Genomic DNA, 72,089 nt, shown 5'->3' with positions numbered 1-72,089 from the left:
GAAATTTAAAAGAAACAAATTACAAACAGTGCAAAGTGACTACGAGGACCACCACGTGCATCGTTGGCTGACGGGCTCTGAGACCAGACCACAAAGATTTACAAGCCCGAACGACAATCTTGGTGTCAGAGGCAACTAAAAAGTGATCTTCACAAATCAAATAGTGACAGTGACTTTGCGTTTAACGATTCGGATGGATGCGAGATGAGCAAACCCGGCCCTTTAGGCAGGGTAACCCGCTCAAGATTAGACAACCCAGGACCAAGCCAACGTGACGTGGGGGCCAAAACAAAAGGAACCGCAAAACCACCTGTGAACAAGAAGAAGAACTGATCTTTAACCTCTCCTCAAGAATTTTGCCACCAACATAAATTTCAGTACTTAACAAAGGCTTATCTTTTATACTTTCTAATCCACATGATGATTTCAAATGGAAGGTGAACCTTCATCGTTTTAATCGCTCACTATGCATCAAAGAATACTTTCAAGATAATCCACCTTCTATGCCTTTGCAGAGTTCTACAAAAATTTTTCCACATCAACGTTTCCTAGATGAATCATTGACCAAATTTAATGATGCGCCCAAAAAGGTGTATCACAATTTGAGTAGAGAACAACAAAGAGCCCTTAAGGACCTAGCGGGTTATTCAGATATTGTAATCCGCCCCACGGATAAAGGCGGAGGAATCGTGGTGATGGATGTCCATAAATATCTAGGAGAACTTGATCAACAATTAGCAGACACTGCCACCTATTGTAAATTACAACGAAACCCCATGGATATGTTACTTAGGAAAGCATGTGAGGATGGGTTGTTTACCAAGAAATTAATGGTGACATTATTGCAAGTATATCCTGTGGTACCTATCTTTTACATCATCCCTAAAACACATAAAGATTGGATTAACCCCCCTGGCAGGCCTATTATCTCTGCACGTGGCTCCCTAATGCAGCCAATATCACAGTTCCTTGACTTTTTGGTACAACCACTGATTATCAAATTATTGAACTGCGCTTGTAAGGAACGTATGCATAATAAAATGCTTGTTGCAATATGGTAGCACCTGTCTGAATAATGGCCCTCATTCAGAGCCGCTTGTAAGCGGCCGTACGCTCGTAGCGGTCCGATGTTGTCAAACCACGCATGCGTCGGTGTAACAGTGCGCATGTGCGTACGGCTGATTGCGATAATTTTTTCAGTCGTTCGTCGAATAGCGAAAAGGAAGTGACATATCAAATGTGATTGACAGAACAGTCCGTTTTGGGGCGGTGACGGGGGTGGAGATGGGAAAACGCAGGCGTGTCGTGGCGTTTTTTGGGCGTACATAAATTATCTCATGCGAACGGCCAATGTGAATGGAAAAAGTCATACGTCACTGTCTGATCCACTTTCCATTCAAACTGCTCGCTCAGCTTGTGGTCTGGTATTCTCTACCACAATGGCGATGGTCTCTTCGTCCCTCCTGTGTCTCATCGATGGTTTTCCGATTTATCAATTGAGACCACAAAAACAATCAACGTAGAATTGCAAACAAGCTTGTAATGTGTTTAGCAAATCGGGTTTTTTTTCTAGCACAAAACCGTACGCAGGTGAACTACTCAGCTGCAAATTTCTGGATTAGACAATCAATTAGCTGACCAATTTTTGTGTTAAATATATGTTTTGGGTTTTTTTTGTTTTTTTTAATGCAACAATATTGTCAGCATGTTTAGGTTATTTCTTCATTTTTAAGGGGCCAAGAAAAATGTTGGTTTTTTTTGGTTTGCAAAGTGTTCTTTAAAACTTCTAAATGGATTTTAACCCTTTGGTTTCGAAATCCAAAATAATGTTTAGATTTCCCTGCTATTGTTTTTGAATTTTTATGCAGGATTACCTATTACCCAGTTTTTGAAAAATTTCACTGTACAATTGAGCAGATTTTACAGATGTTTTATTTTTGATACACATTTTGTTTTAATGTGTAATTTGCATATTTCACATCTGAATAACGTAAATAAAGATAAAAAATAATATCAAAACACACAAACACAAATAGTGGCAGTTGGCCAACACAAAATAACACAAATTAAAAACAATTCACAAGAAAGGAGAGGGAAGTTTTGGCCCTTAAGGAATATGGGGCAAGCACAGAAGGATTGTGGGAAAATTAGCCAGTGCTGTCTGCGCCTTTTGCCACGTTTGGCTGGGGTAGGGAGAGAGCCTAACCGTGTCTGGGAGGTCCTTCGGCTGGCCTGTCCAGAGGCAGATGTTGTGGCCTCTGGACTAGGCATAAGGCTAGGCACATTTGGAGGGATGGCTGTTGTTGTGCCCGAGGGGGAGGGTCCTGGTGTTCCGGCAGGAAGGGAGGCCGGCTCCAACATGTGCTGGCGAACGAGCTGCTCCAGGGCATTTGCAATCCTGATGTTAGCTCCAGCATTGTCGGCCAGGGCCTGAGCAATGGTCACATTGGCCACAGCATTTTGCTCCATGGCCTCCGCCACCCGTAGCAGATTGGCGTCCATCCTCTGCAGAATCTCTGTGTGGTGATCCGTTTTAAAATTGAGATCCGTGAGGAGGGCCACTGCCTGTGAGGGGGATTGCCCTGGACTGGCAGCTGCAGGTTCCCCATCCGGATCTACTGCTTCCTCCCCTGCAGAGCCAGCAGAAATTCTGCGGCCAACGCTCCCCTCTGGAGCAGACTCATCCCCCTGTGTCTCTGTTGGAAAAATGAGAAAAGAGTAACATTACAATCTACATAGTGTCACAAACACATTTTTGAGTTGTTAACTATACAACATTTACCTGGGACAACATGAGGAGCCGCAAAGTCTGGCATGTCCGTATCCATGTTGGACACGCCAAACACCTCCTCAGCCTGCACACACCCCTGTGCCAGCTCCTCCAAATCATTAAGCTCCAATGACACAGGGGTGGGACCCCCACCTGTCCCCCTTGCATGCCTAGCCCTATCCGACAGTTTTTGCATCAGCCGATATTTGAAGTCGCTCCATCTGTGGGTGACAAAGTTGGCATTATTCCTGCAGTATTTGGCCCTGTAACCACTTTTTTTTTTAATGTAGTTTTTACGTACCGGCGTTTGACCTCCGGGGTTGTACGGACCAACTCACCCACCCTATTGACAGCACTGGCTATATCATCCCACATTTTCCACTTTTGGCTTGCACCCATATTCCTTGCGGCCTGTGGCAATATCCCAATCCTCCTTTTCAAGGATCCTGAGGGCAGTGATGGAGGCCCTTTTCAAACACCTCCATCATTTTATTAAAATGCCATTGGATATGGGTTCCCTTAGTGTGGCGAAGGCCAATTTTTACCAAATAGCTGGCTTCCCACACATCATAGGGGTTGTGGATGGCACTCACATACCACTTCAGCCTCCAGCAAGGCTGGAGGCTATATTTAGGAACCGCAAGCACTATCATTCACTGAATGTAATGGTGGTATGTGATGGCTCCCTCCAGATCCTGTCCCTGAATGCCAAATTCCCCGGGAGTGCACATGATTCCTTCGTCATCTGGCAATCAGGGATTTGGCCTAAATTAGACAACCTACAAGCTGGTGATGCGTGGCTTCTGGGTAAGTGGACACCTTTAGTTGAAACCAATGCAAAGCTTGATACACAATGATCCTGATTGTTGTATTTGTTTTTTCACAGGAGACAGTGGTTACCCTTGCACGCCCTGGCTGCTCACTCCTTATTTGGCTCCCACACCAGGGCCACAAAGTGAGTATAATTCCACACTTACAGCCACCAGGCAGGTGGTGGAGCGCTGTATCGGCCTTTTAAAAGGCCGATTCAGATGCCTCCACCACTCTGGTGGCGAACTCATGTATTTGCCGGATATGGTTTCGAAAATAGTGGTCCTGTGTGGGATATTTCACAACATCGCCATAAGGAGTGGTGTCCCAATGCAGCCAGAGGATGCCTTGCCTGAGGATGGCCCCCCCCCAAGGTTGGTTGGAGGTCAGTATGTGGAGGTCCATACGCGATGATGTGGTGGCCAGATATTTCAGGTAATTATTGTCAAACATTTACTTAATTGACACAATGTAGACATGTACAATTGTAATGTGCCTTTTTAATAATTTGATACTTTTTTTTTCTTGTCTTCCTTTAAAATCCACCAAAAAACGATGCCTACTACCTGCTCCACTAAATTGTGTACATGTGGCCACATTGGATCTAACTTTGGGAACAATTATTTCATCGCCTCATTTGTGGATTTATGTTGGCCTGCTAGTTATTTCAACAGTTCTTGATTGTTTCTTTTGTTGTTTGCTTTTGGTGTTGGTTGTTTTTTGTAGAGTCTTTTCACTGTGTGAATTGCTTGTCACAATTCACTTTTTGTATGTGTTTGGTGTGTATTAAATTTTTGTTTGCCGTTAAAAAGACTGTTTTTTCAAAAATTACAAGCAGGTGTAACCTGGCACAAAAAATGCCAACTTTCATAATGCCAAATCCTGTAATGTGTGAAATGGTTAAGTCTTTGAACATGCTTTGTGTCTTTCAAAAATCAACAAAGGTATTATGTTGAATCAGTAGGTTTTCAAAACTAGGCCTAAGCAGGTTTCATTTTCTATTTACATTACCCACCCAAAGAAAAAACACAAAATGTTTGAATTTCTACAAACCTATTGGTATGGTGAGGTGTTTAAAGTGGCAGCTTACATACTTACTAGCGCTTTGTACAATCTAATTTACCTTACTTTAAAGAACATGATCAAGTAGTCGACTTATGGAAGCTTAAACAATGTAATTTTTTCAGACAAGGAATGAGACTCGATAAAATACAACGCAATTTTATTTACTCAAACAGTTTGGGCATAATACAAAAATAAAAAAAACTCAGCTCCGAAGGACCGCCGCCATGTGGTCAAGGACCACTAGCATCCCTATGACGTGGCCAGGCGGCCAATCCCTCCTGCATAGAATGCAGCCGCCTCTGGTCCTCTGTTGGAAAAAAAAAGGGATCCTTAAGAAAATGACACCTTACATTAGAAGTTTACAAAACAAACTAAACAAATAAATCTAGTATAAACAAAGATCCAATTGTGATGAAAAAAACAAAGTACTGGCAAATGCAAAGATGGTATAAATACTAAATTAAAAATGAACATACAAAAAGGCGACCCCAAAAAGGACGAAGTACCCTTGTTAGGGTAAACAATAAATACCCAAGTATGAGTGTTTGGACATGTGTGATAAAGTGGAAAATATCCAAGACATTGTCTATCAAATTAAAAATGTCTCCAAAAAAAAAAAAAAAACAGCTTTTAAAGGGAAACATACCGGTCATTGGGATTGCACGTCTTTGAGGCCCTCCATCCTCCTCCTCCTCGGAGGTGGGCCAGTGCTGGTGGTTAGACGGAGGGGATATTTCCGATATGGTGGATGGTGATGAAAAGCGGGGGGGGGAGGGGAGGGTGAAGAAAAGAGAGGGGGGGTGGAGTGGTGGGTGAATTTTGGGGGTGGGGCAAATTGGGAGAGGGAGGGGCCTCAGGTAGTGGCCGGTCAGGGGTGGAGGGGGAATTGGGGGAAGGTTGGGGAGATGTGTTTGGGCTTGGAGTCGGCGTCAGGGGACGAGCCCGGTGTTTTATTCAGCGGCAAGCCCGGCTTCTGTGTTCAGCCCCTAAATGATGTTTGAAAAATGTTTAGTCTTTTTTGGGGGGGGGGGGTTTGGCCACAAACTTACAACTCCAAAAATGTTAAAACATTAAAAAAACGGACAACATGCACACGCAGGCCTGTCCAAAAACAACCAACAGGGCTAGACTGAAAACATGCACACGCAGATAGGGCCACAATAAACAAACAGGGCTATTCTGAAAACATGCACATGCAGATAGGGCCACAATAAACAAACAGGGCTAGACTGAAAACATGCACATGCAGATAGGGCCACAATAAACAAACAGGGCTAGACTGAAAACAAGTACACGCAGATAGGGCCACGAAAAAAAACCAGAAAATACAAAAAAAAAACTTACTTGCAGCGATCTGCAGCCGCAAACAGGCCAGCAAGCGTGGCGTGCGGCAGCGCAGATCCGACCACCTGCGCTCTAGCTGCCTGATATTTCGGCGTGAGCCGAAGGAGCGCAGGTGGCGGCGAACCTCCGCATAGGCCGTTCGCTTCTGGCAGTTGCTGATGGGGGGAGGCTGGCTGGTGATCCGCCGGTCCATCACCTCCGTTAGGACCAAAAGCTCCCGTCTGGTAAACACGGAGGCTCTCATGATGGCAATGATTTATTTTACACCAAACAGTTTTAATAAAGGCCAGAGAAAAAATTTGATTGGCTAATGTACTTGGTAGATTAACAGGAACCATTCTATTGGTTATTGTATGAGTCATGTGTCCTCCAGCCTCAAAAATATAATGTGAGTTATGATAGGCTTGATGCAGTGACATGCGTAAGCTAATTAAAATAAAGAAATGAAAAAACTAAAATATGCCTAACACAAACACAGGAAAACAATAGGATCATTGGTTAAAACATGTATTTTTGAAAAAGTAAACCATTGGTGAAACCGTACGTATTCTGCGGGAAAAATGACACAAGAATAAAGTTTATTGAAAATTGAAAAAAAACGGATTGCAAACATGTAAAGAGCAATTAAGCTAATTAATATATTGATTGGCATGAAACGATTAAAGTATGTATGCAGAATGAACGAGCAGGTAATCGAAATCTGACAGGTCCACTTCCGGAATTGACTTGTGCGAGCGTCCAAAGCAACCAAAGAGGAGACGAACGGTCGCTATTTTGAACGGTCGCAAGCTAGAGGAGGGGTTGGGAGACTAGAGGGCGGAAAAGTCGCTACGAAAGAACTTACGAGCGTGCACTTGAATTTACATTTTTTCGGACGTACGGTGGACGTGCGATCGGCCACTTGCGTCCGGGTCTGAATCAGGCCCAATGTACCAAGGACAAGGCTTCTCTTAAAAAAAAATTCACAATTTATTACACTCAATACATAAACTCTTTAACTTGACTCACAAAACTAAAAACATATATTACACACAAGCTGGCTCTGTAGGGCCCAGTTGTTACTCTGATCAAAAACTAATGTTTACTATATATGTTTCACGCTAGAATATATGAGAGAATGTCCAAAATCCACAGTCATTTGTTTAGTTCCTAGTGGATAAATATCTCTCCACCAGAGATTTGTGCACTGTAAGTGCTTGCACAGCCCGTATCAAAGTGTCCTTACCCTTCTGCAGATATTTCAGTCTTAGTTGCCACAGATGGTAATAGTATATGGCTGTTAATCCTCTGCGGCTGTAGCTCCGGAATAATACCACGGTCCTGTACCGGTACACTGATGTGTAGTAGGTCCGTACTTCAGGGAGACCAGGGTGCAGATGATGCAGCGGCCGCTTGCTAGCGCCCGGTCAATCCCTCTTTGGTTGTATGTGTGTCCGGTCTGCGGGGCTCACTTCAATAGCCAAAGGTGCAAAGTGACGGGCTTGGGTATCTTCCTCTATTCCAGCGATAGTAACCCTTTCGTCGACTAGTTTCGCTCCACGTTGTGAGCTTTTTCAAGAGCGAGGTCTTGCCTAGTCAGCAGCATGGAAATCCACTATTTGGATGTCACAGTCAAACTTAACCCTGACGGGATCTGCACTAAACTATACAGCAAACAGACAGACCTAAACAACCTCCTCCATCACAGCAGTTGCCTTCCCCCGGCTCTGAAAAGATCTCTCCAAAAGTCACAGATGCTAAGAGCAGCTCGCATCAACAATAATCCCTACGAATTGGAACAAGCTTTAGATCAAATGATCTTGAAATTTACAAGTAGGGGATATTCAGAGGTTGATCTGTTAAATACCAAGCACGAAGTATTACGTACCCCATGTGAACAACTATTGAAACCATTTCATGCTGGATCCATCCCTCAGACAATTCCTTGTATCACGAAATATAATTTAGCAAGTACAGTACTACCAAGAGCCTCTAAGGCACTGTGGCCCATTGTGTCGGGTGACAAAGATCTACTAATTATTAAAAATAAAAGACTGGTGCCTGCATATAAAAGAGTTAGAAACTTCAAGGATTTGCTGGCTAAAACCAATATCATCGCTCAAACAAAAAGTGCCACTACATTCATACAAAGAAAGAAACCTGGTTGCTATAATTGTGCACCCTGCAACAATTTGTGATCTACATCATCATTTGCTTGTACTACGAGGGACAAGCCACTCGTATTTTCCGCGAACGTATGGGCCTTCATAGATCTGCCATTCGGGCAGCTTTAAATGGGAAGGAGACAAACCAGCCTGTTGCCAGGCATTTCAAACTGGAAAGTCATCAGCTATCAAGCTTGAAAGGACCTAGGACCTTGAAATGTCGATTGATATCTGTACTGATGTTTTTGCATATTTAAATAATTTTCGATTAAACATTCTGGGAGTGCCGTCTCGTTTTTCCTCATTATTTATATTGTCGAAATCGAATGATTGCATGCGACCACAATTCAACTGTTATCGGACGATTTGGTCGTCCACTGCCCAATTTATGTTGGTACAATCCACGATGTAACATTGCGTGCGCACGCACTCAGTGTGTGCACGTATCCACACATTTGCACAACACTAAATAGTGAATAATATACAATGCTCTCACACTGACAAACACAATATTCATGCAGGGTTTAGTTAGTAACAAGAAACAGCTTCTGTATACATGTCTGAGAAAAGTAATTAAAAAACAATACACCAGGATACTGTGAGTGTTTTACATATAAATTGGGAAGCCCTGTATAAAGACAAGTATGGCTGTGGCAATTGAAATATAACCCAGACATTGATATGCACAATTGAATTTGTCTGAGTTAACAATGGTCAGAGGTTTTTGCTTACCAGACGCAGTGGCAACGACAACCAGCTGGGGGTCCCCACCCTGCTTGAAAGTGAACCTAGCTGTTTGTAACACCTTGCATTATAGATTTAAAAATATGTTAGTAAGGGATAAAATATATATATATATATATATATATATATATATGTACATATATTATATCCATCATAAATAGACTTACATGCATAAAACACACACACACATAGACCCACATGCCTAAACACCGCACATTACACACAGTTGCGCTGTTTCACTCTACAAATAAACGCACCACGCATATTAGCAACTTTATGCAATATTTTCTTACACTTACACATACACAAATTACATGAAAGGTTCCCTAGTATTAAAGTGTAATATTCAAGGTTTATTCAGTGATTATTAATGTTGTGTAATAAAGGTTATTTGATATCTAAGGTTTAGTACATGGTAAGCAGACCGTGTCTGGTGTTGTACTGATCCACTGTGTCTCCACAGATTCCCGGTACCATTGGTGAGAAGATCAAAACCTGCGTCTGCTAGGACTATGGACTATAGAGAGTTAAAACATTAAAAATGTACTCTGTAATGTTAGCAGCTTAGATTTGCATGCAGGGGGAAAAAGGATACAAAGGGCGTTTGGAGGCCGTTGTGTCCATTTGAAATTGTCCAATAAATGATCCTGTAACCAAGACACCTTTAAGAAGAACCAATGGAATCATGCCAAACTTATCTTTTGTATTTCCAAATCCCTGCAAGGGTATATATGTGCGCTCTCTGACCCCAATCGGGAGTCTTCTTGCTGATGCTGTTGACTGGGGTTTCTTGCTGATGCCGGTATCTGGGCCGGAGCGCGCGCATATATAACAACTGTACCTTGGGTTTGTATGATTTATTTGCGCTAATTGTCTTTAGATCACAGCGTGTAACCATCTGTTTTTATGTTTAATAATAACTTTTTGTGCTTTGGAAACACATTCAAAGTCTGAAGGCATTTATTTACTGTGCGACTCATTACGCTAAATTGCGACAATTCTAGAAGGTATAGGCAGGATTGTACCAAGGTTTAATCAGGATATAACAGTTGGGGGCTCTGCTGAGTGAATCACACTATCTGATACACGGTAACACTTGGTCAGTTGTCTCTCAGCAAAAGGGTGGAGGCACCATAACAGGAGATGCATTTAGCCATCACCTGTTACCATTTTGTTGCTGAGAGCGCACTGCCAGTTATTGTGTAAAAGGAGTGCTGATTAGAATCCAGGGACGAGGGAGGAAAAAGTTTGTTTTCCTTCATCGATAGGTTTTTCTTTGTAATTTGTTTTGTGTGTTAAAAAGGGGCAGTCGCATTATTGTTTATGCAGCTAAGTCGCATTATAGCGTAAGAGTCATAATACGTGTTGTGTAGTAGTCGCATTATTGTGTATGTGACTAGTCGCACAATAGCGTATATGTATTTCTGGTCTTGGTGCCACGTGTTTTAAACAAAGCCGTTGAATTGCATTTTCAAGTGTTGCCAATAGCTGGGTTAACGTGTATTTTCTGCGCAGGAAAGAAGTGTGTAACAGTGAGTATTTGTTTAGGGTGTAACACGTTTCCTAAATGTTAAGGGTATCGTAGGACCCTTAAGTGCTAGGCGTAAGGAGCGGCCAAGTGACTCGGTAGCAGCTTACCAATTACTATACACCAGGCAGGTGTATGGGTTGTTATTTTTGTTAGGGTTCGGTGATTACAGTATTCAGTAATCGGTTAGGCTTATTTGAGCACTGTAATTGAACCGCATTGTTTTGGCTAAATTGTGATTGTGAACTGATGAGAGGGTGGACGAAATCAACTGGAAAACAAAGGGTAAGTATTTCCCCTTAGCAGTTGAGAGGTAGTCAAAAAGGGATTTCTGCGTGGAAGCAGCTTTTCTTCCATAGGTGAGTGGAGGCGTCTAGAGGTCTTCCATAGGGTTTGTGGACACGCCCTTTTTCAAAGACGTCCACAGGTAAGTGAAAGTGTCTTTCACCGGTTTAAATCTTTATTGAAAAACGTAGGGGTTGTCCCAGGTTGGGAGCCACGCAAACAGTAGAGATGCTAGACAATGATGTGCTGCTAATGAAGGCGCCACTTGGGTCGGCACGCCGTATTATGCATACTAAGTACGGTGCTTATGCAATTAGGTACTGTGATGTATGGTTTAAGATGACGATGAAGAGTGTTAGAATGTTTCCCAGAATTGGTAGCTTTGATAAGGATGTATTAAACAATGTCCAAGATCACATCAGTCTGGTGCGTTCTCGAGTGAAAAAGGTAAAATATAACGAATGTTTAAAATTATGGCAGCATGAGGGAGGTGTGTGGCTTAAAGGTGTGCAAGCGACGCAAACTAGCTTCGCGAGCATGTTACCGGAAAGTACGCCCGCAGCGCTAAATTGCAGTGCGTGCGAGCTGCGAGATGGCGCGCACATGCAGCATGGTAGCATTGTGGAAGGTATTGCCAGTGGTTCACGTGCACCACCGCCGCCCTATGCTGATGGGGGTGCAGGTACAGTTGTGAAAAAAACCCACAAAAATGTAACAAGTAATTTGTACCCTCTCTTAAGTAACCATAAGGAAAATGTTTATGATGTGGATGATGAGCCTATTGTTATGTCTGCCATTTCCCATGCTGTACACATGTTAGATGCTCCACCATGGCAAGCACAAGTGGTGCCGCCATCTCCATCAGTGATAGTACAGGAAGTGTTAACATCCACTGCACCCATAGAGGAAGTTGTTAACCCTATACGTAGCGGTAACAGACTAAACCCCCAGCCAGGTAATAAGGTCAAAAGTAGCAGTGCGGCCAGTCTGCATCCCATCGGACAATAACGGTTCCGAATCGGAATGCAGATGCAAATGGTGTAGTACCCACAAGGGAAGTAGCAATGCATTGTCCTTGGACAAGAGCGGAGCTAAATTCCATAGTGACTGATTTCCCCGATCCCAAAAAGGAATTAGCCAAATGTCAAAGATTTTTGAAAAATTTGGGTATTTCTCACGAGCCAACCAACAAAGATTGGCGAGTGGTGTTAAGGGCTTGTCTTCCACGCAATACCAACGTGACAAAATTTATCACGGATTGTGTATTGGATGGAGATGTTCCCTTAACAACGAAATTAACCAAGGTAACATTTCCCGCATTGTAACTCAATTGGGTGTATATTTTCCAGTAGTAGTTAACTGGAACAAAATTTTCACCATAGAACAGAAAGAGAGTGAATCTGCAGAAGATTATTGTAACCGGGCTCTGCAGGCTATCACCCAGTACACTGGGTTAGAAGATATTAAAGATAGCACTCACCACAGGGGAATGAATGTCACTGTACTCATGGATGGTCTTAAAGAGAACCTAAAGACCCAAGTTCAGACCTCACAGCCTGGCTGGAGGGGAGTCACTGTAGAAACCCTCATAGAATCCGCAATTGAACATGACAAGAACATCTCTAAAAAGAGAGAGATCCAGAGTGAAAAACTAATGGCTGTTAGTATTCAAGCTATAGAAGGAATGACGGTAACATCACAGCTGGCAGACACACTTGTACCTGCACCTGAACAGCTAAACGTCCTTCCTAATCCTACACCACCGCAAACACAGTCCTACCCCACTTATCACACACAACCACAACTCCCATACTATCCACAAGCCCCATATCTCCCTCAATATCCTTACCCATACCCACCACCTTTCCCTCCTGCTCAACCCACACAACAATCCTTTCATCCACCCCACTCACGGAAGTGCTTTAATTGCAACCAGCCAGGACATGTAAGTAGGAACTGTACAGCGAAGAGGGTAGGACCCCCGAACCAGAGAGTACCTGGATATCCCCATAAGGGATATACACAGAGACCAGCAAATGTCCAACAGGCACCAGCTCCAATTGTGGCCGTTAATGCTTTATTGGAGAGTGGGAGTCAACGCTAGGGGTCAGGTCATACCTGTAGTCTACAGATAGTCAGGTTACCGGGAAGTGCTAGGGAAGAACCAGTGATGATGGTTGATGTAGCTGGTACTAAATATCCTTTTCTTGTAGACACAGGGGCGACCAGGTCAGTGATAAAATCTCCCATTAATTTACAAGTAACCAACGAGACAGTACCAGCAATGGGCGTAACGGGTAAAGTGCAACATTATCCTTTAACAAAATCCACAGAGGTCACTATCGGGCCATTGCATACCAGACATTCTTTTATCCTGGCAGCAGCGGCTCCTACTAACCTACTGGGAAGGGACTTGTTATGTAAGATGGGATGTGTCATATATTGTACACCTGATGGTGTATTTTTAGATATCCCAGAGAGAGTTGCATACGAGGTGAGGGATATACTGGACACTCCCCAAAGGATAATGTATCACTTTACCAGTTTAAGTGAGAATCCATCTCAGGTAGATCAAATGTTGTCCCAAATTCCAGATTCACTTTGGACCAAGGATGGACAGGACACTGGATTAATGGCAAATGTAAGTCCCGTAATGGTACATTTAAAAAGCGGTAGGCAAGCTCCAAAAATTCCCCAGTACCCATTAAAACAGGAGGTAGAATTAGGGGTTTATCCTATAATTGAGCGATTGTTACAGCAGGGAATTTTAGTTCGTACAGCTAGTGTAGCCAACAGTCCCATCTTTCCTGTAAAAAACAGTGGTGGGAGGGGTTATAGGCTGGTACAAGACCTTAGAGGGGTTAATAAGGTGGTAGAGAGCCAATTTCCCATAGTGCCAAATCCAGCTGTCATTCTCATGCAGATCCCACCAAATGCAACCCATTTCACTGTCATTGATCTCTGTTCTGCTTTCTTCTCTGTGCCTCTTCATCCTGACTGTCAGTACCTATTCACTTTCACATACAGTCCTTACACAACTGTTTACAATCTTTTCAACCTGCCAATGGATCTGTTCTAATACAATATGTGGACGATTTATTGTTATGTTCTGATTCGTTTATGTCATGTTTAAATGATACTAAACTTTTGTTGCTTCATCTCTTGCAAACAGGACACAAGGTTGCCAAGGACAAACTACAGCCATGCCAGTCCAGGGTTATATATTTGGGACACTGCCTAACTCAGGGGTTACGACATCTCACAAATGACAGAATCCAGGCCATACAGAACATGACACTGCCACAGAACCAACAGCAAATTCGTACCTTCTTGGGAATGTGTGGATACTACAGAATGTGGATCCCAGGTTTTTCTATTTTGGCCTTGCCATTACAGGACTTAGGCCCTGATTCAGAGCCGGACGCTCTGACAGAGCGCTCACTCTGAATCAGGGCTGTCCCTCTTAGTTTTTAGAGTGGCCTCCTGACCGCTCGCATAGCTGTATTTAGGAACAGCTACCACATCAGCTGTTCCTAAATACATTTTTTATTTCCATTTGATTTTACTGATCTTATTTAGGATTTATTCTTAATGACCAAAAGCTGTAATTTATTATCAATATACTCTGATAAGTTCGTGGTCAGGCTTCCCAAACCTGCCACAATAGGTCTTCCTGGGGGCTTGGAGACATCCTTGTGAACCTTAGGTAATATATACATTGTGGGGGTGATCGGGTCCATAATATTCAAGTGTTCATAGTCTTTTTTAGATATTGTTCCTTTCTCTGAATATTTACAAAGTAATTTGTTGAAACTGGACTTAATTCTAATTGTTGGATCCTTCTTTAATCTTGTATACGTCCCATTGTCATTTAGTTGTTTATAAATTTATTCTTTATAGTCCACAATATCTAAAACAGCCACTCCACCCCCCTTGTCACAAGGTTTAATCACAATAGTTTCTTCTTTAGATAATGTTTTCAAGGCCAGCCTTTCTTTATATGTCAAGTTTGGGTATTTCATTTTCTCATTATCTAATTTTTGTAAATCTTCTGAAACAGATTTTTGGAAGCTGTCTATTAAGGCTCCTTTAAGATGCCTTGGGTAAAATGTCGATTTTTTTCCTTAGAACTTTAATGTTATCCTTTTTTTCTTCTTCTCTTTCTTTTTCCCCTTCTTCTGTCTTCTCTTGTTCTTCATTTTCTTTTTGTTTAAAATTTTTTTTTAAAGTAAGTTTCCTAACGAATTTCTCCACATCTATAAAGGCATCAAATTGATTAATATTCCTTGAAGGTGCAAATTTTAGACCTTTCAACAGGAGGTTCTTTTCATCTCTAGAGAGCTCCCGCTTGCTTAGGTTGAAAATTTTTCCTTGTTGTATCTCTTCTTCCATTTCCTCAACTATTTTCTTTTTCTACTATTGTTATTCTTCTTTTTCTTTAATCCTCCTCCTCTTTTTCCCCTTCTCCTTATATTTTTTTTTATATGTACCTTCTAATTCCACTGGTTTTTCTTCCTTCGACCTCCTTCTAAAAAAGGAGATGTACGGTAAGGCTCTTCTCTTTAGTATAGTTCATCCTCTCGGTCATATCTGATATCCCTCCTTAAATTTCTCTCATATTCCCTTCTCCCTTGTGGTATGTAATCTTCTCGCTCTCTATTCATTGAAAAGTAGTTCTTATATTGAGGGCGATGGTGTTCTCTATAATTCCTATCATAATTGTATCTACTCCTTTCTTTATTATAAGTATGGCTGTTCCTCTTATATTCGCTCCTTGGACTGTTCCACATTATATTTCTTTGATGTCTATCATAATTTCTTATGGGTTGTTTCCTCGTATCTCCGTTGATTCTTTTTTCATAATCTATCCTTGATTTAATTGATCTCTTATCTTCTTTAGATTCTCTTGCTGATGTCCCCCTATCTCTACTTCTATATCTAGGGCAATTAGAAAAATGAATGGATTTTTTAGGGCTCCTTCTTTCTGATGTAATTCTCTCCTCTTCCTCCTTATCTTCCAAAAGTGAGTCTGAGGAAGTTGATTCTTCTCGTTCCACTCTGCCCCTCATGTAGAATGCATGATCTCTCCTTAATTTTTTTTGTTTTTTAATGATAAGTTCTTTAGTATTCTTGTTGATCTTTATTTGTATCTCATTTTCTTTACTTTTAAATTCAGATAATCCCTGGAAAGGTTCTATCAAAGTTTGTAATATATCAATTTGTTCTTTGATTTCCTTTAGTTTCTTTCTCCTTTCTTTCAGGATAATATCCATCAAAGAGAAAGAACATGTTTCTAAGGTGTTAGTCCATTCATTAATAAAATCATCACTTGCATCTGTAAAGGATGGAACTTTTTTTATTCTCAAACCTTTGGGGATTATTTGGTCCCCAATATATTTCTCGATTGTAGCTACCTCCCACCATAATCGATTCTCTTTAAGCAGCCAATTTTCCAATCTTTTCATAGCAGTATCCAAATTATCATCACTTAACTCTACATGATGGTCATCAAATATTTTTTTCACTGTTTCTTCTCTTTCCTTCAAATGACTAAACATTTTTGCAGCCTAGAATACTGTGCTAATAGGTGTAAATGAAATCTAAATTCTAAAAAGTAAACGATAGTACAGAAATTCTTGACGCAAAAAATAGGATTTAAAGCTGCCTGTTTCCAAACAGGGTTAACACCCTTTAACCCAAACACAGAATATACTAAACAAGAAATTGAATGGAAAACTGGCACTAATCCTTCCCCACAAAATGCTCAAAGAAATAACACTTCCCTTCTTTTGATTGTCTTCTCTTCCTTGTCCCAATTGGAACTGTTTAGAAATCGAGTGTTGCTATGTTCCGTATATGAAAAATATAAAAATATAGAACTGCAACATAGTGCAATAAAATTAAATTTTAACATGAACAATACATAAAACAAATATACTCCAGACTGGTTAAACTTCAAACCAATATTGTGCAAGGAATGAAATGGAGACTTTTACCAAAAAGAGGTGATATTCAGGTATGTAGTTGGTACAATATGAGGGGTACAGGCTCCAGAAAAATCCACTCACTGCCTCTATATCCAATGCCTGGTTAGATCTCCACAATCCCTTCTCCAAAATACAATCCTCCTGTCACCGACCAACGCGTATCAAGCCAAACTCTTCCTCAGGGCATGTGACAGAATGGCTAGCTCCCCTCTTAAATAGGAAGCTCTAAATTCCTTCCGGGTCAAAGTTCAAAAATCAAAAACTTCATTTAAATGTTCCAAAGCACTTTAAAAGTATTACACATAATCCTCTATCCTATATATAGATCCCAAATATAATCCTTCATTTTTATATACGGAGCAAGGTAACCAAAACCACCAAATCCTTTTAAACAGTCTTTGTACGGCATTCACTTCCTGCCTGTGAGCCGCATAAATCGATTACGTCATCTCGAGCCGCACCACCTTGTATTGTGGCAGGTGTGGGAAGCCTGACCAGGAACTTATCAGAGTATATTGATAATAAATTACAGCCTTTGGTCATTAAGAATAAATCTTATTTAAAAGACACCACTGATGTCCTAAATAAGATCAGTAAAATCAAATGGAAAGAAAAAATGTATTTAGGAACAGCTGATCTGGCAGCTTTATATACGAATATTCCCCACCAGAAAGGATTGAAAGCAATCAAGTGGTTTTTGGAGCAAAGTGATTATTCAGAAACTGAAAAAGACTTTTTGCTGGAAGGAATCAGTTTCATTCTGATCAACAATTATTTTTATTTTGATGGACATTATTATATACAAACTAGCGGCACAGCCATGGGCACCAAGTTCGCTCCGAGCTATGCCAACCTGTTCATGGCGTATTGGGAACATGAGCAGATTTGGAGTAACGTAGCTCGGAGTGAGAACTTGGTGTCCTGGCATAGGTATATAGATGACATACTATTTGTATGGAATGGGACAGAAAATACATTAAAAGATTTTTGTGAAGCTCTGAATCAAAATGACTTAAATATTACATTGAGTTTTGATATCAGTGAACAAAATGTGCATTTTTTAGATTTGGAGATTTATGTAGAAAATGGGAGTCTGGAGACAAAATGTTTCAGCAAGCCTACGGATGCAAATAATTATATTGCGACAACCAGTGAACATCATATGAACTGGCTGAATAGTGTCCCTAAGAGCCAGTTTTTAAGGAGGAATTGTAGCAAGAATGAAATATGTGAAAATCAAATGAGGAAAATGGCCAACAGAATGGGAAGTAAGGGATACAATATTAAGAAATTAATGGAAACAAAAGAAAGAATTATGAAATTGGATAGAAAACCACTATTGGATGAAGGAAGAAGAAAATTAAGAGACAAAGAAGAAAGGAATCAACTTGAATTTGCCTTTATTACAGGTTATTCTAGACAACATAAAAAAATAGAAGCTATTGTAAAGAGACATTGGCACCTTCTTGAAAAAGATCAATTATTGAAAGATACTATTCCAGATAAACTGAAGTTTATATATAGGAGAGCACCAAATTTAAAGGATAAGTTGACAAAGAGTGCATTAAATGTAAAGAATCCCCACCCGGTGAGGACTAAAGGTTTTCACAGGTGTGGAACGTGTCAGGCCTGTAAAGAAGTTTAAACAGAGTAAAGGAAATATACGAATTTTATTGTGGTAAATAAAGAGTACCACATACAACACTTCACCACGTGCCACACAAGTAATGTGGTATATTTGGTTGAATGTAGTTGTAATCTCATTTATATTGGCCGCACAAGTAGATCTTTAAAAATACGATTAAGTGAACATTTGAGGAACATCCGGAAAGGATTAACTACACACTCTTTGTCAGACCACTTTAAGAAAAAACATAACTGCTCTACAAAATATATAAAAAACTTCATGGCAATAGTAAATATTAAATGAAATTGGAAAGATCGAAATGAAGAGGCTATGCTTGCTAGGGCAGAGGTGCGGCGGATACACAAATTAAAAACACTGCATCCTACACGATTAAATTTAGATTTTGAAATTAAGTGTTTTTTATGAATAGTTTTGATTTGCATATTTATCATCTATAGGTAGTATATTTTACTTCATTTTTTCTTTTAGAGATGATTTTAAGATTCCCATGCTTATGTGGCACTATATGATTTTATGGATGATTTTAAGATTCCCATTCTTATGTGGCTCCTTTTCTTATATATATTCTATATGTCCGTTACTATGTGTAAATTACATGAAATTTTTACTAAGACTATTATTAAGCTTTTAACCATATTCTTTTAATATTCTTTTATCCATAGAAAAAAAAAATATTATTGGTTTTGGACTTATAACTGAGGTTCATATTGAAAGAATACAGGATATCCGTGCGTTCCATATAAAGGAAGTTCGTATATGGGGTGAAGCAGCAGCATCCGATGTTTGTGCTTGTTCCCGGCGACGGGTCTCTTGTGACGTCATTGACTTGGGACGACGCGGTCTGAGTGATGCCGCCTTTGTAGGACTGATGCGGCTCACATAGAGGAAGTAAATGCAAGGTGGTGCGGCTCGAGATGATGTCATCGATTTATGCGGCTCACAGGCAGGAAGTGAATGCCGTACAAAGACTGTTTAAAAGGATTTGGTGGTTTTGGTTACCTTGCTCCATATATAAAAATGAAGGATTATATTTGGGATCTATATATAGGATAGAGGATTATGTGTAATACTTTTAAAGTGCTTTGGAACATTTAAATGAATTTTTTGATTTTGAACTTTGACCCGGAAGGAATTTAGAGCTTCCTATTTAAGAGGGGAGCTAGCCATTCTGTCACATGCCCTGAGGAAGAGCTTGGCTCGATACGCATTGGTCGGTGACAGGAGGATTGTATCTTGGAGAAGGGATCATGGAGATCTAACCAGGCATTGGCGATAGAGGCAGTGAGTGGAGGTTTCCGGAGCCTGTACCCCTCATATTGTACCAACTACATGCCCGAATATCACCTCTTTTTGGTAAAAGTCTCCATTTCATTCCTTGCACAATATTGGTTTGAAGTTTAACTAGTCTGGAGTATATTTGTTTTATGTATTGTTCATATTAAAATGTAATTTTATTGCACTACGTTGCGTTTCTATGTTTTTATATTTTTCATATACGGAACATAGCAACACTCGATTTCTGAACACTTCCAATTGGGACAAGAAAGAGAAGATGATCAAAAGAAGGGAAGTGTTATTTCTTTGAGCATTTTGTGGGGAAGGATTAGCACCGGTTTTCCATTCAATTTCTTGTTTAGTATACACAGAGGAATCAGAGCAGGCTTTCCTTAATTTTAAGGAGAGTCTGACAATAGCAACTGCATTGGGAATACCTGATTATGAAAAACCTTTTGATTTGTATTGTACGGAAGCTGATGGGTGTGCAGCAGGAGTCCTCATACAAAAACATGGTGATGCCAGTAGGCCTGTAGCATACTACAGTGCACAGTTGGACACTGCGGCAAGATCACTCCCAACCGTGTTTAAGAAGTGTAGCAGCAACTGCTCTATTGGTCAGTAAGAGTGAGGATGTAGTACTAGGCCATGATATGATTGTCTATACTCCCCATGCTGTATCTGCTTTGCTAAACTCTGCCCAAACCAGACATGTCTCCTCAGCTAGGTTCACAAAATGGGAACTAGCCTTAATAGCTCCTGCAAACATCACCATCAAAAGGTGCAGTACGGTAAATCCAGCTACGTATTTACCATATGTGCAACATGATGCACAAAGGGTCTAGAGAGGTGAGCCATTGGCAGCAGGTGAGTTCTGCAGGTATATTGATGCACATAATTGTATGGAATATCTGATTCAGACCTTTACTGCAAGACCTGACATACAAGGGATACACCTTTAGAAAATGTAGATGTGACATTCTACACGGATGGGAGTTGTCATAGACAGACTGACACTGGAGAATTATGTACAGGTTATGCTGTTGTAAATGACTAAGACATCATAGAAGCCAAACCTTTAGGACCACCACACTCGGCACAAGTGGAGGAACTGGTGGCACTAAAGAGAGCATGTGAATTAGCGAAGGGTAAATCTGCTAATATCTATACTGACTCTAGGTATGCCTTCGGAGTACTACATGATTTTGGTGCCTTATGGCATCTGAGAAAATTTATGACAGCAGCAGGCACACCAATAGCACATTCCAAACATATAAAAGGACTATGCAATCCAATTGCCAAAGGCAGTGGCAGTAATTAAGTGTAAAGCCCATACATGTGAAGATGATCCAGAGCCACTGGGCAACAACAGGGCAGATGAAGCTGCAAAATGGGCAGCAGGGTTAAAAATGAATGTACCAACTGAACAAATCATGACTTTTCAAACAACTGAAATTAATTGAGATGCACAATTTGTGTTCTACCCAGGAAAAGTCAATCTGGAGGTCCAAGGGATGTGAGCAAGAGTCCTCTGGACTCTGGAGGAACGGACAAGGTAAGCCAGTGGCTCCCAAGGCATATTACCCCAGCCTGGCTGAGGCAGCGCATGGTCTGACTCATCTGGGAAAGCAAGGTATGTGCAAATTGGTGAGATCATACTGGTGCGCACCGGGTTTCTCTTCTCAAGCGGAAAATAGAGTAATGTCTTGTCTGACCTGCTTGAGGAAAAACATTGGGAAAACAATCCATACCGAACCATCTCACATTCCTCCGACTGACGGACCTTTCCAGGTAATACAAATTGATTTCATCCAATTACCACCCTGCAGGAATCTCAAGTATGTATTAGTGTGCACTGACGTGTTTTCCAATTGGGTTGAGGCATACCCAGCTGCCACTAATACTGCTGCATTCACTGCCAAAAGAATTGTTCAGGAGTTTGTGTGTAGATACGGTATCCCTAAAATTATCGAGAGTGATAGGGGTACTCATTTCACAGGTGATGTTTTTCAAAATATGTGTAAGCTGATGGGTATTAATAGTCAACTTCACACCCCCTACCGACCGCAAGCCAGTGCCAAGGTGGAGAGGATGAACGGAACTATTAAAAACAAACTAAGTAAAATCATGGCAGAGACTGGACTAGGATGGCCAGAAGCATTACCGTTGGTCCTACATAGTATAAGGACCACTCTTAGACCCCCTCTAAATCTGTCCCCCTTTGAAATACTGTTTGGTAGACACCCTCATTTGATAATAAGTCTGCAGGAAGATTTGAAAGGTAACAACGAGGTAACTGTAAAGTATCTTATATCAATGAGTAAAGAGTTAAAACAGCAACAGCAGAAACTTAAATTGTTGTCCCATGATATGCCTGAAACAAACTGTCATAATGTTGAACCTGGAGAATATGTTATGATCAGAAATTTCTTGCGTTCAGGTTGTTTGACTGATCATTGGGAGGGTCCGTATCAGGTGTTGCTGACGAGTACCACATCTTTGAAAGTGGCCAAGAGAGATACCTGGGTCCATTCCACTCACTGCAAAAAGGTCACCCAACCAGTGGAGGAAAAAGGTGGAGACGAGGCTGAAAACGTAGACCTGTAGATTGCCAGCTTGTTCTGGGAGTATTAAAAGGTTGTAGTGAGATACCTGAGCTAAAGAAATTTGCAGGTCCTTGCTGCGGTGATGGACTGGTCTGCTGTGTTAATTTTTATATTCTCTTCCAGAGTTTCCATCATGCTGGTTTGTTCGGGGATTTCTGGTTTCTGTGACAGGGGACCGATAGAGGAGATGGGAGCTGATGGCAGAATTGATGGAGTAGAGTCGAAAGGAGGAGTGCTATGCCAATCAGGGGAGTGTTTGACCAATCTTAGTACTGTAATTGTTAAGAGATCTGCTATTTTGGATACTCGGAGACAGTGTGAAGGTCTATCGTCTGAGGATTATTGTATGTGTGAGTTCTGTGGGTCCGTAATTGATGAGAGATGCATCCATCGGTGTCAACCCAAGTATAATCAGTATTGGGGTGGGTATCCTTTAGAGGATTATCACACCATGGTGGGCAAAATTTTTAACCAAACCAACTGTTGGGTGTGCTCTCACGTACCACGAGGACAGCATAATGTAGGATTAGTGCCCTTCCCATTAAATATCTCTGAAATCCTAGAATTGCAAAAAGGGAAGACACTGGATGGAAAATTTCTTAATACCAAACCACCCCATTTTAAGCTCCACCAGTATTGAGTAGACAAATCACTTTTATGTTTAAACATCACCAACTCCAATGAACCAGGAAGTTGACTGGGAATAATCAGACAATGACCTTCTCACTAAGAGCTGACCATGAGCCTGTGAATTATGAACTGTTACGCAAAATTAGGTCAGGTGCAAGACACTTCTGGTATAAATATACACTGAGTAACACCAAAGAAATGGTTGATAGAAGGTTACTGTGCTAAGATTATACAACCTGAAACATGTATTTGCAAGATGGGAGAACCTGAGATAGGATCATTTGTGAGGGAAATGTGTTTGATGATCATGATGCATACTATTCCCTTTGTTCTCCCCAATTATGTATATTTTATATGTGGAAGGAAAGTGTATAAGTGGCTCTCTCCGAGTTCCGAAGGTTTGTGTTATCTGGGAAGAGTAGTCCCAGAGGTTATGACCCTCACACATGATGAAATGCTTGGTTTTCATAAAAACACACCATCACCATATCTTCACACACAGTATGAACACAGAGACAAAAGAAATATGATACCTGGTGATGTGCATAAAGCCACTCAGTTAATTAGTGAGACAACTGGCTTTCAAGGTTTAGTAGCATTGGATCACACCAGGATCGCTGGGGGTACACTAAATTTTAGACATATCCAAGATCTTGCTAAATTAATAGATAAGATCACCAAGATGTATGATGACACATAGGTATACAGGTAGGGAGTTGCAAGCATTCAAGAAAGAACTAGTGCAACACAGACTAGTGTTAAATCATTTAACAGCTGTCACTGGAGGGCATTGCGAAACTTTGGCCACCCAATTTGGAGTAAAGTGTTGCACTTATATTACAAATGATACCAGCAACCCTAAGGAGGTAATAGACAACAAGATGGATGAAATTCTGCAGCTAAAATGGGAGTTTTGAAAGAACCATAATGCTTCAGTGGCTGAAGTAGAGGAAAAGTTAGAGGAATGGGTTTCATGGTTGAACCCAGTGAAATGGTTCTCAGGTCTAGGAGAGTGGGTCCAGGAAATGAGTCAAAGTATAGGTAAACTCCTGCTCCTCATACTGGTTGTCATCATAGTAATTGGCATATGTGTCAGGTGTGTTCCTACTGTGTTGAAGTGTGGAAAATGTAAAGATAAGGTAAACCGGAAGAACGAAATTATGATGGTGGTCAGTATTGACAATATGAATACTGAGGTAAATGTAGAACTGCATTACAACCCTGAACTAGGAAATACCATCGTATAATGTATTATATTTAGACATGCAAAAAATGTATTGTTAAAATGTTATTTTAAAACATCCCAAATAATGTAAGTCCCTATTCCCCCTCAAGACTTCCTTTATAGGATTGGTGCATCCCCACATCTTTCCCATGATCTCCCAAGATCCGCAGTATGTGTATAATGGTAGTTTTATGTCCCCTCCTAGAGACACATTATTTATGGATTAAGAAGCACCTTGTGCCATCCCATAATATAACATTAAAATGATATGTTATAATGTAAGCCTAAATTAATTTTAAAATCAGAGTATGATAACAAGTTGATTGGCTATCAACGGGTGGACTGTTGAAGTCGAATGATTGCATGTGACCGCACTTTAACTGTTATCGGATGATTTGGTCGTCCGCTGCCCGATTTATGTTAGTACAATCCATGATGTAACATTGTGTGCGCATGCACCCAGTGTGTGCACGTATCCACACATTCGCACAACACTAAATAGTGAATAATATACAACACTGTCACACTGACAAACACAATATTCATGCAGGGTTTCGATAGTAACAAGAAACAGCTTCTGTATACATGTCTGAGAAAAGTAATTAAAAAACAATACACCAGGAGACTGTGAGTGTTTTACATATAAATTGGGAAGCCCTGTATATAGACAAGTATGGCTGTGGCAATTGAAATATAACCCAGACATTGATATGCACAATTGAATTTGTCTGAGTTAACAATGGTCAGAGGTTTTGCTTACCAGACGCAGTGGCAACGACAATCAGCTGGGGGTCCTCACCCAGCTTGAAAGTGAACCTAGCTGTTTGTAACACCTTGCATTATAGATTTAAAAATATGTTAGTAAGGGATAGAATATATATTTTTATATATATATATATATATATATATATAAAGACAAAAAGTGGAAAAGGAGCACCTCCTAGTGCAATCTCGTACCGACCATAGTACCCTTCATCAGTAGCATTCACCTATGTGATGGAGGTGTACCTTAGGTAGTGTAATTAACCACAAATAAATCAGCATGAGACAACCAATAGCACATTCAGCACTTCACCCTCTTATTTGGAGTGGTAAAACTCAGATCATGTAACACCAGCCGTAGTATTATGCAATAATGGTGTAGAAAGAGAAAAGGACCATAGTGTAATCAAATACCACAATAGAATTTAATGCACACATAAGACAGAGTAAAATGCCCATACATTATAAAATAATTCAATAAGCTTATCTGCAAATGTCCATGGTCACTTTGCAGGAGCCCCGGGCAGAAGGTAACATCAATCACCAGTAAACCTCAACGCGTTTCGTCCACATCAAATGAATAGGACTTCATCAGGAGGATAATAAATGATCACAACCATGCCCTATATATACCCTAAAGGTATCCCTTAATTAGTGGGCGTGAGTACCGCCTTTCTGTGATCAAGAATGCGTTCCAATAACCCGAAAATCAACCGGAAATGCGTTCCACAATCCCAGATGTTATGTCCCCAATGTCCATTTATGTGTTCAACAAAAGGCCTTATAAATGTCTCTTTCCACAAGCGGTTTGCCCGCTCGAAGTCCACCGGCATGCTGGATAAGCTGGATAGGTCACAGTGCCCTCAGCTCCAGCAGCCGTGTGTAACTCTGAAGGGCTCCATCTGTGAGTGACGGTGGCCATTTTGTTGTGGATTGTCCTCTAGCAATTGCTCTAGCATTAGCTTACGCCATATTGCCATGGTCTAATCCTACTATAATCATTTAAATAGTTAGGGAATGAAACCCAAGGTGACCAAGCACCTTACTGAACATCTAACTACTAGGGATATCTAAGTATATAATTGAGGGCATGTGTAAGTGATAATACACACAGCAATGAGCATGTTAAAATCTTTTGGGATCATAATTTTTTTTTTGCAACAATAGTCAATACAGGAAACTAATAAGAATATAACCTTGGGTTTCATTCCCTAACTATTTAAATGATTATAGTAGGATTAGACCATGGCAATATGGTGATAGCTAATGCTAGAGCAATTGCTAGAGGACAATCCACAACAAAATTGCCACCAACACTCACAGATGGAGCCCTTCGGAGTTACACATGGCTGCTGGAGCTGAGGGCATTGTGACCTATACAGCTTGCTGGTGGACTCCGAGCGGGCAAACCTTTTGTGTAAAGAGACATTTATAAGGCCTTTTGTTGAACACATAAACGGACATTGGGGACATAACATCCGGGATTGTGGAATGCATTTCTGGTTGATTTCCGGGTTATTGGAACGCATTCTTGATCACGGAATGGCGGTACTCACACCTACTAATTAAGGAATACCTTTAGGGTATATATAGGGCATGGTTGTGATCATTTATTATCCTCCTGATGAAGTCCTATACATTTGATGTGGACGAAACGCATTGAGGTTTACTGGTGATTGATGTTACCTTCTGCCCGGGGCTCCTGCAAAGTGACCATGGACATTTGCAGATAAGCTTATTGAATTATTTTATAATGTATGGGCATTTTACTCTGTCTTATGTGTGCATTAAATTCTATTGTGTTATTTGATTACACTGTGGTCCTGTTCTCTTTCTACACCATTATTGCATAATTACTACGGCTGGTGTTTCATGATCCGAGTTTACAGCTCCAAATAAGAGGGTGAAGTGCTGAATGTGCTATTTGTTGTCTCATGCTGATTGATTTGTGGTTAATTCCACTACCTAAGGTACACCTCCATCACATAGGTGAATACTGCTGGTGAAGGGTACTACGGTCGGAACAAGATTGCACTAGGAGGCGCTCCTTTTCCACTTTTTGTCTTTTTAGATTTTAACTGCTGGAACCACAGTATTTGGGAGAAGGAGCTGCCACCCTAAATAACTTGGGAGTGCTTGTACATGGTAAGCAGACCGTGTCTGGTGTTGTACTGATCCACTGTGTCTCCACAGATTCCCGGTACCATCGGTGAGAATATTGGAACCTGCGTCTGCAATCTATGGACTATAGAGAGTTAAAACATTAAAAATGTACTCTGTAATGTTAGCAATTTAGATTTGCATGCAGGGGGAAAAAGGATACAAAGGGCGGTTGGAGGCCGTTGTGTCCATTTGAAATTGTCCAATAAATGATCCTGTAACCAAGACACCTTTAAGAAGAACCAATGGAATCATGCCAAACTTATCTATTGTATTTCCAAATCCCTGCAAGGGTATATATGTGCGCTCTCTGACCCCAGTCGGGAGTCTTCTTGCTGATGCTGTTGACGGAGGTTTCTTGCTGATGCCGGTATCTGGGCCAGAGCGCGTGCGTATATAACAACTGTACCTTGGGTCTGTATGATTTATTTGCGCAAATTGTCTTTAGATCACAGCATGTAACCATCTGTTTTTATGATTAATAATAACTTTTTGTGCTTTGGAAACACATTCAAAGTCTGAAGGCATTTATTTACTGTGCGACTCATTACGCTAAATTGCGACAATTCTAGAAGGTATATGCAGGATTTAGAAGGTATAGGCAGGATTGTACCAAGGTTTAATCAGGATATAACAGTATATACATACATTGTATGTATATATATATATACATATATATATATATAGGAAACAGTCGGGAGCCGGCGGACAAAATCTCAATGCCTGTCATTTTACCTACTCCAGGAGGCTGGCGGTGATTCATATTGATTATATATAGAATAGACCCAGGAATCGGCGGCACTCACGGTTTTGAAATAATGAGGACAACAGTCCAATCTGATTCAACGTTTCGGTATAATTTCAACCGTCGGTTGAATAATGTGGACTGTTGTCCTCATTATTTCAAAACCGTGAGTGCCGCCGATTCCTGGGTCTATTCTTATTATATGGAGGGCACCCGTTAAGCTGTAACTAAATGATGGAGAGTGCCGATCACGTTTTGGATTATATATATATATATATATATATACAGTCAGGTCCATAAATATTGGGACATTGACAGAATTTTCATATTTTGGCCTCTATTCACCACCACAATGGCTTTGAAATTAAACAAACAAGATGTGCTTTAACTGCAGACTTTCAGTTTTAATTTGAGGGTAATTACATCCAAATCAGGTGAACGGTGTAGAAATTACAATGGTTTCTATATGTGCCTCCCACTTTTTAAGGGGCCAAAAGTAATGGGACAAACTAAACAATCCTAAATCTAACTTTCACTTTTTAATACTATGTTGCAAAACCTTTGCAGGCAATTACAGCCTGAAGTCTGGAACGCATAGACATCACCAGACACTGGGTTTCATCCCTGGTGATGCTCTGCCAGGCCTCTACTGCAAATGTCTTCAGTTCCAGCTTGTTTTTGGTGCATTTTCCCTTCAGTTTTGTCTTCATCAAGTGAAATGCATGCTCAATCGGATTCAGGTCAGGGGATTGACTTGGCCATTGCATAACATTCCACTTTTTAGCCTTAAAAAACTCTTTGGTTGCTATTGCAGTATGCTTCGGGTCATTGTCCATCTGCACTGTGAAGTGCCATCCAATGAGTTCTGAAGCATTTGACTGAATATGAGCATATAATATTGCCCGAAACACTTCAGAATTCATTCTGCTGCTTTTTTCAGCAGTCACATCATCAATAAACACAAGGGGACCAGTTCCATTGGCAGCCATACATGCTCACGCCATGACACTACCACCACCATGCTTCACTGATGAGGTGGTATGTTTTGGATCATGAGCAGTTCCTTTCCTTCTCAATACTCTTCTCTTCCCATCACTCTGGTACGAGTTGATCTTTGTCTCATCTGTCCATAGGATGTTGTTCCAGAACTGTAATGGGTTTTTTAGATGTTGTTTGGCAAACTCTAATCTGGTCTTCCTGTTTTTGTGGCTCACCAATGGTTTACATCTTGTGGTGAACCCTCTATATTCACTCTTGTGAAGTCTTCTCTTGATTGTTGACTTTGACACAAATACACCTACCTCCTGGAGAGTGTTCTTGATTTGGCCAACTGTTGTGAAGGGGTTTTTCTTCACCAGGGACCACAGTTGTTTTCCGTGGTCTTCCGGGTCTTTTGGTGTTGCTGAGCTCTCCGGTGCGTTCTTTCTTTTTAAGAATGTTCCAAACAGTTGATTTGGTCACACCTAATGTTTTTGCTATCTCTCTGATGGGTTTGTTATGATTTTTCAGCCTAATGATGGCTTGCTTCACTGATAGTGACAGCTCTTTGGATCTCATATTGAAAGTCGACAGCAACTGATTCCAAATGCAAATGTCACACCTAGAATCAACTCCAGACCTTTTACCTGCTTAATTTATAATGAAATAACGAGGGAATAGCCCACACCTGTCCATGAAATAGCTTTTGAGTTGATAGTCCCATTACTTTTGGCCCCTTAAAAAGTGGGAGGCACATATAGAAACCGTTGTAATTCCTACACCGTTCACCTGATTTGGATGTAATTACCCTCAAATTAAAACTGAAAGTCTGCAGTTAAAGCACATCTTGTTTGTTTAATTTCAAAGCCATTGTGGTGGTGAACAGAGGCCAAAATATGAAAATTCTGTCAATGTCCCAATATTTATGGACCTGACTGTATATATATAATGCTTAAGAAAACTATCAGTTAACAGTCCTCTGTGAATTTTTTATGTATTATATTATTATTATGTAATATTTAAGAGATGTTCCTTAATTATTGCCTTAGGTGGATGTGAGGTTTCTTTTATAAGTTGCAGACTCCAAGGGCCTCCAAAAAAATAGATAATACAATTGCAATTGCAAGTAATATTGTTATGTATTTTATGCTTTCTGGACCACATTGGCATTAAAAGTATTTATTTTTAGCTCGAAATTTACATACTTTAAGTGAAAAACATGGGAATAACTCCGTATTTTCTTAATGTAGCCTTCTTTGTTATATTCTTTGTTTGGTACTTCTGGGACTAGAATGGGAGTTTTCTTGAAAATGAACTGTGATTTAGTAGATCGGTAGCTTTTAAAACATTGTGCCAAATGTAATAGCTTCTGATTTAGTAAAAATTATGATTTTATAATGAGCTTGCTGCTGTATTTAAAGGGCACATTTTTATTTTCTTTTAAATCGCCCCTTTATTTCCCACAGCAAAATTGCCCAAAAATTGTTACTCCTGCCAAAATGGAAGCTGTTACATTTGGCCTACTGTCTTCTATAAGTATATGCCAATGTTTGTTACTGATTTCCTGGCTTGATTACATGATTCAGATATTAAAGAAAAAAATAAATAGTTATCTTTTTTTATTTCATTTTTTGTTATGTACCTGTTTGAAAGGTTTCTTTCATTGCAAAATTTGCCAAGCAAATCTCTTGAATAGTCTCTCTCTCTTCTACATTGACCATTCAAGATATTTTGGATCCATAAAGAATTATGTTAGCTCAACTGAGGAAGGCAATAACAGGTTTTTCAGTGACACAACTTCTGTTGCAATACTTTTTACATAGGTTTCTGTATGCAAAAGCACGGACAGGATATCACAGTAGAATCTTATCACTGGGATTAACCGATCATTGGGCATATGTATCAAAGAGTGAAAAGAGTGGAGTAGTGGGCCAGCAATCAATCAATGATTGGTAGAAGCTGATTGGTTGCTATGGGCATCTTCTCCACCCCTCCAATCATTTCACTGCCATTGCCCTTTAATGAATTGTCCCCTAAGCTTACACTTATATATTTTTTTGACTAATTCTATAAATCTATATCACTGCAAACATAAAGGATAATCAGAGACATTTTTTGACAGTGATTTTTGGTACCCTGTGCCCTGTGGTAATTGGAATACTATATGTACCTGTATATATTATTTCATTTATGGAATTCTTTCATTGATTTACTTGATTTTGCCTATTTGTAGTCATAAAGCATGCCCTTCCCATCTGTCAAATGAATCCAGCCAAAAAATGAATCTTTAACAATGAGTTTGCAAAATTCTTTGCAGATAAAGTATCCTCCATTCGGGCTGGAATCCTCATAGGGCCATCAAAGGAGTGCCAAACTACCAAGCCTGCCAAGGTAAGCCACCTGTCTCCCTGGAACAGCTTTGACATAATGGATGCAAAAGACATTGCTAAAATTATCAGAATGTTGCGACCCACCACCTGTGATCTGGACCCTGCCTCAACCAAGCTTCTCATAGGGTGTGTAGACATTATTGGCCCTGTAATTGCAAAAATAGTTCAATGCTCTTTGCAAACAGCCATTTTTCCAGAACCACTAAAGGAAGCAATTGTTAGACCACTTCTTAAAAAACCTAATTTAGACCCCAACTGCATGACCAACTATAGACCAGTATCAAACCTTCCTTTTCTAGGAAAGGTCATTGAGAAAGTGGTGGCAATGCAACTGGAAACCCACCTGTCTACCCATGATATTTATGATCCATTCCAGTCAGGATTCAGGAGAAGACATAGCACTGAAACAGCCTTGGTATGTGTGCTTAATGATCTTCTGATGGCAAGAGACAGAGGTGATTGTTCAATCTTAATCCTTCTGGATCTCTCAGCAGCATTTGATACTGTGGACCATGGGATTCTAATTGAGTGCCTGAAAAATTTCTGTGGACTGGATGGCACAGTCCTTAGATGGTTCAAATCATTTCTCACTGGCAGGTCACAGAGAGTTTCTTCTGGAGTAAACTCTTCATCACCTGTGTCACTTCCATGTGGTGTCCCACAGGGTTCTATACTATCTCCCATGCTTTTTGCAGTATACATGCTGCCACTGGGTGAAATAATCAGACGTCATGGCCTGGTTTACCACTGCTATGCAGATGATACAACTGTACCTGTCCTTTGCTCCAGGTACAAATGACCCAATAACTACCCTAAATGGCTGCCTAGCTGAGCTTCAGGAGTGGATGAGTGCCAGTTGGCTGCGACTGAATCCTGATAAAACAGAGGTTCTTATGATAGGTCACAGGACAGGGCTACAGCATAGCCAACCAACAGGACTTACGCTTGGGGGTTCAGAATTACAAAACACTAAACATGTGCGGAATCTTGGTGTTGTCCTGGATAGTGGCTTGACACTTAAACATCAGGTATCAGCCACAATCAAATCCTCATTCTTTCATCTGAGGAACATAGCCAGAATCAAGCACTTAATTCCCTCAGAAGATCTGCCTAAAGTCATACATGCATTTATGTCATCACGCCTAGACTACGCCCTCTACCTCGGTCTCCCAGCAAAAGAATTACACCGCTTGCAGATGGTACAAAACGCAGCTGCCAGGCTATTAACCAACCAGCCCTGTTCCAGCCACATAACACCCACTCTCTATTCCCTTTACTAGCTACCTGTCAGATGGCGAATTGCTTTCAAGATTGGATTAATAACTTACAAAGCCCTTCATGACCATGGCCCACGGTACCTGAAGCAGCTTCTGATTCCCTACTGTCCCACTCGATTACTGCGATCCATTGACGAAGGACTATTAACAGTACCTAGAATCTCACGGAATTCGTCTGGGGGTCGAGCTTTCAGTTTTGTGGCTCCAACCTTATGGAACTCACTTCCCCGCACAGTTCGAGAGGCCTCCACTCTAGAATCCTTCAAAAATAGTCTCAAGACTCACCTATTCACCCAAGCATTTCACTAATGTCCCTTGTTTAAGCTTGTTTTGTATTTTGTACTGTAAATGTAAAGCACTTTGAGTCCTTTAGGAGAAAAGCGCTATATAAATTAAATTATTATTATTATTATTATTATTATTATTATTATTATTATTATCTGTCAAGAAAGACAAAACACGCTCATTTGTGAGGATCATTTCATCCAAGCTTATTTTTCTTGTGTGTATATCCTTTTAACATTGTGTTTAATATAATAACTGAATTAGACTGGTTTGGATTCTGCAAGTGTTATTCTTATATTTATTGAATTCAAAACATTTACGCTATGCAAAAGACAATGTTTACTGTGATATTTTAGGACTCTTGAAAAGAGAATCAGATGCGTAGTAATTGTAAAAGCAGTCAAAACAATAATACAAAGAGTGGCCCTAAGAGAGGGATTTAAAAGAGAGTTCATAGTTGACCAGATAGCCATCAGTGTATACGTAGAGCATATGGTCATTGGAATTGTAGGACATGCTCTGAGTTTTCTCCATCATCTTATCAAACGGGATGTTCACATTACTTTCCTTACTAGTGCTGGTGTCATATATATAAAATATCTCTTCTTGCCTAGTACTGAGAGCTCGTGTGGCATACATAACCCCACAAATCATAAATGCATTAGTAATGCTAAGCTTGTACATTGATGTTGACCATGTTTGCATCAGATCAAGAGAGGTTGCATTCAGTTTTCCAATGACTATGTTTCCTGTTGCCTCTTCTGTTGAGTAAAGGACCCACAGTCCATATTCATCCCCCGCCATATCTATGTCTTGGTACTGGGAGGATGAATAGGAGAATCTGTTGTTGTAAACTGCATTAGTGAGTCTCTTGCGATCTAACTTGTTAGTGGCCATGTTGAGCTTACAGATATCCCCACTTTGGTAGCAGTTATAATATAAGGAATTGTTATAAAGTATCATTCCACCACCATTACCATTTCCGGAGACTGATCTGTCTCTTGCATTCTTGTACAACACAAGATCATTATAGGTAGGGTACATTCGTACATTACTGAAGTAAAATGCACTGCCTTCAAGGGGGGCCACCCAATATAGTTCTTCAGAGGAGCCCAAAAATGAGTCCTTTCCCCATCCACCAGCGATGTAACTAAATCCTCTCCAGTTGAGTTGGACAACCAGGGGTTTACTAATATTCACAATCGTACCATGTTCACACGTACCTGAGGAGAAGTGTTATAGAACATTAGTAGTGCATACAGTACATTTTAGATTTAGTTGCATACAATATAATGTACTCTACAGATACAATCTTCCTTATTAACTTGGTGAGTATGCTTTGTATTCAAACAATTTACAAGTAAAACTCATAAAAAGATACTTAATAATAGCAGCTTGAAAATGTATTTCCAACTTCCAGCAATATGAGTTGCATTTGTTTATTTATGTATTTTAGCTAAATCATTGTAATAAGTTTACTTGACTATCAATGGTATGCACAGGCATCCCCTAATGTCAGGCACCACCCCCACACCAGGTAGACAGATGAATTATATGCTGCGGCTGCCTATCTATTAACATTGCCACAGCTGCGAGTGCCAAGCAGGTCCGCACTGTGGTACTCTGCTCGGCAGGCTGCTTCGCCCACGACAAACAGGCACCCCCACATGCAGGGTTGGCACTCACAGCTTTGCCACTGTTCACAGAAAGGCAGTCGCAGCCTATGATTCATCACCATAGCCATGCTGGCTGCTGAGCAGGTCCAGCCCTCGGCAGGCAGTAGAAGCTGTGACCTGACCTCAGGTCGGAGCCAGGCATAGAGAGAGGAGCAGCAGCGTACAGCACTACTGTCCAGAATAGAGGGGGAGGATGCCACAGTCACGAGAGCGCCACAAGAGCGCCACAAGAGGTAGACAGTGACAAAGCAGCTGCTGATGCTTTTGAGACTTTTGATAAAATAAGTTTATTAAAAAAAATGAACACTTTAATATTCTTAATGATCTAATTATATTGGTAGCTTGTTATTCCTTATAGTTTAAAATAGCAAACCATGTCACATAGCTTGCTTTTAAAAAATCTAACTAATAACAAGTTACCAATATAATTATAAAGGGTGCAAAGGAGAGTCATGGAGGGGGCTGCAATGAGAGATATGGAGAGGGGCAAAGGGAGATACATGGAGGGTTGCAAAGGAGATACATGGAGGGGGCTGCCATGAGATATATGGAGAGTGGAAAAGAGAGAGACATTGAGGCAGACAAAGGGAGAGGCATGGAGAGGGGCAAAGGGAGAGGATGGAGGGGGCTGCAATGCGAGACATGGAGAGGGGCAAATGAGAGACATGGAGGGGGCTGCAATGAGAGACATGGAAAAGGGGAAAATGAGAGACATGGAAGTGGCTGCAATGAGAGACAAGGAGAGGGGCAAATGAGAGACATGGAGAGGGGCAAATGAGAGACATGGAGGGGGCTGCAATGAGAGACATGGAGGGGGCTGCAATGAGAGACATGGAGAGGGCAAATGAGAGACATGGAGGGGGCTGCAATTAGAAACACAGGACTCCCCTATCTCTTCCCTGGCCCTTCCCCATGAGGCCATAGCCCTTTTTTGGGTGCATTATCTTATGTCCCTATTTAAAAAATGTGGGGGGGGGGGATGCCAATGCTCTCTCTGGCACAGGACAGCAAAAAGTCTACTTATGGCTCTGATCTACAGGGCTGTAGAGAATATGGCCGAGTCTGGGTACTGGGAACGGGGTGTGATCTAATGTATGGTTATGCCTCCCTACATAAAAAAACCCCAGTATCTTTGGCATTGTGACGCATTTTCACTCGCTACAGAGGGGCATCGTTGTGCCCCTCAGTCAGAGGCAGATCAAGGGGGGCGATCAGTGCGACTGCTCTCTCCTCTCCGATCAGGTGCAGACAGAGGAGACTGCAACTGTGCTCAGTGGCAGCAGCCTCCCTGTACTCACTGCAGACCAATAAAAAGCAGTGTCTGCTGGGCACTGCTGTTGCTGTCTGGAAGGAGAAGGGAGAGGGGGAGTATCAGACACAAGCCCTTTTAACAAACATTGGCCTGGGTAAGCAGTACCCGCTCCCCTACTCTTGGTGCTCCTGTTTATCTATAATACACTATTTGTGGCAATTAGCAATCCGATTTTGCCAAAATGTATTAAAAGTCAAAGAAAGGGTCAGTATTAAAAGTCAAATACAGGAGCCAATCCCTACGATGTGTTAAAAGTGAAGTGATTGCTAATGCATATACTTCATTATTCCTTTGGGGCCCTACAGCACTACAGCGCATGTGCGGCTGCGGACCATGCATGTGTAGGCAGTCATTGCTGGGGAGGGCTCATACGGAGATTCATTCAGGGCCATCTTAATGTATAGGCACACTGGGCAGCTGCCCAGGGCCCCATAAATTTAGGTGCTTTTGAGCATGGGCTGGCAGGACCAGGGGGAATCTACATGGAGTGTGTGGCCGGTCACTCCGCGTATAGGGCAATTGGGAGAGCAGGTAGAGTCAGATGCTTCCTGGCTGCTCTGATTGTGTAATACACACAATCAGAGCGGCCAGTCAGAATTCTCTACCTGCCTCCCAGCCTGCAGATACAGAGCCAGAGTTAGGGGATGAAGGCTCAATCCCCTGGGTTCCTCTCTCCCAGGGTGCCCCTATACTTTAATTACAGCTGCCGTAAAGAGCAGATACTGCACTGTGAGCTGGAGAAGAGAATGATATCCAAAGTCCACACTTAACATCATTGTTTTTTTTATTTTTAAACATTGATTTGATGAAAGTACCAATAAGTGCATTGCTTTGCCCGGGGCCTACAGTGCTCTTAAGACAGCCCTGGATTCATACATGTAAAAAAAGGAACAATATATAGGGCTTGGCTTGATTCAGAGTTGGGAATAATTTGTTAAAACCATGCTGCACTGCAGATTGAACAGATGTAAAATGTGCAGAGAGATTTAGATTTGGGAGGGGGGTGTCCAAACTGATATCTAAATTGCAGTGTAAAATAAAGCTATGCAGCATTTGTGGGCTACATGCAAAAGCAGCCAGTGTTTACCCTGCATACAAAAAATATTTTTGCACCCCTTGTATTTCAACATGGTTTGTCCAGATGTGCAATTACTTGCTCTATCTTACTCTATTCCCAAATCTGAATCAGGCCCATACAGTAGACCACAATACTGTATTATATTATTTCACAAATAAACATGTGTTATATGACTTGTAAACCATACTAGTCAAAATGAACAGGTATCTGTTTAAAAACTTTAGAATTATTTTGTCTATAAGTATAATACCAAGTCCGCCTATATATGACTTACTTAAATCTAATTGTCATTTTGATTATTTTTAAACTGATTATTGCATTGTCTTATTACTGTAGCTCTTTTTTGTTTTAACTACATTTTACTCAGCACCAAAGGAACTTGACCATTTTTATATATGTAAAAGTATTTTCTTGATAGTAAAACAACAAACAAGCAATTATTTTTGCCACTTGAAATCCTTTCAATTTGCAAACTGAGGCAGATTCAATCTCTTTTCTATACTGCTTATGCTGGGCATACACTATGCAATTATCTGTCAGAAATATTGTCCAATCTGGCTGGTCGGAATGAAAACCTGGTAATGTATGGGAGCAAATGACAATAGAAATTTGCTCCCAAACACTACAAAACGGACCAGATTTTCCTTCCCACCATACAGATTTGACAGATATCTGACAGATAATTGTAGTGCATGCCCAGCATTAGCAGGGTTGATAAGTATACTAGCACTCTATCTCATCTGTTCACTACTTAGCATCAGTACACAGGTGAGAAGCAGATGCAGGACGACTGTCATTGAGCCCTGCTGTTATTTTTCACCTCTACAACCATCACAAGTTTTTATCTATAGAATTTTCTGTGAACCGTACTTTAACAACAAATGAGGACGGTATGTAAAATAAATGATCCCTATCTGCTATGGTCATATATAGAAAAGAGAAACAGCAGTTTGTGAAGAATTTGTGATGTATGAAGGTATAAAGTGTTCTGCAAACATTAGAACAAATAAGCAGATATTTGGAAAAGATACTGCTATCAATCTACTAAATATAACTGTGTAGATCTGTTATTGAATTACTATATGCAACTTCTGCAAAAATGGTTGTAATTTCAGATTGCGAATCTAGGTAGAACAATTGATATCATATGGTATATGAATATTCTGTATGTAGTCTATATATAATAAACTGCTTAGTGAAGTCACTGTCGTGCCATTTTTTACCTGATGTGTAATGTCAATTACAATCCACACCTACACAGATCTGTACCCTGATATATGGTTATCTATTGTGTACAATTCAATGTCAGATTCATATGGAGATCATATCAACCTATACCAAGATAAAGAACAACAGGAGTGTGTGATTTAAAGATAAATACCTATTAGAATTATAACAACTTAGTTATAGTAAAAGGAAAACGCAATATACAGTAGGTTCTCTCAGATTGCCCTATATATTTTCGCCCAACATTTTTCTTTTTGGGTATATTTGGGAACTCAATCCCAAATTATGGGACTGCAATATGTATATATGCCCTAACGCAGCTATATAATAATTAACACATTCTCAAGGAGCATTTGTATATATTCCTCATACTCAATTTATTTTGACTCATGATTGCTCGAGGGACATATTTTAAAAGACAAAAATAAAAGTTATGTTTTAACACAAACTTTAAATATCATTTATAAAGAGTGCCCCAGAAAAAGAGTCATCCTTTCTCCTTTCACAATACATGCTACTTGTATATTTGATTCTAGGCAGCACCACCAACTTGAGAGGATCAGACAGAGTTTATATAAGGGCTTAATGTTAAATGTTGGTAATTGTATCTATTGATATAATAATAGATTTTTCTGTGCAGAGTCTCCCTTCATTTTCTGGTTGACTAATTTACAAAATGAGGCAGACCCAGCAAGAAGAGTATGTTTAAGGCATAATATGAAATTTTGTGTTTACAATTGTTTATTTTAACTTGCTCAATATAGGTTTGCAACCCAACAAAATGTTTTATACAATCTGTAAATTTTTCAGAAAGGCATTCTTCTTGGGGATGGAGATAAGAATTGCATAGTACCAACTTATGAAGTTTTTTTATTGCATTTTGTGGATATTGTAAGTTAGTTATTGTTTTGGAGGCCTCTGTTTTGCTCTACTGAGAATTTGTGGAGACCGGGCACATGGGTGGAACTGGAAACTCAGTTTCAGCTTCCAGATCTACAGTATTGCTATGAAAATACATAAATAACTAAATAAATAAATAAAAATGTATGGGGAAAAAAACATACCAAAATGTAGTTATAAATATAACATATATTTCATTATATCTACTAGGTCCCACCCCCAATAAAATAAAACAAGTGATTCTGGGGGGAATTTAAAAGACTAACTTCAATTTAAAAGACATTTGATGAAAAAAAGAAACTATTAATTTAATAAAAAATATTTTATTTAATTAGTCTTTAAATTTTGATGTATATGTTATTAAAGTCAGCAAAATCAAATACAAGAAAAAATAATAAAAAAAAAAAACCCAGAATCTCTGAGGTTAGTTAGGTAACCCTACTTGTGGTTGATTGCCTAAATCCTGATCTTACCGTAGTCCACTTGTGAGGGTGTGATCATCATCTGGTTCCGTTTACATTCATCCAGGCGTTTTTGTAAAGAGGACATTTCCCTTCTGACTGCCAGAACATTGTTCTTATCGTACTTCTCTAGTTGGGTCACCATGGTGGACATATTATGGATCTGTCAGGATAATAAAATATGGACAAATTTAAACAGTTGCACTGAGTTCAAGTAACTAGACTTCCTTAATATGCAGAAGTTATATGTATTATCTTTACAGTGTGTGTAGAATCTGCCATACAATGGGTATTAACACCAAAAGATCAACTAAAATTTTCCATTATGAGTACTGTACTTATTAGTCATATGTTAGTACCACATGTAAAAGAAATGAGGAAACCACCAATTACACAGGTCTGTGATAAAAAAGCTTTTTTAACAAATTTATGTGATACTTATAGATTTTTGGTTTCTGAACATGAAAATTACTTCCGATTTTGCATACCACATCACGTTTTTCTGCAAAACGTGTATTTATGAATAAGTAATTTTTTTCATATTCTTTAAAGTAATGTATTCTGCCTATATTTATTATAAAACATTGTCTTAAATTAATTCAGTCGGTAGTATAGAACGTTGCAATTCAGTTCTCGTCATAAAACTTCCCCCGCCCAGTGCCAGATTAAGGTCCACATGGGCCTGGAGCTGAAATTTTCAAAGGGCCTAAACCCATACTGTCTAAAGGTACTTGTCCAGCAACAAGGTTACACTAAATTCCCATGTTTTCTCTGTGAATGGGATAGCAGAGCTAAAAATTTACATTGCCAAAAAAACAATTGACCAGCTCGAAAAAGTTTAGAAATTGGAAAAAATAATGTCATCAAATCCAGTTTAGTAGATCCAAATAAAGTTTTATTTCCACCTCTACATATAAACTTAGGACTGATGAAACAATTTGTAAATGCACTGCCTAAAGATGTAGAAACTTTCAAATATCTTTGCACCAAATTCCATAACCTATCCAATGCTAAACTGAAGGAAGGCATTTTTACAGGCCCAGACATTAGAAAGTGAATAAAAGATGAACATTTCGGGCATGTAATGAATATTGTGGAACTCTTGGCGAGGACTTCGTTCAAACAAGTAATTTCAAAATTTTTAGGCAATGTCAAGGATCCAAACTACAAAGAAATTATCAGGGAAATGCTTAATAGTTACAGAAACCTTGGCTGCAATATGAGTTTAAAGGTACATTTTTTGAATTTCCATATTGACCAGTTCCCAAATAATCTCGGAGACTACAGTGAGGAACAGGGTGAACGGTTCCACTAAGAAGTTAAAGATGTAGAAAGAAGATACCAGGGTCGTTGGGACATCAGCATGATGGCTGACTACTGCTGGATGATACACAGAGATGATACAGAAAAAACTTATAAGCAAAAAGTGACAAAGAAAACAATGTTTGAAGACAAAAAAAAACTATTTATTAACAATTTTTTCAATAATTATGGTTTTGTTTCTATTATTGTTTGAATTTATTGTTATTTTATTATATAATTAAGACAAAAACACAGTGATATCATCTACACTTCTTCGTATTTGACAATAAATATGTCAAAAACAATTAAACTTCTTGTTTTTTCTTAAAAATGTATGTAACCCCCTTAAAGGTAAATGTGATGTGGTATTTTTTTAATATACTCTTTCTTGATGTATAATTAAGAATATAAAAGTATTATTAAAAAAGCTTTCAATATCTTAAATTTCGCAGACCTGTGTTATCTTCAGGCAATTTGGTAGATCTTTTAGATTTTCAGATACAGCATCTCTTGAAAAAACAAATTTACCCTGCACTAGGCCTCTCCAACCCATGTTTTGGTGACAGGTGGAGGACAACACTTACCTCCATATATAGGGCTTCAACTTTCTTATTTGAACCATTAAAGGATGACTTGAGTTCCGCTGCTAAGGACTCCATCTGAATGATCTCCAACTTCAACACCTCAAAGTCTAGTTCAATGTAGGAAACACTTCCCTTCTCCATGAACTCCACCCTCCTTGTCAAGTTCTTTACAGTTTGCATATATACATCCAGTTTGCTCTGGTAGTTTTGTATCTGCCAAATCCAAAAAGAATTTTACAACTGACCCCTTATCACTCTAATACCAATCACACCACTCTACTCTTGTTCTGTGTATACCCCTTGTCTCTCTCTTTCTCACACTCTTGCTGTTTGCTATTTGTGTTCTTGTGAAGAAACATATACTTAAATGATCTGTTGTTACTGTCTTCTCTAACTTGTATCTGTTTTTCGATGGATATTGTTGTACCTCTCTCATAGTACTCTGTTACTTCTCTTTTTTTCTCTCTCTTATCTTCTCTCTACATTTCACCTAACTTCTTTTTATTTTTTCAACATTTCTCTGATTAATTCTTTTATCCCTCTCTAATTCTTATATTTCCTCTAGAGAATCCATGCTCCCCTCTCTGCTCCTTCATATGACAGTGTTTACCTTAGTGAGCTCCAGCTGAATGCTGAGACTCAGGTTATAGTTTGAAGCCTCCAGAAACTCCATTCGGTCTGCAGGGAAGGTGGAATCAGGCACCATAACAGAACATTGACAGGCTTTATGGTCATCCAGAAACCCATTCACTATCTTCTGGCTTGAAAGGGATGTGCTTGGATTCTAGAGAGACAAAAAGTATCATAGAAATTCATATTAAAATATACCCATGTTTAATTTAAAATTTCTTCAAGAAATCATTGTCTCTTATTGTTATACAATCAGCAAGTTAGCTAGGAATTATACTATATAAATCATATTCATTTGTATCTATGTAGAGCCAGCCTTACAACCTGTAAATCTCTAACTTTTGTGGACTCGAACAAGATCTCCCAAACTTGGCTCTCAAGGAACCCTAACAATCTGGGTTCAAAAGCAATGCATGCTTAGGCACAGGTGACTTAATTAGTACCTTAGTTAATCTGATTATATGATCTGTGCTGAAGCATGAATATCCTTAAATCCTTGAATGTTGATGATGAGTTTGCGAAACCCTGGACTAGAAGATTGTTGGGCATGATGAACGATGAGGTCCAGAACAGCTAAAGAGCAATTAATTATGTTAATGCTGTTTATGCTGAGAAGTGCTGCTTTTAATTATCCTGATATAGCATAAATTGACCTCTTAATCTCACATCTTTATGGTGACTTCTATCACTTTGCCTTATCCACAAATTAATTGTCCTAATTTCTTTATTATTCTTCTATGCCTTCTCTGTGTCAGTCCTTCCACATTTTATACTTACCAAAGTCACAAATTGAGCCTGACAAATCCCCAGACTCAATAGCAGTAAAATCATCATCATTGTGTTTTTTTCTGTTTGTCCTACAGTGTGTGACTCTTAATGTAATAAAGCTGACTTTATATACATTTCTTGACACAGGGAGGTGTGGCATTGGGTTAACAATGAGCCTTCTCAAGTCTCACTATTTCCTTAACTACTTCACAAATATTTGTTTGGCTTTACTGCTTAATATATCACACATGGCTTAACTTGGATTAACTAACTACAGTATGGACAGTTATTATTGATCTAGAGTGTTTTCATTGGCAAAACAGACTTACAACAACTTACAACTGCCTTTACCATCAACTTGTTTTTTAAATAAAAAATCTAGCAACTTTTCTACTTTTAGAAATGTGGGAAAGTAAGAAGGGTGAGTTGATGATAGGGAAGAGAAAGACCCAAATATTTCTTCTTGTCATGGATTTAGAATTCTGTAGATCTGGCCTGGGATCAACCTCCCTGTAACTTTCCCAGTGTTCCAGTCCTCATCATCCCTGTAACTCCTCCTCAGTGTCCAAGCCCTCACCCTCCTTGTAACTCACCCTCAGTGTCTTAGTTTTTGGAAACAAATTAATGAAACTGTATTGGATTTTACTGTAGAACTTTTCTCTAAAATTCCCTTAAGAACTTGAAGTCATTATACCTTTAACTACAGTATGTATTTAGTAATCTAGGCTCAGTAGGATGAGTGAGAATGTGTTATTATAACAAATTAATGCCTTAAGCTTGTTAGAACCAATGTTAATTTCGACAAGGATCTAAATTTAGTTTTAGTCTTAGGGCCATATTCAATTAGAAGTGAAAAGTCCTGTACTTTTCGCATGCCGGACTTTTCGCCGACATCGCTGGTTTTGCATGCGAAAAAGTATTGCGCTTATCCCCGTATTCAATTCCAAAGGATGTAAAAATGTATCCCGGTGAAACTTAAACAGGCGAAAAGTGCTGGTAGATATGGGGAAATCAGCCTGACACCCCCCAAAAGATGCACTGACATGGGGGATCACTATGGATACCCACGAATAGCCCTGCTGGAGGTATTTGGGGTGCTTAAATGCTCTCAATTGGTGCTATTTTGCGTCTTTGCACAAGTGGTGAAGAATAGCATTTTGCATTTTTTTTTTGCAAAAATAAGTAGTCCCAGCAAATTTGGGGTACATGAAAATGGGTGCAAGCATGGTTAAAAATTGCTAAAGTGTGGTCTTAAAAAGCGTTAAAAATGCACCTTCAGCAAAGCACCTGCAATAAAAAAAAACACCTCCCCCTTACTTGCAGATCCCCCAAAGTCTATTTCACTAGTTTGTCATTTTATACCCAAACTTTGATTTTTTTTTTTTTTGCCCTCTTTTTCAAAGTCATGTTTTGGGGTGTTCTTTAATTCTTTTTTGGATTTTTTTGACACAGTTTACCTTTGGGGACCTGTCCTAAGAGTGCAGGGTGGTTTCCCCACCTTTGCACCCCAAAATCGCAATTCTGCACTTTTTTTCCGCCTGCTATTCATAGGTGAAACTTTTCCGCCGGGTACATTGCATTGCGTTTTCACACTGGCAAAAAGTAGCAACAATTGAATATGGGGATAAGTTTCTGCTGGCGAAATGATGTCACTTTTTTGCAAAACAACTACTTTTTGCCGCTAACTAAGGGCCTGATTCAGACCCACTCGCGAGCGGCTGTCCGCTCACAAGTGGGTCGATGTTATGAACTGAGCATGCGCACGATGGAGGGAGCTCCGTCGTGCGCATGCGCCAGACGCGACGAGCGAAGGAAAGTCCTTCGCTCGTTGTGTCCGATCAAAGGGGGCGTGCTGTCAATGTTGATTGACAGCACGCCCCCTTTGGTGGGCGTGCCGGGGGCGTGCCTCCCTGACGGGGGCGTTCCCACGGGAACACCTCCCGTCAGAAGCCGGCCCACTGACATCACTAGTGATGTCAGTGGGAGTGATTTTGGCTCTGATAGAGCCAAAATCACTCCGGAGCTTGCGGTTGAAAACCTCAACCGCAGGCTCCGGCTCGCAAATTCGATGGTCGCGATGGTCTCGACCATCGCGACCATCACAATGCACGCTCGTATAGCCTGTGGGTGGTGACCCACAGCTATACGAGCGTCCAGGAGGACGCTCCATGAAAATGGAGCCCGGCCCTCATTCAGAGCGTGCGCTCTGCTCAGAGCGTACGGCTCTGAATGAGGGCCAAAATACGGCCCTTAGTGCCTTATTCAACACGGATCGCTATTGTGATTACAGCTCCAAAACCACATGCAGCTCTACTGCAAAAATATTATAATGTTTGCAACCATAGAGACGCCCACTACCACTTTCTCATATTTGTAAGACCTCACAGTCTTGCGTACGCATCAGTAACATACAGTAGAGTAACACCGGACCCTCATGCAAAATTACAGCAGCTCTGACCTTACTCAGAAATGGCAAGGCTTGTTGCACGCAGTGAGTACTGAATCTGCGTATGCCATCTCAGTGTAACGGCGTTCAAACGGAAAGAAACGCCTGCATTTCTCTGACAACTCCCCTGTCACCACTTCCAAACGCTGACATCCCATCACTCACTCGATGGCTTTCTTCAGTGGACCTGATCAGTTCACTATAGTTCCAGTCCAGTGGGCCTGATTCAGACCCGGTCACAAGCGCTGAGCGCTCGCAAATGGGTCGATGGTGGCCCACAGTGCATTCGCACGACGAGCCAGCTCCCTCGTGCGCATGCGTGAGACCCGGCTAGCGACGGGTAATCCGTCACTCCGGGTCTTGCACGAAAGGGGGCGAGCTGTAGATGTTGAGTGACAGCTCGCCCCCTTTGGTGGGCGGGCCCGGGGAGGTGGCTGCCCAAACGGAGGTGTTCCCATGAGAACGCCTGACATTTGGGGGCAGCCCCACTGACATCACAAGTGATGTCAGTGGAGAGCTTCCGGCTCTGTTAGAGCCGAAAGCTCTCTGGGGCTTGCGATGATCGCAAGCCCGATGGTCGTGATGGTCTTGACCATCGCGACCATCATCCTGGCCGCTCGCATTAGCTGTGGGTGGTCACCCACAGCTATGCGAGCGGCCAAGAGGCCGTTCCAAAAAAAAAAAAAGCCCGGCCCAGATTCAGAGCGAGCACTCTGTCAGAGCGAGCGGCTCTGAATCAGGCCCAGTATTCATGCTTATCTGTGCAAGTCTGTGGTTACACTAGTGCACCTAAGCTCCTGTTCATACCCATGAGCCAAAGTTTTATCAATCTACCTTGTTTCCTATTCACATCCATCATACCTAAGGGCCCCGAGCCAGATCTAGATAAAACTGAGACCGTGATAGTTTGTTCAGGCCCAATGGTTTGGGCAGGAGAACAAACCTTAAGGCAAACATCATGTCTGATTTAACTGATCGTGTGAACCTACAGGAAACAGTGCAACAACAGATCATGCAGTATTTACAGGAGTTTTCCATGCAGATAAAACTTTTCAGGTTTCTTCAGCCAAATTATATAAGCACCTGTCGACCTGACCAGATACAGCTGGCCGCTACATTTAAAAGAACTGGTGCAGGACACAAACATCACTGTCTCCTGAGGAAGCCACTGAGATGACCAGAGGAGGAGAAACGCGTAGAGACTCCATTTTGCTTGGAAGTGCTGACCGGTCATCACTTATAATATCCCTCTGGGCTGTGTACAACTTGTGCTGCAGACAGAGAGCGGCAGTGAGATATTACCATTTATTGAACATTGCTACTGCTTACCACCCCCTGGGCTGTGTACAATGTGTGCCGCAGACTAGGAGCGGCGGCAGTGGAATTTAAACATTTATTCAACATTTCCACTGCCACCAGCCTTACATATTAAGTGCAGTACTGTGTGAAAGACGGTACATTAAGAACTGGCAGATTGTGTCAGTACCGGACTATTCCCTATTTTCCCGGATGTATTATCTGTGAAAACAATCATTTTGCTATTGGACACAAGAGACTATGGGCCTCATTCAGAGGCGGTCGGAGGATGCAAGCGGTCGCTCAGAAACTGGGCGGCCGCTTGCATCCTGACCGCCCACCTCTGTTGCGGTCATTAGGCTGTGGGTTAACACCCACAGCTCTAACGACCACTCCGGTGATGGTCGCGATGGTCAGAGACCATCGCGACCATCGGGGCTTACGACGAGACCCTAGGGTAGGGTCTCCCTTGTCGTAAGCCCCGGAGAGCTTCTGGCTCTGTCTGAGCCGGAAGCTCTCCACTGACATCACTAGTGATGTCAGTGGGGCCTCCCCCAAACGGTAGGCGTTCCCATGGGAACGCCTCCGTTTGGGCTGCCACCCCCCGGCCCGCCTTCCAAATGGGACGAGCTGTCAATCAACATCGACAGCTCGTCCCCTTTGGATCGAGACCCGCAATGACCGGCGCTGTCGGTCATAGCGGGTCTCACGCATGCGCACGACGGCACCGGCGCCGTCGTGCGCATGCTCTGTGGGGGGCCATCGACCCCGTCCGAGCGCATCTGCGCTAACGACCGGGTCTGAATGACCCCCTATATACTGTATGTGTCATAAATCAAGCATTTATCTTCTCTCACATGTCAGTATATCAGACATAATGGTGATTGAATGAAAGTCTACACTACTACTTGGAGAATTTCAGCATGTCTCCTAGCATTTTATACTTCCTTTTTTATTAAGTGTCATATGAGATTGAACATGTGTACATTTTAAACAAAGAAACTCTCTGGATACATTTTGTTTATACAAGTGGATACAGATTATTAACTGTGTTACTGCTTGGTTAGATATAACCACCTGGAATTACAGTGTCAAATGTGGAGTTTTTTTCAGTAATCATAACAGACTTATGTATAAATCCGGACTGAGGCCCTGATTCAGAGCCGGACGCTCTGACAGATCGCTCACTCTGAATCAGGGCTGTTTTTTATTTTTTAGAACGGCCTCCTTGCCGCTCGCATAGCTGTGGGTGACCACCCACAGCTATAGCGAGCGGCCAGGAAGATCGCGACCATCGGGCTTGCGACGAGACCCTTGTGATAGGGTCTCTTTGCCGCAAACCACAGAGAGATTTCGGCTCTAACAGCCGGAATCTCTCCACTGACATCACTTGTGATGTCAGTGGGGCCGGCCCCAAACGGTAGGCGTTCACATGGGAACGCCTCCATCTGGGCAGCCACCCCCCCGGCCCGCCCACCAAAGGGGGCGTGCTGTCACTCAACATCAACAGCATGCCCCCTTTGGTACGAGATCCAGAGCGACGGCTTGCCCGTCGCTATCGGGGTCTCGCGCATGCCGGCTCCATCGTGCGCATGCGCTCTGGGCCACCATCGACCCAGTTGCGAGCACTCAGCGCTTGTGACCGGGTCTGAATCAGGCCCTGAGATCTTTACAAGTGGAGATACGGTCTTTTATTGAATTAGATGTATTAAGGTTGGTGTAATTATCATGTATTAATATATTTTTTATAGCTTTTTTATTAATTAAATGTAATATTCTGACAGCGCCTTCAATTACTTTTTTGTTTTCTTCATCCGAAACTTCCAGGACTGTTAATTGTTCTCCTTCATCCAAGCTCAGGTTACTCACTCCCGATAAATACCATGGTAACCCAAAAAATTGTCGAGGGTTTCTCAACCAATGTAGTATTCATTTTGAAATACAAGCTACACATTTCCCCACTGGAAGGACTAAGACTGCGTATATCATTGCCCTCCTGACTGGTCAAGCTTTATCCTGGGCTTCGCCATTGTGGGAGAGGTCAGATACTATCCTATCGGATATACAAGGCTTCTATCCACATTCTGCAAAAATATTCGATGAGCCAGGCAGATCTTCTTCAGCAGCATCTGACATCTTTTGTCTGAGACTCAGCGGGGCAATATGTTATTAGTTAATAAACCTGGGGGTGCAGTGAAAAACATGCTGATACTCTAGGGTGCCTTGAATTAAAAAAAAGTTTGGGAACTACTGTTATACAGAGATTAGTCTTATTCACTTCATAGCAGGAAACAAAATACCCATCACACCCGTTTTCTTTGGCAAAGAATTGTTACATTTTTAGAGGACAAAAATAAATGCAAAGATGATTGGTGTTTACATTAAAATTACTTGAATTTAGATTCTGAAATGATTGTACATTTCCGATGGTGGAGCACCTGAACCTGTGCAGGACCATCACACTCTATCATAATCCTAAAGGACATGAGTGCCTAGGTGGCCGCCAGGACCTGGGCTATTCACCTCAACCAGGAGTCAGAAATGATGGCCTGATATTAGGAATAAGGCTAGAAATCTTTGCTGCCTAACTAAGGGTTAATGGTCACAAAACAAAGGGGCCAAACTTCAAATATAACATAAGTTCAAGTGAGGGGTTGGAACTGGGACCACCCATTACCAAATGTCTAGTTTCGCCGATGCCTACCTGACAGGACATGGATTAAACAATAATTATAGCTTTAAATTAGTTTAAATAGTGAGCTATGATGTCATCAGTTATAATCAATATATCCTGATGGACTGGAGTGAATGGAGGCCGCGGCTCCTTATATGGAATCCAAACCGCGTGAGAATCCGACCCTGGGAGGATGACGTTCAGCCTCGATCTGAGATCTGAGCCTGGTGGGAAACCCTGAGCCAGGACTCGGATGTGGCTCAGATTAAGAAGTTCGGAGTGGTCCGGATTCAAGGTAATCCAGACTGTTCAGCTCTCAGACAGTGTTATGGAGCTGGATAAAGTACTATACACTCCCAGATACAAGACACACTGTGCTATGACCAATACAGTTTCTGAACCCATATCACAGTAACAGAATATAGCTGCAGAACAGCACTATTTATGCAGTTGCTGCTCAAATAAGCCCTCAGAACCACCAAGTAAAATTCTGCATCAGCTCCCTACCAGCATTACTAGCTAATGGCGAGCAGTAACGCTGCCCCTCACCTGCCACCTATGTGTACCTTTTTGTGCCCTACCCCTCTGTATGTTTGTCAGTGTGCCCCTCATCTGCCACCTGTGTGTCTTATAGTGCTCCGCTACACCCCCTCCTTCCATGCATCAAACTCATGGAACAGTGGTTTACTTATGTACATAAGAAACTTCCTTCGTATTTGCCTTCGTATTCTCTTTTTTGCTGAGTCCCAACTATCTCCTCTTATGCTGCCAGTGAATATGAGAGATCCAGGAGTCTCTTCAATTGGCTTTCACACACACACTCCCCCCACATGTCCCAGTACTGGTGCTGCACTTGCACCTTGCTCCCTCTCATTCCTGATCCTGACGGCGCAATGGAGACTATTACATGTGACAGCCAATATGAATCAGACTGATTCTTATTGGCTAGTGTTGTCACACGTGACAGCCAAAAGGAAAAACCACGGCTTCAGTCAGCAGCGGCTTCATTACAGCAAGCCAATAAGAATTAGAGAGAGTTTAAAATTATCGTCGTGTTTTGGTTTTGACAAAACCACCCTTGTGTGTTTTGGTTCGGTTTTTGTTTTCTTTAAAATTGCATAAAAACAGCTACTTTCAGGTAACTTGGACCTGTTTTAGTTCCAGTAGTATTATTAACATTAATAACATTCATCCCAGCCATTTGTAGACAATTTTGGCCACCTCACAGCACCTGAAATCATGAGGGAGGCACTTAAATGCAATCAAGTTCCTAACTTGGCGAGAAGACCTAAGTCAGGACTTCTAAGAATCCGAAAGTGATCAGAGCCAGGACTCGGTTTGACTCAGAACATCAAAGTTTGGTGTGTTTGGTTTTCAAAAAAACCAAACTGCTCATCTCTAATAAGAATCACCCTGTTTCTTGTTGGTTGCTGCTGGACGTCACCGCGATCTACCGATCGAGTGTCGACAGTTGACTGGTCGATCACAATCAACGCATATTGTGTGCAGTGTATGTGGCACCTGGTTGGGTTGGATGCATCTTCTTGCCAATCGGATACAGATCTAACCAAACACCTTCAGCCAGTTTAGTGCAACCTATGAAAACATACTGATCTTACCAGAGCCGTAACTAGACTTTTTGGTGCCCTGTTGCAGAAAGAGCATTGGCGCCCCCTCATTTTTCAAAGGGACATAATGCACTCAAAAAAGGGCCATGGCTTCATGGGGAAGGGCCAGGGAAGAGATAGGAGAGGCCAGGAGATGCTGGGGATGAAATAAGAGGAAGCTACAAGCAAGAATGATAATAAACAGAATTTGACGGTCCCAAACAGGGCACCCTGACCTGCGGTGCCCTATGTGATGGCACCGGCCACACTACCCTAGCTACGGCCCGGGATCTTACTTTATTCTACACACTCAAAAACAAAGGACTGGCTCTGACAACAGGAAACACTGGATTTACTTGCGGAGGAACTGAGGTTGTCTTGTCCAACATTGAACTTTGATTATCTTTCCACAACGTTTTGTATATAATCTTGTGTATATTGGGTCCCATCCAGTTCTGTTTCACAAATTATCTCTAATTAAACGAAAGAACAAATAACACAGTGTTTTACATACTGTATGTTGTGTGCCATCTCATTTTGAATTTCTAATTAAACAAATGAACAAAACAAATCCCTACGGATTTCCTTAATGTATTTCTGTGTATTAAAATTGCGACAGAGCTCCTAGGAAGTGAATACTCAGAAACAAAGAGATTTGTGAAGCAGAAGAACATCCTCACTTGGCACTTTGTACAATGTAACTGATGTTTGACTTGTCTGTTTGTATTAATTAATGATGTCGTGCTCATACGTACTTAAACATATATTTACATAGAAGTCATAAGAGATGGTTTAAACAGGACACATAGGAAAATAAATAGAATGTTTATATGGGACAATGAACATCTTGGGGCTGATTCTGAGGGGTCTATTTACTAAGCCTTGGATGGAGATAAAGTAAACGGAGATAGAGTCCCAACCAATCAGGCTGTGTTTGAAGAGGGACAGTTAGGAGCTGATTGGTTGGGACTTTATCTCCATTCAGTTTATCTCCATCCAAGGCTCAGTAAATAGACCCTTGAGTCGGACACAATGTCAGTGTTCACGTGAATTAGCGATTTTTGGCGAATGCACATTCCTATAAATTGTTTAAAAGTGGCACAGCGCTTGCGTCCTACAGTATCTGAGCACAGAGTCAAAGAGCTATTGCGATCCTTATTGAATCAGGGAGATTTCTAATTTACTATTGGCTATATTTACGAAGAGACGGCTGTTCAGGCTGGAACTGATCAAAATCAGCACTGTTGAACCTAGACTTGTGCGCTGGGTGTGCCCCCAAACACCCCTCCGGTACTCTCAAACTCTACCTTAGGAATCTTTTCCTAAGGGGGAGGTTTGGTAGTCAATGTCCTGAGGGTGGCATGATGGTAGTCTATGTCCTGGGGGCACCAGTCAATGTCCCAAGGAGAAATTAATCTATGTCTCAGGGGTAGGGTGGCAGTCACACATCCATTGCCAAGTACCTACGCAGACTTATGCTAGTGCATGCAATCAAGTTTGTTAGGCTATAAATTGCATAGTCCATTGTTGTAATTACCGGTCAGTGAAATTATAACACAAAATGCGTTTTCCCTGGCATCCAGTGCAAATGTATGCACTCTCTCATGTCATGTCAACTGCATACCTCCCATAAGTCCCAACTGTTGCAATTTTGGACATTGTCCCCCTGTCCCACCTGCAGGCCACAGTGTCCTACGAGTGGGGGGAAGGTTGCGGGAGCATTTGATCATTGCTGCTGTGCAAAGCAGAGCAGCAGGCGTACTCTGAATAGATGCCGTATGCATGCACATGGCACCCAAACGGTGCAAGGAGGAGAGCCTGGGCACATCACCAGTGTGACAGAAATGGGAGACATTCCATGAGGTCACATCCCCTTTTCGGGGATCCTGAACTAAGAAGTCCAATTGTTGGGAGGTATGCAACTGTCAATATTTTCTTGAGTTTATTTGTAACTATTACAGGGGAATGTGTACATTAAATACAGATTTTTCTTATAAATTAGCATGATAATATCCGAAATGAAATGTTATTCTCTTCCTCAGCTAGTGACCTACTCAATTCCCTACCTGAACCCTCTGGCACATTCTCTTCATTTGACCCCACAAATGAAGATGAAGTATCTACACTCTTCTCATCCTCCTACTCTATTACCTCTCCTCTAGATCCTATACCCTCACAAATTAGTAAAGCTCTGTCTCCTGTGCTCATCCCAACCCTAACTAAAATCTGTAATCTCTCTCTTTTTTACTGGCATCTTTCCATCACTGTTCAAGCATGCAGTGATTACTCCCATTCTGAAAAAACAAAATTCTGACCCTAACACTCTCTCTAATTACCGTCCTATCTCCCAGCTCCCATGCCCCTCCAAGCTACTGGAGAGACTTGTCTACACCGGCCTCACACACTTTCTTAACACCCACAACTTATTGGACCCACTTCAGTCTGACTTCTGTTACCAGCACTCCACAGAGACAGCACTGACTAAGGTAGTAAATGATTTGGTCACTGCCAAGACTAAAGGCCATTACTCACTTCTAATTCTTCTAGATCTCTCTGCTTCTTTTGACACTGTTGACCTCTCTCTTCTCGTACAAACATTACAATACCTAGGTCTTAAGGACACAGCTCTTTCTTGGTTCTCTTCCTACCTATCTGATTGCTCTTTTTCTGTTTGTTTTTCTGATTCTGCCTCCTCTTCGCTACCTCTATCAGTTGGAGTACCGCAAGGCTCTGTCTTAGGTCCTTTGCTATTCTCAATCTATACCACCTCTCTTGGCAAACTAATCTGCTCTTTTGGATTTCAGTACCATCTGTATGCGGATGATATTCAAATCTACCTGTCCTCTCCAGATTTATCACCATCTGTATACCTGAAATTTAATATTTCTAAAACAGAATTAATTATATTTCCACCGGCCAATAACAGTTACCAATCTGATCTCTTTATCACTGTTGATAACTCAACAATCCACCCCACCCCACAAGCTCGCTGCCATCCTTGATTCTGAACTGTCCTTTGTTCCCCACATTCAATCTGTCTCAAAATCATGTTACATACATCTAAAAAACATATACAAAATTTGACCATATCTCACACAAGACACTGCAAAAACTCTAATCCATTCACTCATTATTTCCCGCATTGACTATTGCAATAGTCTTCTTACTGGTCTTCCCAAAAACAGGCTATCGCCATTACAATCCATTATGAATGCAGCTGCGAGGCTTATCTTCCTTGTCAAACGTTCATCATCTGCTGCCCCGCTCTGTCAGTCCCTCCAATGGTTGCCGGTTTTCTACCGTATTCAATACAAAATACTGTTACTTACACATAAGGCTATTAACCGAATTACACCAACATACATCTTTTCACTCATCTCAAAATATCTCCCAACCCGACCTCTCCGCTAAGCACAAGATCTGCGTCTCTCATCCCCGCGCATTACTTGCTCCCATTTACGGTTACAGGACTTTCTTCGGGCTGCACCCACTCTATGGAATACCTTACCACACACAATAAGACTTGCCTCTAGTCTTCAATCCTTCAAGCGTTCCCTGAAAACTCACCTCTTCAGACAAGCTTATCAGATTCCAGAACTGACCACATAACCTTCATAGCTTCCATGTCTTATTACATCCCCTCTCACAGTCCACACATAACCTCACATATTGTCTTTCTTTCACATACTCCTGACATTTTGCCGACATTCCTGTGTGACTGGATCATGCAGCCCACCAAGAAACTCTGCATTCTGGCCGGACCAAATTGCAATATATAGCCCCTATCCTTGTGTATCAATGCCTATTTCCCTATAGATTGTAAGCTTGCAAGCAGGGCCCTCTTACCTCTGTCTGTCTGTTATTACCCTGTTTTGTTCTATCAATGTTTCCAATTGTAAAGCGTAACGGAATATGCTGCACTATATAAGAAACTGTTAATAAATAAATAAATAAATAAATAAATAAATGTTTTTCTCTGCTACCCAAAGTACAGTATAATAGTGGCTGCTCTTTCTGGACCTAGCCATAGTCCTAATGACATTATATCCCCACTATGATATCACACATATAGGAGCTCATTCAGAGTCGGTCATGAGCGCTGAGCGCTCACAACCAACTCGATGTTGCCCCACAGCGCATGCGCACGACGGAGCCCGCTCCATCATGCGCATGCACGAGACCCAGCTAACGACGGGCACTCCGTTGTTAGGGGTCTCGTAGCAGATGGGGCGAGCTGTCGATTTTGAGTGACAGCTCGCCCCGTTTGCTGGGCAGGCCGGGCGGCGGGGGTGGCCGGCCAAACGGAGGCGTTCCAGACGGAACGCTTGCCGTTTGGGGGCAGCCCCACTGACATCATTGCTGATGTCAGTGGGGAACTTCCTGCTCGAACAGAGCAGGAAGCTCCCTGGGGCTTACGAGTGCCCAGACCCTACCCTAGGGTCTGGCAGTAAGCCCCGATGGTCGCAATGGTCTTGACCATAGCGACCATCACCCATGTCGGTCGTTAGAGCAGTGGGTGTTAACCCACAGCTTAACGATCGACAAGGAGGCGGCCGTTCAGGATGCAAGCGGCCGCCCTGATTCAGAACGACCGCTTGCCTCTATCGACCGCCTCTGAATGAGGCCCATTGTGTGTCAGGCACACACTGGCCGATATATATTAGCCGTTCAATTGAGCAGCTGCCTATATATCGTGTGTGCATCGGCCAGTGTGCACAGATGATATGTCTGTGAACGACATCATTCACAGACATATCACGCCGGCTGTGCAGCACAGCTGATGGCAGATATATCTTTAGATATATCGGCACATTGTGCTGTGTGTACGGGCGGTAAGCTCAACGAGGCGAACATTTTGCAAAACTTGTTTTGCATCTGTAATTATATAAGCGTACATGCCACATTGAGACTTCTTATTTTATGTGATTCTCTTATATATACTGTATACTGTATAACATGTATTATGTATAACATAGTACAATCAGATGATGCTGTGAAACATCATTAACAAAAGGAAACAATAAGTCTCAAAAATGTTCTTAATTCATATCCACTGGCCTGGTACATCCAAGGAAGCAGAAGCTGAATTAGTACTAAAGGATTCCAACATTTTTAAACAAGGGGGGTGATTCAAGGTCTGACATTATTGCTATCGCATCTGCTATCATGGTAGCAGCTGCGATAGCACTATTATGGTAATGCAGCAGGAGGCATCACTACATGCATTACTGTTTCGAGCTGCATCCATGGACGTAGCATCAGAACATCTGCATGATCCTCTGCCGGCTGAGTGACCTATGGGGTTTGGGGTAAGGGAGGCCATCGCCGCCACCTCCCTGGACAGAAACACTGCATGCGATCATGCAGGACCCATATTGCACAAACCATTGGGCTAATGCACAAGCCCCCAAGTTAATTTCTCACAGCTAATGAAATAGATTTTGCCCTGCTCCGGCATCCTTGTGAGCATTCTGCATCCACTCGTCTGTAAGCAATGGGGATTAGAGACTTGTTCTCATAAGCAGCATGTCCAATCAGCATCCCCAGCTCATAAACCTTACACCCACTAGGAATTAACTGAAATTTCCATAACAGTGGAAGTGGGGTGCTTGTGTCCAGAAGTTCCCCTGCAAATAGCATAGGAGAGGTTTTAATAGTTGTGTCTTATCTATTTCCCACACATTACTGAACTTAACTTTCCATAAAAATGAAATGTTCATTGCAACAGAGGTTATACCACTATATAAATCTGCCATACATATATCTTATTGCTCTGGGAATGAAGAAATAAAATGTTCAATTATTTTATTACCAGCTAATTACTCTTTGCAACAACAAACAATTGCATTTCTGTGTTTTTATGCATAACTATATTGTTTTTCACACAGATTGCTAAAATACATGCCATATGTAATGTATGGCAGTTGTAGTATTATTACACTATACATTAATTGTACAACTACAATAAACAGATTTTAATCAGCTTCAGCCCAAATCACTTAGGATGAGAGTGAGACACAAATTTACTAAATGGTGTGTTAGGCGGCATTTTTAGAAACAGATGGGAATCTCCAGTAATTTAGGCTTACAAACCACAATATGTCCTACTTATTGATCTTGATAGTGTTATGGAAACCGCCATTGATGTTCATCGGTTTCAAAATACCCACACCTCCTTCAGTTTAGCTAGAAATGATGGAAGATGCTTAGAAAATCTGCAGCAAACCTGACAGAAACTGATGTCCATTCTTGGTTCTTCTCTATTGGTTAGGTAAACCTATATGCTCTTCAGTCATCACACTAGTAGTGAGGTGACTTGCCGAAGCTGGCTAGAGTTTGGTGGCTTTCTTTGGATGATAATTACGATTAGCTAGTGTGCATTTATTTTACAGTCCTGTGATTGTTTATTTGTGTGTGAGTATGGTGTGCTTGGGCTAATGGAGCCCATACATCAGGCAGCTATCGGAGCAATAACCCATTCTGTCGATGCCTGGGTTGGCGGATCGGAAAATCCAACATGTTGGACAATCTTGCTTCTGACCCAAAAATTATCAGAATCAGCAAGTCGGGGATTGCTAACATGTAGTATTTTGCTGATTCCCCCGATAATCACAGATCAATGGAGTCCACCAATCAGCTTAACGGATCGATGATCAGCAGATCAGATTGACATCGGCAGAACAGGGAATCGGCCCAAAGATGTATGGCCCACATAAGTGTCACAGTATGTTTTATTTATCTGTGTTAGTCCTGTATTTTTTATTTTTTTTTGTGTTCAGTGTTTGGTGTTAGCATGAAGAGGAGCAGGAGCACCAGTGTTGAGAAGGAAAAAAAGGAATGGGCAGGGAAGAAGCATTAGGTCCAGCAGAAGGCAGGAGAGGATAGTCAACCTGCAAAACTAAGGCGTGTCCACAAAATTAGCTTCTCCAATTATGAAAATGTGGCACTAGTGTCATCTATAGTGTCATGTTATGATCTTGAATATGGATTCTTGGGAGTCAGGAGGCAATTATGGCCAGTGTGGTACAATCAGTCAATTCTGTGGGTCCATTAAAAAATCAGAGACCCACAGCAGAAAAAGATTGTATGACATCAAAATAGGAGTTAAAGAGAAGATGGTGAAGGAGAAAGCCTGCAGCAGGCACAAGTGGTGGACCCCTCCTTTGGTGGTATATACTTTATATGAAGAAGAAAAGTGACAGATCCTGCTACTGTGGGAAAATGACAGCTTATGCTGTGTACACACGGTACGACAGCAATGATCAGATAACTATCAGACGATCATTGTCTGATCATTCTGCATGTGCTGGATCGAGCATCCAGCACATGCAGCAGACCCCGTCCCTATAGTAAACAGGCTAACCTGGTCGATATCGACCAGGTCTGCCTGCTTGCACAGATGACAGTAGTTAGTCGTCAACGGCCATACATGTACACACATCGTCCATCGTATGGTCATTAGCAGGGCCCAGAACTGTCATATTTTAACGATAATGATAGGATCGTTATCGTTGAAATCTGTTATTGTACCGTGTGTATGGGCCATTAGACGCAGAGAACACATTATTCAAATAAAAACGTTAAAAATGTGTTCTATTAATTTCACAGCACCATCATGAAACCCAAATGCATCCTAAACAAGTTGCTCTGCCCAGGAGGAATTAGCTGCTGGATACTCAGATGGCGGAGTTTTTCACAGATGATCTGATGGCTGCATCTTTGTGATCTGAATCACCACCAATGTCTCCCCTGAGGTGTATAAATTCACCTGTCACTATTAAACAAAATGACTTACCAAGGAACCCTTGCAATTTTTGCATATTCCATATTGTATGTGTAAAAATAACAGGTTGCAGGCTGTACAACTTTCAAATATTTTTTGGCGTTTGGTGCAATTTGCAGCTAATTCTAGCCATAAATGTGTTGAAAACTTTGTTACATTCTACAATCTAAAACACATTTAGGGAATGTGTATATCCTTAAAAAAACGTGTGCAATATCTAGTAATTTTGTTTTGTATTTAGGGCCTGATTCAGAGGCGCACGCTATTTGCGTGCGCTCGCTCTGAATCAGGGCGTCCCTATTTTTTTTAATACCGTCCTCCAGGCCGCTCGCACAGCTGTGGTTGACCACCCACAGCTTGTGCGAGCGGCCTGGCGATGGTCGCGATTATCGGCATCAGCATTGCGAGGAAACCCTTTTGGTAGGGTCTCAGCACTCGCAATGCCGAGTGGACTTCCTGCTCTAATAGAGCGATGTCAGTAGGGCCGCCCACAAACGGCAGGCGTTCCTTCGGGAATGCCTCCGTTTGTGCAGCCAACCCCCCCCTACCCGCCTATAAAACGGGTTGAGCTGTCGATCAACATCGACGGCCGCCCCGTTTTGTTGTGGGCCCAGAGCGAGTGAAGTTCTCACTCGCTACAGGGCTTGCACGCGAGCGCAATGCGCTTGCGAGCGGGTCTGAATCAGGCCCTTAATTTGATATTGGCAATTTTCTTTTTTTTACACTCAATAATTCATGATGTAAATATTTAACAGTTGAAACTAAAAGGCAGCTAATCACCAATCAGTGATCTGACCCTGGGCGCAGCACATCAGTATCCCCTGGCTGTACCCCCTGATGGTAGCCCTGACTGTTTGGCAAGATCATGCAGAGTCATCTAGTTGTTACAGTTGAGACAAAAAACCTGTATGGCATCATCATCAGACTGGTCATTTTATCCACCTCCTAAAAATCCTAGTCCTACATAGCTGGTGCAGAACCTGGTGCTCCTCTTCTGCCTCCTGTCTTCTGGTCAGCTGTAGGTGTTAGTCTACTGACATCCAATAAGCACTATGTGGGGTCAATTTAATTAGGTGCGAGTTTGCAAAAGCATGCTTGTTTTATGAAACTCGCAAACATCGTATGAATACCCGCTCCAAAAAAATGCAAGATCCAATTAGAAATGCCTATTTGTGGGGTGTGCACATTTTTTATTACATGCAACCTCGGAGAAGTGCATAAAAAAGTGCGGAAAAATTGGGTAAGGGGTTAGGCACTAGGGGGAGGGTTAGGGTTAGACGCTAAGGTGTGAGGTTTAGGCACCGGGGAGGGAGGGTACTGTCGGGATGCCGGCCTCTGGATTTTGACCATTGGGATCCCGAGCATCGGCATTCCGTACCCAAGTACCATATTTCCTTTAACCAAAGTAAAGCACATGTACTGTATATGCTTATTTTTTAGGCATCACAATGAAACATAGACCAATTGGCAGTGTCTGTTCTAAAACATCCCTGTCAGGAGCTACAGATACTTGTGAAACAGATGCTTAATAAAATTGTACATTTACTATATTTTCTATTGAAAACATCAAAGCAGCAATGTGTAGCGGGCATTTTATTGTGCATGGCGGTTTTCTCAGTAGTTTGGGTTTCAGTAAATGGGAAGATGACTAAAGTTATGGGAAAATCACCAAAACTCAGTGGTTTGAACAAAAGTAAATATTACCCTTAATGTCATAACCCTGAAATTGTCTACTAGCCCAGACCTCAGCAGGTAAGTTGGACATGAACACAAACAAAGCTAATAAAATGTTTATATGTGACTGAAAAAAGGAAGTACTGTAGCACTGACTCGCCTCATAATAAAGTAATCATAGTTTGTGTCATTAGGCGTTTATTGGGACATAAGAGAATATATTGCGTTTCTCACACAATATATTGTGTGAGAAACACATGAGTGTGTGAATCCATAAATACATGGAGTTAAATTAAATTTGTCAGAAAGTTTTGTCTATGTGTAAAATAGACTACAGCCAGTTTAAAGAAAAAGACTTTCTGATTCAGATAACTATTGTGAGCTTGTTGTTATTTGACCCTGGTATGTATTCTATGTATTGTCTGTATCTGTGACTTTTTCACTAAGGGCAACCTTGTTACTAGTGCCCAAAAGATTAACTTAGATTTACATTATTTTTAGACCCTTCATCATATATATATATGTATATTGTATTTGTTACATGTACTTTCCTATTCTAGTTATATTTATTACCCTTTATTAAAGGTTTTATAACCCTGAAGAAGTCCCTTGTTTGGGACAAAACGCGTCTGGTAGAGGGTACCGTGTACATCATCCACCTTTATGGAGGATCCTTTCAGTGAGCTCATACCTTAAAGGTGTTGACAGGAGATAATTCTATCTCTCCTAAAAAGTGATGATAACACAACACTTTTTTTATGTAAGAGATTACATTTTATGTTTGTATTGAAATCATTGTTCTATGTCTGCCATTTTTATCCATTTTCAAATATTCTGATTTATACTAATAAGTGGCCTTTGGGCCTTTTTTGTCGGGTGATTTTGGTGAGTGGGTATATTCCAGAATCCCTTTGGAAGAAGTTTTGAAATTGTTATTGGGCATTCCGATTATGGGACATCTATGATGATCTATGAAGATATGGACAAACTCAATTAATACTAAACATTTGGACTTTATCTTTGGACATTTGAACTTTTTATTTCTATGAAATTTTATGTACAATTTGTTAGCTCCCTCTTGGTGTATTGCAGGGCTCGACAAATCCCGTGGCGACTAAGATTTTAGTCCTGGCGACCGAGTTTTCTAAGCCCCCCACTCCACCGCTGCTGCTGGGAAGCTCCATTTGGTGGGTGCCTGCTGAAATTTTACCAGTGGACGCCCGACTCCCCGCAGCCGGAGCTCACTCCTGAGCTTCGGCGTCCGGCTGCCCCCTTGGGCACTATGGGAGAGACGTCATGACATCTCTCCCATAGTAATGAGGAGCGGCAGACACCGGAACTCACTCCTGAGCTCCAGCATCCGGCTCCCCCCAAGGGCATTATGGGAGAGATGTCAGGACATTTCTTACATCAGAATGGTGCCACAAATAAAACAAAGGAGTGGCGCTTATCAATTAAGCAGCTGTTAAAAGGAGGTTGTTAATCTCCTCAATAAATATATGAAGAAAAAAGTGAATAACAGCGCTACAGTGGGGCATATGGATTTGTGAAGTGGGGTTCAAGAAATCTACCCTAAACTGAAATGAAATTATATCAAATATAGGTCCTCATTCAGAGCCACTCGCTAGTGGCAGTACGCTCGTTCCGAGCGATGTTCGCACATCTGCGCATGCGTACGGTTTTTAGTACGCATGCGCGAACCAGTCAGTGCGGCCGAAAAACATTTGTACGCAATATAGTGAGTGCCTGCTATTTTGAGTGACAGGATGAGGCGTATGTGGGTGGTAACAGGGGAAGGTGCTTGAAAACGGGGAGTTTAGATCCGTTCGCAGCCGTGCTTAAAGGTCAAAACGGGCGTTTTATGGGTGTGCATAATTAATATAGCAGCATCAATGACCACGTCACTTGTTTTTTTTTAACTCAGAACTGCTCGCAAAATAGCGGTTGAAAAAACCAACCACAAGAATAGCGAGCAGTTCATATCCTGTTCGATGTACTCGATTAATCTAATAAATAGCTGACATGACGTATGGTGCGAGCGGCCAGGGGGCGTTTTTAAGAAATAAAAGAGCGTATGTTTTGCTCGCTCATTCAGACTTAGAGGTGTGAACAGACTGCAATGTGCGAACGGATCATTTGCATAGACACCCCTTGTTTTTGAACGAACGAACGCAAATAGCGAACGGCTCTGAATGAGGGCCATAATTTGTACATGGCTTGGTTAAAAAAACATTTAATAAAGATGTATTTGAACACAATATTCATGTGCCACTCCCTGTCAAAGGGGCAGTGGCATATTCACACAGATGATTTCTTAAAACAGCGTATAGTAGCAGGTAAAAGAAACTGGTGAGCAGCAGTCAATGACCATTTTGTCTCACTCATGTGAGTACCAATAATGGAGGGGTGAATGTATTGGATATGTCCCGGAATAATGTCCAGCAATAATACATAAGAGACGTTACCAATCCTGGTTGTAGTTAATCAAGATGTCCTCGCAATAATAACCTCCTGTAAGTGGGTAGTCCAGTGGTGTCTCTAGATAGAAATGAGGGCTGGTCTGATAGCAAACATCCAGATAGTTCCTTAATCCTCCTTAAGGGAATCCAACAGGCAGCATCCAGCATGCCATAAAGTGGTATATGGCTCAACGCGTTTCCGTCTGGAAATGACCCACACCTTCATCAGGAGTGGGGGACCCCGTCAAGTGTGTCCCCTGGCTGTGGCATTACCCCCCTGCTAATGGAGCCCAGTGCTGGTTCTGAAAATACGGGGGACCCTTACTTGTTTTGTTCCTCATATTTTTAGAACCAGTGCCAGCTCAAAGAGCCCAGGGCTGGTTATGCCTCTGTGGGGGGAAACCCATCACCGTTGTATTTAGTTTTTTTGGAAATCCTGTCCCCATCCAATAATCAGGTTATTAATTCTCAACCTCCCTCTCTTTACCATTATAATTAATTCAATTCCTCATTAATAAATCCACTTTCCTGCAGAGCCGAATGCATATTTCTCAGCAGACTGTTTCAGCAGACACAGATTGGAGGTCTGCTTAAATATTTGACAGGTGAATAGTGAGGATTGGATGTAGAAACTGCGAGCAGGTCTGCAGTAGGATTGTATAAATAGTCTGATCTGCGGCCTATCTGCTCTGGATTGGACAAGTGTATACCCAGCTTTACACTAAATCTGTACTATCATTATTATGAATATCAACATTCCCAATGTTGACATAATGACTACATACCGGATTAAAGACCATTCCACCAGTTTTACATTTTTTCTTTCTAGATCCGGAACATTTCCCTTATGGAGAACCAGCTGGAGGTCTATGATAAGAACAACATTTTGGCAATTAGACAGGAAATTGTGGCTCTGCAGAAATGACTAGAAGACTGTAAGAAGAACAATACAAAATCAAATCCTCAGCCTCCTCTGCCCCCCGTTGACTATGGTAGGTCATTACGGTATCTGCTGGTAGACAGATTAAGGAGTCTATTTACTAAACCTTAGATGGAGATAAAGTGGACATAGCTAAAGTACCAGCCAACCAGCTCCTAACTGTCATTTATTAAACACAGCCTGTGACATGGCAGTTAGAATCTAATTGGCTGGTACTATATATCAGGTCAGGGTCGGACTGGCCCACAGGGGCACAGGGGAAACCCCGGGGGGCATCACTGCCCGCCCCCTCCTCTAGGGATCAGGTTCCAGACAGCGCATGTGAATCATACATTAAACATATGTTACACTATAGTCCTGTGCAGTATAATGTATTTTCGATAATGCATTGCTTTTAATAATCTGGTACATTATCATGCATGCACTAGCAGTATTCACTATATATATATTTTTAAAAGGGCCCAGACCATGCACTCTCTAATGGTTAGTCAAGCCTCTGTGGAGGCTGGCCACACCCCCACTGAAGGCTGGCCACACCCCTAAGTATGGGCCCCTATCACTGCATTGCCCCTGGTGGGCCCTTCAAGTCCCAGTCCACCACTGTCTCAGTCCGCCACTGTCCGGAGTTCGGTCAGCGCTACACGGTGACTGACAAACACACAGCCGCCGGCGCTGGCAGCTGTGTGTTTGTTTTAAGTAGCAGCCAATGAGAGTCTGTCAGACTCCCACTGACTGCTGTTGCGCCCACTGCCGGAGCCGCTCCATCTTCCGGCTCCTGCAGTGGGTAATGGGAGAGACGTCATGACATTTCTCCCATATTGTAGAGTGGGCTGGCCTGGGAGGACAGACAGAGGAGCGGCTGGCGGCGGCGGGAGCGGGGATCTAGGTAAGTGTTTTTTTAATTTTTTTATTATGTGTGTCTACTGGGGGGCACTACTGAGGGCACTACAAGGGGGAGACCACTACTGGTGGCCCTACAAGAGGGGAGACCACTACTGGGGGCACTACAAGGGGGGGAGGGGACTACTAATAGGGGCACTGCATAGGGAGGAGGGGACTACTACTAGGGGCACTGCATAGGGGGGAGGGGACTACCACTGGGGGCACTGCATCGGGGGACCACTGCTGGGGGCTTTATATAAAGGGCAATACTGGGGGTACTGCATAGGGGGGAGACTACAACTGGGGCCATTAATTAAGGGGCACTGTATGAGGGTTACCACTATTGGCGGCACTGCATGGGGGATGGACTGCTACCAGGGGCACTATATAAGGGGTACCACTACTGGGGGCACTATATAAGGGGCTTACTACTGGGGGCACTGCACAGGGGGGACCACTACTGGGGGCACTATATAAGGGGCTTACTACTGGGAGCACAAGGGGCACTGCACAGGGGGGATCACTACTGGGGGCACTACTGGAGGCCTGCATAAGGGGGTCCTCTCCTGGGGCACAGAGGGTCACTGTATACGGGCACCACTACAGGGGGCTGCCCCTAATCTTTATTTTTACTTTACATTAATCCCATATGGACCTGCCTCTTCCCTGGAACACTTGAGGGGGGGGCGCCGTAGCATACACGTGCTCCGGGCACCCTGGCTACACGCTTCTCCTCTGCCAGTGCTGTCTGCATGCATTTGCCCCCCAGGCTAAAAGTTGCCAGCCAGCACCTGGGCACCATGAAAATTCCTACATCTAGGAATGCCCAGCCCAGTGCAAAATAGCATTGGTTCTCTCCAGATACCAGATTGTGCTTCTGTGAATGTTTCTTAATAAATAGTGCTCATGTAGAGCGCTGTGTCAAGAGGGGGACCCATGCTGCAAACACTGAACTCAGAATAGGACAAAACGTGTGCCAAGTAGCCCCTCCCATACCCACTGCCATTGGCCACCTTTTCGGTGATATATTACAAAAATGGGGTACGGTGAAAGAGCGTTTGCAATCATCTGCACATGGGTCATCTTTCTGAAAATAGCATCCGACAAATGTCCGCTAGCAGAAGGCATAGGGTAAGGGCCCACTGCATGGAATAGAAAGGGGGGAGGTGGCCACTTCACATGGGCCCTACTGCCCATTAATAAGTCTTTGTAAACAGTACTCCTGTATAATGCTTAGAAATGTGCGCCAACCCCCATGTTTTGGTTTTGGATCTGTATCTCTCCTGGTTTTGGATCTGGATTGGTTTTGCCAAAACCTCCCTTCCGTGTTTTGTTTTTTTGTTCTGGATTTTTCTTAAAAAATCATAAAAACAGCTAAAATCACATAAAACTGGCCTGTCGTTGTTCCTACAGTGTTATTAACCTCAATATCATTTATTTCCACTCATTTCCAGTCAATTTTGACCAGCTCACTATATTGTTTTCATCCAGTTTAGGCCCAAAATTTGCACCAAGCTAGCTGGCTGACTAAGCTAAGCGGCAGCAGTGGGCAGCACAAAGACGTGGCAGTTCAACTCCAACATGACACATCAGAAAACAAATATTTTTATTATTCAAGATTGGCCTGAGGGAGTTGGTGTATGTATGTAGTTGAAGGCAGGGACAGGAAGGGTTGACTGGTAGTAAATGTCATTTAATTTTTTTATTCTAAAGTAAATTTATGAGGGAGAAGGGGAGGGGAGGCATTTACAAAAAATTTTTTACACATTCACATCAGTCCTTGCCCCAGAAGAATCCTTAAGCGCCATACCTGCTGCTGGAAGTGGATTTTTTTTCACCTCAAAAGGGGACCAGGAAGACATCTACTGGTGCTTTCCAAAACAATTGACTGTTAAATAATCCTTTGCAAAGATTCCACATGAAAAAGCATTTCCCAACCTGTACAGGGACATTAAAAAAAACATAGGGCCTGATTCAGACCCACTCGCGAGCGGCTGTCCGCTCGCAAGTGGGTCGATGTTATGCACTGAGCATGCGCACGACGGAGGGAGCTCCGTCGTGCGCATGCGCCAGACGTGACGAGCGAAGGAAAGTCCTTCGCTTGTTGTGTCCGATCAAAGGGGGCGTGCTGTCAATGTTGATTGACAGCACGCCCCCTTTGGTGGGCATGCCGGGGGCGTGCCTCCCTGACGGGGGCGTTCCCACGGGAACGCCTCCCGTCAAAAGCCGGCCCACTGACATCACTAGTGATGTCAGTGGGAGTGATTTTGGCTCTGATAGAGCCAAAATCACTCCGGAGCTTGCGGTTGAAAACCTCAACCGCAGGCTCCTGCTCGCAATTTCGATGGTCGCGATGGTCTAGACCATCGCGGCCATCACAAAGCACGCTCATATAGCCTGTGGGTGGTGACCCACAGCTATACGAGCGTCCAGGAGGACGCTCCATGAAAATGGAGCCCGGCCCTCATTCAGAGCGTGCGCTCTGCTCAGAGCGTACGGCTCTGAATGAGGGCCATAGTTCATTAGTGGCCTCCAAACTGCCCCTTAACCAGCACAGATATGTGGACAAGCGCAAGATTTAAGATTTAAGATCTTGTGTTCTTTCTTTCTTGAGAATCCTGCGCCTACTTCTGCTACTAGGAGTGGATTTTCATCCCAGAAGGGGACCAGGAAGAGTGCTACTGCTTTCCAAAACAATTGGCTGTTAAATAATCCTTTGCAAAGCTTCCACATGAAGAGCATTTCCCAACCTGTACAGGGACATTAAAAAAAACAGTTATTTATTTATTCCCAGTTATTTATATAGCGCACACATATTCCGCAGCACTTTGTCCATTCATATCTGCCCCTGGCTCAATGGAGCTTACAATCTATATTCCCTACCACATGCTCACATATACACACACACACGTGTTCATTTTTGTTGGGACCCAATTAACCTACCAGTATATTGTTGGAGTGTGGGAGGAAACCGGTGCACCCGTAGGAAACCCACGCAAGCACAGGGAGAATATACAAACTCCACACAGTTAGGGCTGTAGTGGGATTCGAACCCACAACCTCAGTGCCGTGTGGCAGTAATGCTAACCATTACACTCTGTGTGCTGCCCAGTTAGTTAGTTAGTGGCCGTCAAACTGCCATTGTACCCACTGTCCACTTAACCAGAGATATGTGGACAAGCAGAACAGAGCAGCAAATGCAACATTTCAGATTTAAGGTTTAAGTCTTACGTTGTGTCTTTCTTGAGAATTGTTGAGCATCTTGCCTGCTGCTGGGAGTGGATTTTCATCCCAGATGGGATGAAGATATTGTTTCGTCTTCCCAACGGACACAGATCTGAAGAGATGTAAAGAACTACTGGCAGGAAAAAGAGGCAATTTGTAGATCCTTACACAAACTGCCTTTGCTTTACTTGAGCTGCCCACCTTCCAATGTGTACTCAGAAAGAGGTTTCATCACAGCCGGGAACCTTGTCAGTGATCAGCCTGAGACTACTTCCCCAAAATGTGGAAAAGATGATGTCCATCAAAATGAACTACAAATTCTACAAGAAAGACCTTTACATCAATTACATGCAAAAATTACAGAGCCACCTGTAATGGTGGATTCCAGTGGGGACAAATTAATATTGTGTGAAGAAGATGTATACATCACCACAGATTATACCATCAGTCAAGCCTATATCATTATCCCATCCTGTGTTGTGTATAAATTACAGCTGCGCTCCCTGTTAGCTTAGGGATTCATTGTCCACTTTAGTGGATGTGAGCTCCATTTTAGTTCATATCACCACACCCTCTACACATTTTCTGACCTGGGCTACATGTTGCATGGAGTTGCCCCTCTGGAGGAGTATGGTTGCATGGAGTTGCCCCTCTGACTCGCTGAAATTCAGGTAGATGGGTCATGGGTAGGGAGTAGGGACACTATAATCAGAGAACACAGTTTTAGCTGCTTTATTCCATTTTTCAAACCATATCCTCTATTTTCACCTTTTGAAAATGTTTATGCAAATCTCAGCTGAGGCGTTTGTGATGTCATGACTAACGCTCACACTCAGAAAAAAAGCACATTGATTGGATTAATTTTTTTTTTGGCACTTGGAGGGGGGGGAGAGCACCCTGAATGAGGCAGCAGCCCCTTGATAAACGACACAGGCAGTACCCCTGCGCAGCTACGTTGCTGATAAGTGTGGATAATGCGTGCGCACACACAGAAAAAAAACTCTTCATTTTTTTCACAATGGGGGTGAAGAGAGCACCCCTGATGGACAGAGCACCCCCTGGACAACACAGCAGCACCCCTTACGGCAGTGATTCCTAACTTCGGTCCTCAAGGCACACTAATAGTCCTGGTTTTAGTGATATCCATGATTGTGCACAGATGGTTAAATCAAAATAACTGAGGTTCTAATTAAGTCACTTGTGCTCAAGTATGGCTATCCCTAAAACCTGGACTGTTCGTGTTCCTTGAGGACCGTGGTTGGGAACCCCTGCCTTATGGACTGCAGTGACACAGGTGCCACTGAAGCCCCCCTCTTCTGTCTGTAGCACAGCACCTAGTATAGAGTACCACAGCCCTATGAACAACAGGGACAGCACAGCCCAAATAACAGCAGCCAGCCCTAGTATGGACTAGTGGACAACAGCCAGCCCCTATGCAGTATGGACATTAAGCAGACAGCCCCTGAGAAGTGACAACAGTAGCCAGCCCCTATGCACACACAGCAACATCACAGCGAGCACAGCCCCCTCCTTCCTCTTCACAGCTGGAATGAAAATGTTGCCGAACGCGGGCCTTTTATACAATCCAAAAAAACCCGCGAGAATCCGACAGCAGGATGATAACACTTTGCCTCGTTTTGAGATCAGTGGCAGGCGGGCAAACCGAGCCGCCTCTGATCTCTAAGTTCGGGTGGGTCCGGATCTCTGAGATCCGAATCCGCTCATCTCTACTGTGCACTGTGTATTATTATCACAGTATTTATTACATGTGACAGCATTTAATGACAAAGCAACAAAATTGCTTATCACCAAAAATAGTGCTATATATGATTAAAGCAAAGTATACTTGTTACTACAAATAATTGAAATCACATAAAAATTGTACTGTTCAGATGCAAGTGAAAAACAAAGATAAAAGTGTTTAAAATTGTTCAGATTCCTTAATGCTCTTAAGTGTTTCCATTTTTTTTTATCTCAGTTAGCTATTTGGAATGATTCTGTCATACAGAAAGTCTCTATCAGGTGCTAAGGTTTCCATCAAACAATCATCTTGGTTAAATGTAAACCTATGTTAATACATTGCAATCTACTGTATGATATACTCAGTGGCGGCTCCAGGCACGGGAAAGCAGGACCGTCACCTGGAGCGCCATTGTATCCGGCGGGCGCAGGAAATGCCCACCCTCCTGGCACTAGGGGGGGTGAGGAGGGAGCGGAGGAGGGAAGGAGCGGCAACACAGGACGGCGCTGGGTGCAGTAAAGCCTAGCGCCGGTCCTGGATATACTGTAGCTGTACCTGAGGTGAAGAAAAGAAACCATACTGTAGATCAATTATTTAAATTGAGATGAGAGATCACAGCTGAACAGACTTATTTAAAGAGGTGCGACAATCTTAAAATATACCACAACACCCCAGTGGAGCATACAATCTATATTCCCCACCACATGTACACACACACGTGTTCATTTTTGTCAGGAGCCAATTAACCTACCCATGTATTTTTGGAGTGTTCTAGCAAACCAAACTACCAGGAATAAACCCACTCAAGCAGGGGGAAACTCCAAACAGTTAGGGATGTGGTGGGAATTTAACACAAGACCTCTGTGCTGTTAGGCGTTAATGCTTACCATCACACCAACCATGCTGTACAAATTCTGATTTTGCTTGTGTTGTGTGGCCTAGGAACACTTATGACAAAAACCTGTAAAATGTTGTGCCCAACTGTAGTGAATATTTAGCAAAAATAGTTTTTAATATGTTTCTCATCTGTAATTATATAAGCTTACATGCATTGAGACCTATTATTTTATGTGATTCTCTGTATATACAGTAGCTTGTAATATGTATAAAATAATACGATCAGATATTGCTGTAAAATATTATTAAAGAAAACAATAGGGTTTTTTTAGAAGTGGAGATATTGCCCATAGCAACCAATCAGATTCTACTTAGCATTTATCTAGCACCTTGAATCTAGACGATAATAGCTACTGTATGGGCAACATCTCCACTTTTAAAATTCAGAACTTTATTAAATATACCCCTAGATCTCAAAATTTTTCTTATTTCATATTCACTTGCCTAGTTCAACCAAGGAAGTATAAGTTTATTTAGTACTAGAGATGTGCACAGACCCCTGTGTTTTGGTTTACCAAAACCACCCTCAAATGTTTTAGTTTTGGTATTGGATCTGGATTTCTAAAATAATTGGATAAAAACAGCCAAAATCATGTAATTTGGGACTATTTTTATTTGTACAATATTTTTAACTTCAATGACATTAATTCCCAGTCATCTCCATTAAATTTTGACAACCTCACAGCTCACAATATCGTGTTTAGTTTTCACCCTTGTTGGCCAAAGGCTGCAGTGAGCTGACTTGCTGAACTAAATGACAAAGCAGTGGCACAATCACATAGCGCCACTGCAGTGCCAGACAGGATGGCAGTTTACTATAAACTATACGATGCAATAGAATGTTTTCCTTAATCAAGAACTAGATCAGAGGCCAGCATAAGTAAATGGAGGTGGATTTTTATTTTGCGGAAACCATGTAATTTATTGATTGATTCATTTATTGACTAAATTAACACTAATCAATTAATCAATTAATTAATAAATCAATTAATTTAAAAAAATTAAATCAGAGAAATGAAAAGCACTGTTATACCTCTTTTCCACCAAAAACCCAGGTCCGAACTAGGTTTTTGGACATGGTTCCAGCCCAGGTCAGACCCCATTTACACTGCACCTTCGATCTGGGATACTCCCAGGTCAGCCCTGTTCACATTGAACCCAGGTCTGCCCTGCTAAACCTGTGAAATCATAAAAAGTGGGAGGTGACTGCTCCACAACCACCAATCAGCTCAATTTAGGCATGACCCAGGTCGGATAACCTGCATCGCACCATTTACACTGCACCATTACCCGGGTTAAACCCTTTTACACTGAGCTGTGACTTGGTTAGACCCTGCAAAACCCAGGTTTTTGCTCTGGTGTAAAAGGGGTATTACAAAACAAGCATCCAAAATCCCAAAGCGGTTGATTGATTACATACATAATATATCTATATATTAAAAAAAATTTAATAAATGGAACAAATCAAATCAAAAACAAGAATCCAAATAAGATTGACTGACTGATTGATTGACTAGTGTTAATAATTTAATTATAAAAAAAAGTAAATAGGAGAAATGCATAAGAAAACACAATGAAAAAACAAGCATCCAAAATCCCAATGAGGTTGGTTGGTTGATTAATTACTTTATCAATGAATTCATTGATTTATTCATTAATTGATTACAGAATATAACTATGTATTGAAAATAATTTGTCAAATGGAATAAATCATTCAAAAATCAAGAATCCAAACAAGATTGATTGATTGATGAATATAGATATAAATAGATAAATTGAACAAACGAGTAAAAAATAAGAATCCAAATGAGATTGATTGGTGTTAATAATTTAACTATAAAAAATGCATTGGAGAAATGGAAAAGAAAA

General features: G+C 41.7%; 1 protein-coding gene across 2 annotated transcripts; it reads right to left on the bottom strand.

Annotated features, from left to right (window-relative positions):
* Positions 1 to 33,084: 33,084 nt before the first annotated feature.
* On the bottom strand, positions 33,085 to 42,662 carry LOC148518770 (olfactomedin-4-like). Of its 2 annotated transcripts, none has more exons than XM_088477185.1 (5): positions 42,606 to 42,662; positions 41,809 to 41,982; positions 41,199 to 41,411; positions 39,325 to 39,475; positions 33,085 to 33,881 (listed from the first exon to the last, which is right to left on the bottom strand). In XM_088477185.1, exons 1-5 carry the CDS (start codon positions 42,660 to 42,662, stop codon positions 33,085 to 33,087), a joined length of 1,392 nt encoding a protein of 463 aa, XP_088333311.1. The 2 variants fall into 2 exon arrangements, with proteins under 2 accessions (XP_088333311.1, XP_088333312.1); XM_088477186.1 differs by having other exon boundaries at positions 41,809 to 41,952.
* Positions 42,663 to 72,089: the final 29,427 nt, after the last annotated feature.

Source organism: Taudactylus pleione, unplaced genomic scaffold (genome assembly GCF_031769625.1).
Source record: "Taudactylus pleione unplaced genomic scaffold, aTauple2 ptg000199l, whole genome shotgun sequence".
Taxonomy (NCBI): domain Eukaryota; kingdom Metazoa; phylum Chordata; class Amphibia; order Anura; family Myobatrachidae; genus Taudactylus; species Taudactylus pleione.
Note: the sequence above shows the minus strand (reverse complement) of the source record. Positions and strands in the feature narration are given on the sequence as shown.

What these genes read in the sequence shown, in the direction of transcription:
- LOC148518770 (XM_088477185.1), bottom strand. Translation starts at nt 42,662, where the DNA reads ATGATGATTTTACTGCTATTGAGTCTGGGGATTTGTCAGGCTCAATTT. An exon ending in AGGCTCAATTTGTGACTTTG is followed by an intron (nt 41,983 to 42,605) that starts GTAAGTATAAAA and finishes TTGTCTCTCTAG; the next exon opens with AATCCAAGCACATCCCTTTC. An exon ending in ACCCTCACAAGTGGACTACG is followed by an intron (nt 33,882 to 39,324) that starts GTAAGATCAGGA and finishes ACTTCTCCTCAG; the next exon opens with GTACGTGTGAACATGGTACG.